Source organism: Procambarus clarkii, chromosome 44 (assembly GCF_040958095.1).
Source record: "Procambarus clarkii isolate CNS0578487 chromosome 44, FALCON_Pclarkii_2.0, whole genome shotgun sequence".
Lineage (NCBI taxonomy): Eukaryota > Metazoa > Arthropoda > Malacostraca > Decapoda > Cambaridae > Procambarus > Procambarus clarkii.
Window position 1 is genome coordinate 8,105,319 of NC_091193.1, and position 72,089 is coordinate 8,177,407.

At 45.1% G+C, this 72,089-nt stretch overlaps 3 protein-coding genes across 3 annotated transcripts; 2 read left to right on the plus strand and 1 right to left on the minus strand.

Moving 5' to 3' along the window:
- Nucleotides 1–9,491: 9,491 nt before the first annotated feature.
- On the minus strand, nucleotides 9,492–10,010 carry LOC138350109 (uncharacterized). Its single transcript, XM_069300404.1, has one exon. The coding sequence runs from the start codon at nucleotides 10,008–10,010 to the stop codon at nucleotides 9,492–9,494; it is 519 nt and encodes a 172-aa protein (XP_069156505.1).
- A 20,499-nt stretch (nucleotides 10,011–30,509) lies between these two features.
- Nucleotides 30,510–47,958, plus strand: LOC123745120 (ice nucleation protein-like). The gene is made up of 2 exons (XM_069300406.1): nucleotides 30,510–31,273; nucleotides 46,371–47,958. The coding sequence occupies exons 1-2, from the start codon at nucleotides 30,510–30,512 to the stop codon at nucleotides 47,956–47,958; spliced, it is 2,352 nt and encodes a 783-aa protein (XP_069156507.1).
- Nucleotides 47,959–49,335: 1,377 nt separating this feature from the next.
- On the plus strand, nucleotides 49,336–49,743 carry LOC138350110 (aegyptin-like). The gene has a single exon (XM_069300407.1). The coding sequence runs from the start codon at nucleotides 49,336–49,338 to the stop codon at nucleotides 49,741–49,743; it is 408 nt and encodes a 135-aa protein (XP_069156508.1).
- The last annotated feature ends 22,346 nt before the right edge of the window (nucleotides 49,744–72,089 follow it).

The following is a 72,089-nucleotide window of genomic DNA, read 5'->3' on the forward strand; positions in this document are numbered from 1 at the left end:
GTACAGTGTGACCACTTACAGTGTGAACACGTACAGTGTGAACACATACAGTGTGAACACGTACAGTGTGAACACATACAGTGTGAACACGTACAGTGTGAACACATACAGTGTGAACACGTACAGTGTGACCACTTACAGTGTGAACACATACAGTGTGAACACGTACAGTGTGAACACGTACAGTGTGACCACTTACAGTGTGAACACTTACAGTGTGACCACTTACAGTGTGAACACGTACAGTGTGAACAAGAACAGTGTGAACAAGAACAGTATGAACAAGTACAAGGGGAGTGTGTTCCAGCAACAAACACAGAGTGGCACCAATATAACATTGTTCTCACACCTAACATTTACTCTGCCTGAATTAAAATCAAATGAAAATATATTCGCCAGGCCAATTAACTGTTCGTACTTTACACAATAAAACTGATATCATTTCCAAACCTAAAAACCCACTCGTCAAATCAACAGTGCCGGTAATTGCCTCCGCACACAAAATAAGCAAACAAGCCGCTAACTACCTAAATTCGCCAATTACCCTAAAAATGCAATCAATCATTCACTCATATTTACGTGCCTCTCTATGCCACACTATCCACCAAAGTCAAAGATAAAGATGAGATAGCCGTAGATGAGAGACGGAGACACGCCCGGGCCTCTGACGTGTCGACAGAGACATGTTCCTGACGTACACAATACAGAACAATCGCTTCAAACGGCGACATAGAGAGAGACAAAGCACCACAAACAAGGTTCAGGTAATCACATAGAAAATTAATGTAAATTAAGATAACGATCAGTACATTACTGAAACTGTGCCCCCATTTGTTTCTGCCTCGACCGAGATTCGAACTCGGGCCCTTAGAATTACGACCCCCAGTGTTGTGCACTCGGCCGCAAGGCCCTGTGTAGTCACCTTGTTGTACGCACCTAGTTGTGCTTGCGGGGGCTGCGCTCTGGCTCTTTGGGCCCGCCTCACAACCAATCAACTGATTTTTGTTCAGATACACAAACACACACACACACACAAAGGAAGCAGCCCGTAGCAGCTGTCTAATTCCCAGGTACCTGTTTACTGCTAGGTGATCAGGTGCATCAGGGTGAAAGAAACTCTGCCCATTTGTTTCCGCCATCGCCGGGGATCGATTTCCGGACCCTAGGACTATGAATCCCGAGCACTGACCACTCAACCATCAGGCCCCTGTGTTTGTGTATGTGTGTGTGTGTGTGTTCATCTAGTTGTTCTTGCGGAGGTTGAGCTCTGCTCTTTAGGTCCGCCTCTCAACTGTCAATCAATCAACTGTAACTTCTAACTAATGTCCCCCCCCCCACACACACACCAGGAAGCAGCTCCGTAACAGCTGTCTAACTCCCAAGTACCTATTTACTGCTAGGTAACAGGACCATCAGGGTGAAAGAAACTTTGCCCATTTGTTTCTGCCTGGTCCGGGGAATCGAACCCGGGCCACAGAATTACGAATCCTGCGCGCTGTCCACTCAGCTACCAGACGTCCCCTCTGTGTGTGTTTGTGTGTGTGTATTCACCTAGTTGTACCTACGGGGGTTGAGCTCTGGCTCTTTGGCTCTTTGGTTCCGGCTCTCAACCGTCAATCAACTGGTGTACAGATTCCTGAGCCTACTGGGCTCTGTCATATCTACATTTGAAACTGTGTATGGAGTCAGCCTCCATCACATCATTGCCTAATGCATTCCACCTGTTAACTACTCTGACACTGAAAAAGTTCTTTCTAACGTCCCTGTGGCTCATTTGGGTACTCAGTCTCCACCTGTGTCCCCCTTGCTCGCGTAGCACCCGTGTTAAAAAGTATATCCTTATCTACCCTGTCAATTCCTCTAAGAATTTTGTAGGTAGTGATCATGTCTCCTCTTTCTCTTCTGTCTTCCAGTGTCGTGAGGGACATTTCACGCAGCCTTTCCTTGTAACTCATGCCTCTTAGTTCTGGGACTAGCCTAATAGCATATCTCTGAACTTTTTCCAGCTTCGTCTTGTGCTGACAAGGTACGGGCTCCATGCTGGGGCCGCATACTCCAGGATTGGTCTTACATATGCTGTGTACAAGGTTCTGAATGATTCCATACACAGGTTCCTGAAGTCTGTTCTGATGTTAGCCAGCCTCGCATACACCGCAGATGTAATTCTTTTTATGTGGGCTTCAGGAGACAGGTTTGGTGTGATATCAACTCCTACATCTTTCTTTCTGTCCGTTTCATGAAGCACTTCAGTTCCCATTCGGTATCCTGTGTCTGGGCTTCTGTTTCCACTGCCTAGTTTCATGACCGTGCATTTACTCGAGTTGAACTTTAGCCATTTGTTGGACCATTCATTCAGTCTGTCTAAGTCATCCTGTAGCCTCCTACTATCGTCCTCTGTTTCAATCCTCCTCATAATTTTGCATCATCAGCAAACAATGAGAGAAACGATTCTATACCCTCTGGAAGATCATTTACATATACCAGAAACAGTATTGGTCCAAGAACTGACCCCTGCGGGACTCCACTGGTGACGTCTCGCCAATCTGAGGTCTCACCCCTCACAGTGACTCGCTGTCTTCTGTTGCTTAGGTACTCCTGTATCCAACGGAGTACCTTCCCTTTCACTCCAGCCTGCATCTCCAGCTTTTTCACTAGCCTCTTGTGTGGCACTGTATCAAAGGCTTTCTGGCAATCCATAATTATGCAGTCTGCCCTCTTTTCTCTTTCTTGCCTTATTTTTGTTGCCTGGTCGTAGAATTCAAGTAACCCTGTGAGGCAGGACCTGCCATCCCTGAACCCATGTTGATGCTGTGTTACAAAGTTCTATCGCTCCAGATGCTCCACTAGCTTTCTTCGCACAATTTACTCCATCAGCTTGCATGGTATGCAGGTTAGGGACACTGGTCTGAAGTTCAGTGCTTCCTGTCTATAACCCTTCTTGAATATCGGGACTACATTAGCAGTCTTCCAAATTTTTGGCAATTACCCTGTTACAGTGATTTGTTATACACTATGGAGAGTGCCAGGCAGAGACCTTCTGCTCCTTCCTTTAGTATGCATGGGGAGATTCCATCCGGGCCTATAGCTTTTTGTCACATCCAACTCTAGCAAAGACCTTCCTTACATCCCCACTGGTAATCTCAAACTCTTCTAGTGGTTCCTGGTTAACTATTCCCTCTCTTATCTCTGGAACTTCCCCTTGCTCTAATGTGAAGACCTCCTGGAATTTCTTATTCAGTTCCTCGCACACTTCCTTGTCGTTTGAAGTGAATCTGTCTGCTCCTATCCTTAATGTTTCATCACCTGTTCTTTACTGTTGTTTTTCTCCTGATGTGGCTGTTCAGCAATTTAGGTTGAGTCTTTGCCTTGCTTGTGATGTCATTTTTGTATTGTCTTTTTGCCTCTCTTCTCACCCTGACGTATTCATTCCTGTCACTCTGGTATCTTTCTCTGCTCTCAAGTGTCCTGTTATTTCTATAGTTTCTCCACGTCCTTTTACTTTGCTGCTTAGCTAGCCTACATCTCTGATTACACCATGGGTTTCTCATCTTCATTTCGTTGTTTTCCTTTTGGACTGGGACAAACATGTTTGCTTCCTCCTTACACTTCTGCGTTATGTAGTCCATCATGTCTTGGAATGTCTTTCCTCTGAGCTCTGTTTCCCATGTTATATCTGTTAGGAATTTCCTTATTTCCTCATAGTTTTCCTTTCGGAATGCCAGCATTTTGTTTTCAGTACCCCTCCTCGAGTTCCTTAACCCTTCTTCAACCAGATACTCAAACGTCAGTACACTGTGGTCGCTCATTCCTACCGGGTCCTCGAAACAGATATCCCTTATGTCGGAGTCGTTCAGAGTGAAGACTAGGTCAAGTCTCGCTGGTTCCTTGTGTCCTTTCATCCTTGTGGGTTCCCTGACATGTTGGCTTAAGAAGTTTCTTGTCGCCACCTCCATTAGTTTAGCTCTCCATGTATCCTCACCTCCATGCGGTTCCTTGTTCTCCCAGCCTATCCTTCCGTGATTGAAGTCCCCCATGATGAGCAGATGGGATCTATTTCTACAGGCAGCAGAGGCTGCTCTCTCAATTTTAGTGTTAACTGCCCTGTTGTTGTTGTTGTTGTCATACTCTTGCCTGGGTCTTCTGTCATTTGGTGGAGGGTTATATATCACTGCTACTGTTCTTGGTCCTCCCATTGTCATGGTGCCTGCTATGTAGTCTCTGAATTCCTCACAGCCCGGGATAGCCATCTCCTTGAAATTCCAATCCATTCTCATTAGTAGGGTCACTCCGCCTCCTCCCCTATCTTCCCTCTCCTTATATCCCTGTTTCCTTATAACTGTGTGGTCCTGGGGAAACACCCCATTCGCTATGATTCTTAAGAGTTTTGTTTCTGTGAGTCCGATTATATCTAGGTTCACTTCTTGTGCTCTTTTCCTTAGTTCACTTGCCTTGCTTGTGATCCCATCAATGTTTGAGTACATCACCCTGTGCCACCAAGAACAGGGTGTGCGTGTGTGCGCGCGTGTGCGTGTGCGTGCGTGTGTGCGTATGTGTGTGTGTGTGTGTGTGTGTGTGTGTGTGTGTGTGTGTGTGTGTGTGTGTGTGTGTGTGTGTGTGTGTGTGTGTGTGTGTGTGTGTGTGTGTGTGTGTGTGTGTGTGTACCAGGTTGAGACTCCTCCTGCCACTGATAATTCCATGCCAAGTAAAAACATTTTTCCTCCATATTTTTTTTATGGCGCGAGTGAGACGTGGTGAGTAGCGCCAACACCACTAAGCTGGTGTTGATCCCCACAGGTCATGCTGGGTCACGACCCCTGGCTGACCCCGCTCAGGGGACGTCTAGCTACCCCTCACTAACACAAAGGACTTACCCGCCCCCACCCCTTACTTTTATCTTCCACAGCTCGTGATTCAGCCTGGCTGTCACAGCCCCGTACGCGCGGCCTCAAAATGTGCCCGGGTGTTTGGCAGTATTTTATGTAAAGTTACGTTGGCAAACTTCCTGAAGGGCAGACACAGGGGAGTGCCGGCAAAAATATCCAGAAACACAAGGGAACTAAATATTACCCCACGAAACATTATATTGCATTTCTAAAATTGTTCGAACAATGAAACTATAAGAATTCCTACATTAAAGTTGTTAAGACGAATCGCATGCAAGACAAAATATTATTCATTAAAGGATAAAATGAAGAATAAGTGTTGTAAGGTGGACACGTGACTCCTGAAACAATAAGTGCAGATCCCGCTGTTGAGAGTAAACATCATCACTCAGAGAGGCTCCCGAGCACACAGCTGCCTCAGTAATGAAACACACGCATAAAAGTATGGGGGTAACCAGTAAAAGTTCGGGTCCTAAAGTGCATAGAAGAGCGCGGGAAAGTCCGGCCAAGCGCGGGAAAAAACGACTCGTGGTAATGACGCAAACACTAAGAGCGCGGGAAAATTCTGGTAAAAGCGCGGGAAATGCTATTAAAAGCGCGGAAAAAGTGTGACAAAAGTGTAGCAAATTACCTCCCTATTTAATTGAACAAATCTTATGTTGGGGTAAACAGGAAGGAAAGGAACAAACCCCAAACATTGAGGTCGGTAATGAAGGCAACAAAGAAAAAAGGCGAGAGAGAGAGTGGTAAAGGCGCGGGTAATGTTCCCCTCGTGGTTATGAAGAGCCTCGAGCGGCCCGGATCATAAACCGGTTAATCCAGGTTGCTCAGTCGAGGGGAGCAGCCATCAAGTTTAGGGCCACAGAAGCTGACCTCCCAAAATTACTGGGAGAGTAAGGAAAGGGAGGGAGACGGGGGCAGCTAGAGCCCTCTACTGGGTGAGGGAGACACTACCGGGGAGAGAGAGAGAGAGAGAGAGAGAGAGAGAGAGAGAGAGAGAGAGAGAGAGAGAGAGAGAGAGAGAGAGAGAGAGAGATAGAGAGAGAGAGAGAAACATCTGGCGAGAGATAAGCTACTAGGGTAGACGGAGTGATATAGGTCACAATTAGACACATCAGGGAGAGAGGGCAACACAGACGGAGAGAGAGAGACAGAGAGGGAGATATTGACGAAAAAATAGAATTAGCGTAAATTCACTTGAACGCGTACAGATATGAATGACAAAATTAATCCCGGGAAACCTAGATATAAAACTAAAAACTTAGATATAAAAAGGTTTTCTATTATGAAAATAGATAAAAAAGTTTTTTATTTAAGAAAATAGATAAAAAAAAGCTTATCTTAAGGACTCAAAAAAGACGAAAATTAAGGAGGGTGAGATAACTTCAGTATATAAGGATAAAAAATTAAAACACAGGAGGACATAAATACTGTTATAAATATACCAAGACACAACAGAAACTGAAACAATAGATATAAATTAGATAAGTAGACGATGAGTTACAATACCGTGGCTGAAGACATCATGACCAGACCACACATCAGAAAACAGAGAAAGGTCGGCATTTCGGTCCGTCCTGGACCATTAGTAAGTAATGTGAGGACTAGATAGTGGTCCAGGATGGACCGAAACGTCGTCGTCGTCTCTTCAATTTTCTGTTGTGTTGTTTGGTCATCATAAATTGGCGAAGTTCATGTTAAGGAAAGACCTAAAATATTTATTTAGATAGAGGATTTCAGATATATGGAACAAATTACCGGCAAAACAATAGCCCGTGAGATCGATGGACTGTTACAAGCGTTGGTTAAGGCATATATATATATATATATATATATATATATATATATATATATATATATATATATATATATATATATATATATATATATATATATATATATATATATATATATATATATATATATATATATATGCGAACAAGCCTGAATGGTCCCCAGGACAATATGCAACTGAAAACTCACACCCCAGAAGTGACTCGAACCCATACTCCCAGGAGCAACGCAACTGGTACGTACAAGACGCCTTAATCCACTTGGCGTCTTGTACATACCAGTTGCGTTGCTCCTGGGAGTATGGGTTCGAGTCACTTCAGGGGTGTGAGTTTTCAGTTATATATATATATATATATATATATATATATATATATATATATATATATATATATATATATATATATATATATATATATGTACTAATAACAAAAACAGGAACCTCTTTAAGCACCAACGTATATACCAAGCCCACCAACATAGGATTATGCCTGAACGGTAGAAGTGAGTGCCCCCAAAGATACAAAGCCAGTGTTCTCAATGCTTATATTCGTCTTTCTTTCAGGACCCTTTCCTCTGTTTTATGAGCTGTGGAAAAGAAGTTCCTGTATTAGACTATTTTACAGGAACTTCTTTTCCACAGCTCATAAAACAGAGGAAAGGGTCCTGAAAGATATTGTTAATAGAAACGTTATCCCTACAGACAAAAATCAGAGGATACAACTGACGATTTACTATAAAACCAGAAAAACGGCCAGCCTACTCATGAGAAACTCTCCAGACACAAAACAGAACGCTTTAAAAGAGACTAACGTCGTCTATGCCTTCAAATGCCCACTTGGGGACTGTAAGCTCCAAAAAACCCAGTATATAGGCAAGACAACAACATCTCTTTCTAGGCGTTTAACGATGCATAAACAACAGGGCTCCATTAAGGAACATATAATCTCTTCCCATAACCAAACCATCGCCAGAGAAATCCTAGTAAACAACACAGAAATCATCGATAGATACAGCGATAGCAGGCGGCTTGACGTTTGCGAGGCACTACACATCAAGAAGTCAACACCAGCAATCAACAGCCAATTATTGCACAACTATATTCTACCCACCTCAAGACTCCGCTCCAATATAGAAGCATCAAGAAATATGGACCAATAGGTTTTCTACAAACACTTCTATTCAATACCCATTGTTTCTGTTCTGTCTTGTGTTGATACTTTTAATACCCTATTAATATCCCCTAGTGTTCTGTCTTGTGTTAATGCCACATCACCCTTCCCACCTCACTCAAATGTAATGCCACATCACCCTTCCCACCTCACTCAAATGTAGATATAAAATCAGGGAAACGCAAGTTCTAATCAGTTGTGTATTTGTGAAGTCTTTGAAAATGTAATAAGTTTTACGAAACGCGCCCGTGTCGCGTCAGACTAGAAATAAAAATGAATTTTGGAGAAGTGATTTTTGATTTACCTCCAACAGTGAAGCGTAATGTACGAAAGATTGAGAAAATTCGTGTTAGAATTATTAATCTTACTTTTTCGGTCATATTTAATTATATATATATATATATATATATATATATATATATATATATATATATATATATATATGTGAGAAAGCTGCATGAACGCGCAAGCCATATATCACTAAGAACTCTTTGACCCGGCCAGGATTCGAACCCATGCCGTCCAGGATCACCCCTAAACGTACACAGTACCGTGACCACCGCACCAATGATCGTCTAAGACGATCATTGGTGCGATCATAATGATTAGACGATCATTGGTGCGGTGGTCACGGTACTGTGTACGTTTAGGGGTGATCCTGGATGGCATGGGTTCGAATCCTGGCCGGGTCAAAGAGTTCTTAGTGATATATATATATATATATATATATATATATATATATATATATATATATATACATATATATATATATATATATATATATATATATATATATATATATATATATATATGACTGAAAAAGTAAGATTAATAATTCTAACACGAATTTTCTCAATCTTTCGTACATTTCTTTTCACTGTTGGAGGTAATTCAAAAATCAATTCTCCAAAATTCATTTTTATTTCTAGTCTGACGCGACACTTGAGCGCGTTTCGTAAAACTTATTACATTTTCAAAGACTTTAGTTACACATACACAACTCAATAGAACTTACATATCTCCGATTTGTTTATATCTACATTTGAGTGAGGTGGATGGGATGAGGTGGTATTTAATAGGGTATTAATTTCATCAACACAAGACAGAACACGAAACAATGGGTATTGAAATGGAAGTGATTGTAGAAAGCCTATTGGTCCATATTTCTTGATGCTTCTATATTGGAGCGGAGTCTTGAGGTGGGTAGAATATAGTTGTGCATTAATTGGCTGTTGATTGCTGGTGTTGACTTCTTAATGTGTAGAGCCTCGCAAACGTCAAGCCGTCTGCTATCGCTGTACCTATCGATGATTTCTGTGTTGTTTACTAGGATTTCTCTGGCGATGGTTTGAGAAATCCTAGTAAACAACAATCCTAGTAAACAAATCCTAGTACTTTTTCGTTCATATTTAATAATATATATATATATATATATATATATATATATATATATATATATATATATATATATATATATATATATATATATATATATATATATATATATATATATATATATATGTTAAGGTCGATATAAATAGGATCTGACTCATACATGTTATGCCTTCTGCGGTTTCCTGAACCCTTTTATTCTTACGTCGTGTACAACCATAAACATCAGTGACTGCTCTGGCCGTGTACAACCTCACTCTTCATAACCACTTGTGTCGTGTACAACCCTCGACGGCTCCCCAGGAGTCAGCGCCAGGGATGTGCAGCTGCCGGCCAGCAGACACAGTGCCAGGGATGTGCTGCTGCTGGCCAGCAGACACAGTGCCAGGGATGTGCTGCTGCCGGCCAGCAGACACAGTGCCAGGGATGTGCAGCTGCCGGCCAGCAGACACAGTGCCAGGGATGTGCAGCTGCCGGCCAGCAGACACAGCGCCAGGGATGTGCAGCTGCCGGCCAGCAGACACAGTGCCAGGGATGTGCAGCTGCCGGCCAGCAGACACAGCGCCAGGGATGTGCTGCTGCCGGCCAGCAGACACAGTGCCAGGGATGTGCTGCTGCCGGCCAGCAGACACAGTGCCAGGGATGTGCAGCTGCCGGCCAGCAGACACAGTGCCAGGGATGTGCTGCTGCCGGCCAGCAGACACAGTGCCAGGGATGTGCAGCTGCCGGCCAGCAGACACAGTGCCAGGGATGTGCTGCTGCTGGCCAACATGGGGGGGGGGAATGAATTACGACGTGTTTTTGGAAGCAGTAATTACGGCAACATTTGGCCTCGTTAACAGCCACCAACCGCTCGCCACACTTTTATTACGCTCTGGTAATTTTATAGAGATATTCATTTTAATATTGAGTGTGATATTGGTGTGTTCATACTCACCGGCGCCCAGGGACCAACCTCACCGGCCAGTATGTATTCATGTGGGAGAACATATGAATATGCACGTATATATACATAGGTATCATGGGGAATTTACTTAAAAATAGTATAGAGCGTAATGTAAATTGTTGAGAGTAATATGTATTACTCAACATGTGTATTATACACATTGATGAACAGCGTCACAGACGGTTGGAACTAATGTGTATAGATCAGACTGTCCCACCCCCCCCCCACACACAACCAACCTCACCCCACACACACTCATACACTACCTGTCCCTGTCTTCCCTACCTACATGTTGACGATTTCGTGGATCAGTGTCCCCGTGGCCCGGTCTGTGACCAGGCCTGCTTGCTAGTTTAATCAACGAGAGAATGCCTGGCTCACCTAAAGATCCATAAGAGATAGTTCCTTCTCTAAGCGTCAGAATACACACACACAAACACTCCTACCACAAGGCTGAACTTGAACCTTGCAACATTGCAAGCAACAGGAAGACTGAAAGAAATAAACTGCAAAAGGGAGGCACGCGTGAATAGGTTGCACAACAGAATAGCAATGATGGAAGATAAAGACAAGGCAGCAACGGATGTCGGAAAATCCGACACCATTTAATAATATCATACAGACAGATAATAATTGCTGTATTGTATAAACAAGTTACCCATAGAAAATGTAATTATAGTGGAATTACCATCTATAGAAAACGGGATATCATTACCACATACTATTATAAAATCACCACCTATTATGGTGGGAATTATTCTTAAATACATTAGTCTTTGGACTTTACCATCATAAAAACATCTCATATAAATTAACTTAATTATCAGAATTAAAATAGAGTAAATGTGACCCTTCTATCACTTACTGTCATCTGGACAATGTAGGCCAGTAGCGTCAGGGGTGAGGGAGTGGTCAGGGATTGTTGTTGTCACCTCCGAGACGCATGGAGCAAATTTGGCTCCTATTATATCTGGACAATGTCGGCCAGTAGCGTCAGTAGTATGGAGTGTTAGACATTGTTTGTACTGAGACCACAGAGGCTCACGGGAGCAAATACGGCTCCTGTTAATTTTACTTGGACGAAGTATTATGGAAACCAAAGGTGTACCATCATCAACACGCTGTCAACAAATTCAAGTTAAGTGTTCTGCCGAAACCCATTTATCTATCATTTATGGCCATTAATGTCATTAGGTAGGGTGGGCCAGTTAGAGCACGAGATCGCCTCATACTAAAGGTAATTAAGCCAGGTCTTCATGGTTCCTTGTACAGTGTTTTCTCTGATATAGTTGTCATATACTAGGATTCTGGCTTCATAGCTAGCACCCTTTTGACAGGTCAAGACGAGGAAGCATGCTTTGTGCATCAGTTACCAGGGTGATGGAAGCTACCTCAAAGAGGGAAAATGTGGTGTCTACATCCTGGTTATACCTAGTGGACTAAGGCCTGCTGTACAAATAAGATAAGGAACCTCTTCAATGTATGTAGTCTAATACTGTAGTTTGATTGGCTGCATATATATAAATTCAATTAATATAAACCCCCTCTAATGTGTAGAGGATCGATTTGTGAGATTATGAGATTATTGCAGAAATACAGTCCACTTATCATTATACAAATTGCTATCGAAGTATATAAATTAACGTAAATATAAATTCTATATAAATTCATATAAATTAAATAAATATAAATCTCACAGGTCGGTTCCCACAACGGATGTGAGTAGGATAACAGAGCAGAAAATTAAACAGAGAAAGTAATCGACATTTGGGGAGTAAGATGAGACCAATCATGTGTTGACGCAGCGAAACGTTCAGAGGGAAGAAGATAATTAAGGCAACAGTATTAAAGGCTGTAAGAACTACCCAAGTCATGAAATGTTTGATATATGAGGAATGAGAAAAAGTAGCACCGAGTGTTTACAAGACACGACATGACTGGAGGGAAGGCAGGCAGGCAGGCAGGCAGCAGAAAGTCTCAGAGAAGAAAAGCAAATGAGATATGGAAGGAGACCAGAAAATGGCACGAACAGGGCACAAGGACAAAGCAAACCTGGCAACAGAGACTAGAACCCAAGAACAAGCGGGAGGACCAGCTTAACCATGCAACACATAGTATTACAGGAGACAGACTGTAGGGCTGCCCAGGCTATTGCAACAATGTAACATGAACACAAACAAGTAGGCAATAGTGACTATAGTAAACCCCCCCCCCCCCGCCTTCCCCTAGCACACACGGACACGCAGCCACATGAACAAGTACTCCTCGTGGGGAAGACAGAAGCTGTCCAGTTAATATAAGACACAACTTGTGTACACAAATGGAGACTGAATTACAAATAAAGAAGTAGAGTAAAGTGTGGCAGTACAACTGCGCGTGATCGCGATAATGGAAACGAAACTGACAAGTTTTAAAGGACATAAACTCTTCACAAAATGGAATCAAGTAATAAGGAGAAAGAGAGTGCACAGAGGGGAGGTTGTGGAGCTGTGTAGCTACAGCGGCTCAGGAGCTGTGAAGTAAACTGTCACGGGAAGCTGACATAGACAATAAAAAAATTTAAGGGCAATGGGAAAATTAGATACAATAGCCAGAGGAAGAAGACCTAAAATCCAAATATTGGGGGACCTCAACCACCGAGAAACTGACTGAATAAAGAGGTCTCCTCATGGAGTGGTAAGACCTGGTGAGCAAAACTGGTAGACATGACAGACATCTTAAAGCAATATATCACAGAAGCAACAAGAGTAAGCAGAGATTACCACCAACACCAGACTCTCATATTCTCCCAAAATGAAAAAAATTTCTCATGAAATGTTGGTTGTGGGAAGAGATTATATGTTCCTTAATGGAGCCCTGTTGCTTATGTAATAAGCAACAGGGCTCCATTAAGGAACATATAATCTCTTCCCACAACCAAACCATCGCCAGAGAAATCCTAGTAAACAACACAGAAATCATCGATAGATACAGCGATAGCAGGCGGCTTGACGTCTGCGAGGCTCTACACATCAAGAAGTCAACACCAGCAATCAACAGCCAATTAATGCACAACTATATTCTACCCACCTCAAGACTCCGCTCCAATATAGAAGCATCAAGAAATATGGACCAATAGGCTTTCTACAATCACTTCTATTCAATACCCATTGTTTCGTGTTCTGTCTTGTGTTTAGGAATTTAATACCCTATTAATACCACCTCACCCCATCCACCTCACTCAAATGTAGATATAAACAAATCGAAGATGTGTAAGTTCTATTCAGTTGTGTATGTGTAAGCTAAAGTCTTTGAAAATGTAATAAGTTTTACGAAACGCGCTCAAGTGTCGCGTCAGACTAGAAATAAAAATGAATTTTGGAGAATTGATTTTTGAATTACCACCAACAGTGAAAAGAAACGTACGAAAGATCGAGAAAATTCGTGTTAGAATTTTTAATCTTACTTTTTTGGTCATATTTAATAATATATATATATATATATATATATATATATATATATATATATATATATATATATATATATATATATATATATATATATATATATATATATATATATGTCGTACCTAGTAGCCAGAACGCACTTCTCGGCCTACTATGCAAGGCCCGATTTGCCTAATAAGCCGAGTTTTCCTTAATTAATATATTTTCTCTAATTTTTTTCTTATGAAATGATAAAGCTACCCATTTCATTATGTATGAAGTCAATTTTTTTTTATTTGAGTTAAAATTAACGTAGATATATGACCGAACCTAACCAACCCTACCTAACCTAACCTATCTTTATAGGTTAGGTTAGGTTAGGTAGCCGAAAAAGTTAGGTTAGGTTAGGTTAGGTAGGTTAGGTAGTCGAAAAACAATTAATTCGTGAAAACTTGGCTTATTAGGCAAATCGGGCCTTGCATAGTAGGCTGAGAAGTGCGTTCTGGCTACTAGGTACGACATATATATATATATATATATATATATATACATATATATATATATATATATATATATATATATATATATATATATATATATATATATATATATATATATATATATATATATATACACACATAACACAAAGACTCAATCAGAGGAACAAATGCAAATTCGTGGTACGTGAGTAGTGAGGGAGGGCTGGGCGGGGGAGGGCAGGGGTGCTCAGGGCCAAAGACGCGCGACCTGTCATCAATAAGACATCTGTCAGCCAGCACCAGTCTTATTGGAAATGGCTCCCGACACACGCACACAGCTTTTCTAAAATATTCTGAGTATCTGTCAGTATTTTCCCGCGTCAGAGTGCCACCCCCCCCCCCTCACGGGACACCCTGCCGCCCCCGCTCACGGGACACCCTGCCGCCCCCCCCCCTCACGGGGCACCCTGCCGCACCCCTCACGGGGCACCCTGCCGCCCCCCTCACGGGGTGCACTGCTTTTGACCATGTCATGGTTTAGTGGTCTAAGGCCAGGGTGTATGGTGACCACAACCAGGGTGTATGGGGACCACAGCCAGGGTGTATGGGGACCACAGCCAGGGTGTATGGGGACCACAGCTAGCCAGGGTGCATTGCTTTGACCATATTTTGGAGTAGTGATCCAAGGCGTGTGCTTCGTGCACAGGTTCGAATCCTCTTCTCGGCTCGTACTGATTTTCTCATCATTATTTTTATTAATATTATTAACATTATTATTAAATTTATTAATATCATAATTGTTATTATTATCATAATTATAATTATTATTGGTATTATTATTATTATTATTATTATTAATTTATTATTATTGTATTATAGTTATTTATTATTAGCTTAGTTTAGGATAAAACCCCACACACACACACTTATGTTTGTGTGTGTCTTATGTAAAGATTTATACCAAGTCTTTCACACTGTCCTGAGTGTTTTGTCGAGGTGTGAGTGTGTGGTGAGGACCAGAGGTGTGAGTGTGTAGTGAGGACCAGAGGTGTGAGTGTGTGGTGAGGACCAGAGGTGTGAGTGTGTGGTGACGACCAGAGGTGTGAGTGTGTAGTGAGGACCAGAGGTGTGAGTGTGTAGTGAGGACCAGAGGTGTAAGTGTGTGGTGAGGACCAGAGGTGTGAGTGTGTAGTGAGGACCAGAGGTGTGAGTGTGTGGTGAGGACCAGAGGTGTGAGTGTGTGGTGACGACCAGAGGTGTGAGTGTGTAGTGAGGACCAGAGGTGTGAGTGTGTAGTGAGGACCAGAGGTGTAAGTGTGTGGTGAGGACCAGAGGTGTGAGTGTGTAGTGAGGACCAGAGGTGTGAGTGTGTGGTGAGGACCAGAGGTGTGAGTGTGTAGTGAGGACCAGAGGTGTGAGTGTGTGGTGAGGACCAGAGGTGTGAGTGTGTGGTGACGACCAGAGGTGTGAGTGTGTAGTGAGGACCAGAGGTGTGAGTGTGTAGTGAGGACCAGAGGTGTAAGTGTGTGGTGAGGACCAGAGGTGTGAGTGTGTAGTGAGGACCAGAGGTGTGAGTGTGTGGTGAGGACCAGAGGTGTGAGTGTGTAGTGAGGACCAGAGGTGTGAGTGTGTGGTGAGGACCAGAGGTGTGAGTGTGTAGTGAGGACCAGAGGTGTGAGTGTGTAGTGAGGACCAGAGGTGTAAGTGTGTGGTGAGGACCAGAGGTGTGAGTGTGTAGTGAGGACCAGAGGTGTGAGTGTGTAGTGAGGACCAGAGGTGTGAGTGTGTGGTGAGGACCAGAGGTGTGAGTGTGTAGTGAGGACCAGAGGTGTGAGTGTGTGGTGAGGACCAGAGGTGTGAGTGTGTAGTGAGGACCAGAGGTGTGAGTGTGTGGTGAGGACCAGAGGTGTGAGTGTGTAGTGAGGACCAGAGGTGTGAGTGTGTGGTGAGGACCAGAGGTGTGAGTGTGTAGTGAGGACCAGAGGTGTGAGTGTGTGGTGAGGACCAGAGGTGTGAGTGTGTAGTGAGGACCAGAGGTGTGAGTGTGTGGTGAGGACCAGAGGTGTGAGTGTGTGGTGAGGACCAGAGGTGTGAGTGTGTGGTGAGGACCAGAGGTGTGAGTGTGTAGTGAGGACCAGAGGTGTGAGTGTGTAGTGAGGACCAGAGGTGTAAGTGTGTGGTGAGGACCAGAGGTGTGAGTGTGTAGTGAGGACCAGAGGTGTGAGTGTGTAGTGAGGACCAGAGGTGTGAGTGTGTGGTGAGGACCAGAGGTGTGAGTGTGTGGTGACGACCTGAGGTGTGAGTGTGTAGTGAGGACCAGAGGTGTGAGTGTGTAGTGAGGACCAGAGGTGTGAGTGTGTAGTGAGGACCAGAGGTGTAAGTGTGTAGTGAGGACCAGAGGTGTGAGTGTGTAGTGAGGACCAGAGGTGTGAGTGTGTAGTGAGGACCAGAGGTGTGAGTGTGTGGTGAGGACCAGAGGTGTGAGTGTGTAGTGAGGACCAGAGGTGTGAGTGTGTGGTGAGGACCAGAGGTGTGAGTGTGTAGTGAGGACCAGAGGTGTGAGTGTGTGGTGAGGACCAGAGGTGTGAGTGTGTAGTGAGGACCAGAGGTGTGAGTGTGTGGTGAGGACCAGAGGTGTGAGTGTGTAGTGAGGACCAGAGGTGTGAGTGTGTGGTGAGGACCAGAGGTGTGAGTGTGTGGTGACGACCAGAGGTGTGAGTGTGTAGTGAGGACCAGAGGTGTGAGTGTGTGGTGAGGACCAGAGGTGTGAGTGTGTAGTGAGGACCAGAGGTGTGAGTGTGTGGTGAGGACCAGAGGTGTGAGTGTGTGGTGAGGACCAGAGGTGTGAGTGTGTAGTGAGGACCAGAGGTGTAAGTGTGTGGTGACGACCAGACTCACATCTCAACCTCTAATGCGCGGCTACCTGTTGTTGTTGTTGTTGTTGTTGTTGTTGTTGTTGTTGTTGTTGTTGTTGTTGTTGTTGTTGTTGTTGTTGTAGAGTCAGCTGCTGGGAACAACAAACTGCAAGTAGCACGGGCTATGGTGAGCCCCTAGTGGACTTACCCGGCACAGGAGCTCGGCTCTGACTGGCGCTGCTACACTGGATTTATGCCAAGAGGAATGGATCTACACCACTGCCCTGAGAGTCCCCACCACTACGCCTACACCTCTGCCCTGAGAGCCCCCACCACTACGCCTACACCTCTGCCCTGAGAGCCCCCACCACTACTCCTACACCACTGCCCTGAGAGCCCCCACCACTACTCCTACACCTCTGCCCTGAGAGCCCCCACCACTACGCCTACACCTCTGCCCTGAGAGCCCCCACCACTACTCCTACACCACTGCCCTGAGAGCCCCCACCACTACTCCTACACCTCTGCCCTGAGAGCCCCCACTACTACGCCTACACCTCTGCCCTGAGAGCCCCCACCACTACTCCTACACCACTGCCCTGAGAGCCCCCACCACTACGCCTACACCACTGCCCTGAGAGCCCCCACCACTGCTCCTACACCACTGCCCTGAGAGCCCCCACCACTACGCCTACACCTCTGCCCTGAGAGCCCACCACCACTACGCCTACACCACTGCCCTGAGAGCCCCCACCACTGCTCCTACACCACTGCCCTGAGAGCCCCCACCACTGCTCCTACACCACTGCCCTGAGAGCCCCCACCACTACGCCTACACCACTGCCCTGAGAGCCCCCACCACTACGCCTACACCACTGCCCTGAGAGCCCCCACCACTGCTCCTACACCACTGCCCTGAGAGCCCCCACCACTGCTCCTACACCACTGCCCTGAGAGCCCCCACCACTACTCCTACACCTCTGCCCTGAGAGCCCCCACCACTACGCCTACACCTCTGCCCTGAGAGCCCCCACCACTACTCCTACACCACTGCCCTGAGAGCCCCCACCACTGCTCCTACACCTCTGCCCTGAGAGCCCCCAAACTACTCCTACACCTCTGCCCTGAGAGCCCACCACCACTACGCCTACACCACTGCCCTGAGAGCCCCCACCACTACTCCTACACCTCTGCCCTGAGAGCCCCCACCACTACGCCTACACCTCTGCCCTGAGAGCCCCCACCACTACTCCTACACCACTGCCCTGAGAGCCCCCACCACTGCTCCTACACCTCTGCCCTGAGAGCCCCCACCACTGCCCTGAGAGCCCCACCACTGCCCTGAGAGTCCCCACCACTGCCCTGAGAGCCCCCCCCCCCCACTTTTGTCACTCGGCCCAATCAAAATTCCGTAAGAAACGTAAATATACAATATTTTCTTTGCGTTAAATTCGGAGAGCAAATACACGGGCGAACACTTGGATGCCTAGACTGGAGTTGTCTGGTAGAGACAGGCACGCACACCTCCCCCCTTCACACACCCCCTTCTCTCCCCCCTCTCACCCCCTTCTCTCCCCCCTCACACCCCTTCTCTCCCCCCCTCACTCCTCCCCCTTTCCCCCTCTCCCCTTGTGTTTCCCCCTTTACTCGAGATGAAATTCCGAATAATTGATTTGACTCTCAATTTTTCTCATTTTTTGTAACTGTAAGTGATGTCTACTTAGCGACTTGGAGAAAGGATTTTTTTCAGCTTAAACTTTTGGGAAATTACGGATCTAAAAGGGGGAGGACGCGATGATTGGATTCTTTGCTGCTTCACCCTGGATCTGCAGCTCTTGCTCCGGCCGCCCCACGCTCACACAACACTCTGACACAACACTCTCACACAACACACTGACACAACACTCTGACACAACACTCTGACACAACACTCTCACACAACACTCTGACACAACACTGACACAACACACTGACACAACACTCTGACACAACACACTGACACAACACTCTGACACAACACACTGACACAACACACTGACACAACACACTGACACAACACTGACACAACACTCTGACACAACACACTGACACAACACTGACACAACACACTGACACAACACACTGACACAACACACTGACACAACACACTGACACAACACTCTGACACAACACTCTCACACAACACACTGACACAATACACTGACACAACACACTGACACAACACCCTGACACAACACACTGACACAACACACTGACACAACACTCTGACACAACACACTGACACAACACTGACACAACACACTGACACAACACACTGACACAACACTCTGACACAACACTCTGACACAACACACTGACACAACACTGACACAACACACTGACACAACACACTGACACAACACACTGACACAACACACTGACACAACACACTGACACAACACACTGACACAACACTGACACAACACTCTGACACAACACACTGACACAACACTGACACAACACACTGACACAACACACTGACACAACACACTGACACAACACACTGACACAACACTCTGACACAACACTCTGACACAACACACTGACACAACACACTGACACAACACACTGACACAACACTGACACAACACACTGACACAACACACTGACACAACACTCTGACACAACACTCTGACACAACACACTGACACAACACACTGACACAACACTGACAACACACTGACACAACACACTGACACAACACACTGACACAACACTCTGACACAACACACTGACACAACACTCTGACACAACACTGACACAACACACTGACACAACACACTGACACAACACTGACACAACACACTGACACAACACTGACACAACACACTGACACAACACACTGACACAACACTGACACAACACACTGACACAACACACTGACACAACACTCTGACACAACACTCTGACACAACACTCTGACACAACACACTGGTGGTGGGTGTGGCGCTGGTGGGGGTGGGGGGCGGAGGGACAAGCATCAGGTGGTTCCGAGGGGGGAGACCAATGATTAGGTAGTAAGGCTGGAGGAGACACAGAGCAGGTTGTAGCGGTTGGGGCGGGTCAGGTGGAGGTAGTTAGGGAAGCAAGGATCAGGTGTTGGGGACATGTGAGGTGACACCCCATCAGTGATACAGGTACATAATGGGGAAGAGTCGATCTCTCCCTCAGCCCTTCACCCATTACCCCGGTAATTACCTCCACTGTCACCCCTTCCTGCCACTCCTCCCCACACCCCCCCCCCCCCACACAAAATCACCACACTAGTCACTGCACACACTCCAATACCCTGCCACACACACCACACTCCAATACCCTGCCACACTACAATACACAACCACACCCCACACTCCAATACCCTGCCACACACCAGTAATCAGAAGCAATGTATCGGGCTGGAGAAATGTCACAAGTGGAGTACCACAGGGTTCAGTTCTTGCACCAGTGATGTTTATTGTCTACATAAATGATCTACCAGTTGGTATACAGAATTATATGAACATGTTTGCTGATGATGCTAAGATAATAGGAAGGATAAGAAACTTAGATAATTGTCATGCCCTTCAAGATGACCTGGACAAAATAAGTATATGGAGCACCACTTGGCAAATGGAATTTAATGTGAATATATACCAGGTTATGGAATGTGGAATATGAGAACATAGACTCCACACAACCTAGTGAGAAATCTTTAAAGAATTCTGATAAAGAAAGAGATCTAGGAGTGGTTCTAGATAGAAAACTGTCACCTGAGGACCACATTAGGAACATTGTGCGAGGAGCCTATGCCACGCTTTCTAACTTGAGAATTGCTTTTAAATACATGGATGGAGAAATACTGAAGAAATTGTTCACGACTTTTGTTAGGCCAAAGCTAGAATATGCAGCGGTTATGTGGTGCCCATATCTTAAGAAGCACATCAACAAACTGGAAAAGGTGCAAAGACATGCTACTAAGTGGCTCCCAGAACTGAAGGGCAAGAGTTACGAGGAGAGGTTAGAGGCATTAAATATGGAAAAAATTAGAAGATAGAAGGAAAAAGAGGCGATATGATCACTACGTACAAAATAGTAACAGGAATTGATAAAAATCGATAGGGAAGATTTCCTGAGACCCGGAACTTCAAGAACAAGAGGTCATAGATATAAACTAACGAAACAATGCTGCCGGAGAAATATAAGAAAATTCACTTTCGCAAACAGAGTGGTAGACGGTTGGAACAAGTTAGGTGAGAAGGTGGTGGAGGCCAAGACCGTCAATAGTTTCAAAGCGTTATATGACAAAGAGTGCTGGGAAGACGGGACACCACGAGCGTAGCTCTCATCCTGTAACTACACTTAGGTAATTACACTTAGGTAATTACACACCCGACTCCAATACCTTGAGGCAAGTCATTATATCTTCGCTCCTCATATAAACACATTACCTGTTGGAAATAGTAAAGCATTTTTGTAATGCAAAGTTGGGTATTTGGACTCCGTGAGGTTAGGCTAGTCAGTAGGAAGCAGAACACGCGGCCACTTGGACTCTACCAACGCTGCAAGGAGGCCTAGTCAACCCTCAAACGTTAAACGAAGGCTTAACATACGCAGAAAAGCGACGAGTAGGTCTGGCGTACCTATATATACTACGAGTAGGTCTGGCGTGCCCACACACACGCTTCAGATATCCTGCCGTACCCACACACACGCTTCAGATATCCTGCCGTACCCACACACACGCTTCAGATATCCTGCCGTACCCACACACACGCTTCAGATATCCTGCCGTACCCACACACACGCTTCAGATATCCTGCCGTACCCACACACACGCTTCAGATATCCTGCCGTACCCACACACACGCTTCAGATATCCTGCCGTACCCACACACACGCTACGGACAGCCTGGCGTACACACACACACACACACACACACACACACACACACACACACACACACACACACCTCTGCATGTTCCACGTACACGCCATCCAGGGCCAACATGCCTCTCCAGCACACAGCTTACAAGAGCGCGACTCTTCAACCCACAGATGAAAAATTTCGAGGACTTGTCCAAACCGGATGCCAGGCGGCCTGCTATCATATCCATGATTTTCAAGGACTTTCGGGGATCCCAAAAGTTCTAATTTTTATGTACAAAGTTTCTGGCTTTTGAAAAAAATGCTCTGAAAATTTCAGTACCTTGTAAACTTTGCATTATCTACAGGAGCCCTGATATTACCTGATATTACGGTGTTTGGTAGAGTAGAGGTGCGTGAAGTATACTGACCTCCAGGCTACAGTTGCTAGCTCATAGCTGAGAGAGAGAGAGAGAGAGAGAGAGAGAGAGAGAGAGAGAGAGAGAGAGAGAGAGAGAGAGAAAGAGAGAGAGAAAGAGAGAGAGAGAAAGAGAGAGAGAGAGAAAGAGAGAGAGAGGGAGAGAGAGAGAGAGAGAGAGAGAGAGAGAGAGAGAGAGAGAGAGAGAGAGAGAGAGAGAGAGAGAGAGAGAGAGAGAGAGAGAGAGAGACAGAGACAGAGAGAGAGACAGAGAGAGAGACAGAGAGAGAGAGACAGAGAGAGAGAGAGAGACAGAGAGAGAGACAGAGAGACAGAGAGAGACAGAGAGAGACCGAGAGACAGAGAGACAGAGAGACAGAGAGAGACAGAGAGAGACAGAGAGACAGAGAGACATTAAGTAATACATGAACGCGTTATCTCCTCCACCAACATATATTCACCGGCAAAAGAAACTCGCACAAAGAAAAAGCCTAAATATCCCGAGCATAAATGTCACCACCAACTTCTCGAATCCTAAAAGTATAATTCCTTATTCACAATGTCCATTTTTCATCGCCCTTCTCCCCTCCCCCCCCCCCCATCCCCCCTTCTCCCCCTCCCTCCCCCTCCTCCCCCAACTGTTTCCTTCCCTCCTCCTGCCCTTCCATCCCCCCCTTACCTTCCCTCAATCCTGCTCCATCCCCTGTCCTTCCCTCCCGCCCTGGCTTGACCCTTCCTGAAACATTGATGCCTCCAGCATCCAGACGGACTGACCACCCTAACTCCGACACAACTTTAGCCACAGATCCACGTCTCTCTCTCTCTCTCTCTCTCTCTCTCTCTCTCTCTCTCTCTCTCTCTCTCTCTCTCTCTCTCTCTCTCTCTCTCTCTCTCTCTCTCTCTCTCCCTCTCCCTCTCTCTCTCTCTCTCTCTCTCTCTCTCTCTCTCTCTCTCTCTCTCTCTCTCTCTCTCTCTCTGTCTCTCTCTCTCTCTCTCTCTCTCTCTCTCTCTCTCTCTCTCTCTCTCTCTCTCTCTCTCTCTCTCTCTCTCTCTCTCTCTCTCTCTCTCTCTCTCTCAGATCTCGGGAAAAAATTAACATAAATTTTCTGCTGTTCCTCCTTTGGCCGTAACGACACAGAACAGATGATCTTCCCACGACGTGAAAGTCTCCCTCAAGGAGCGCCCCGTCACAAGGAGCGCCCCGTCCCAAGGAGCGCCCCGTCCCAAGGAGCGTCCCGGCCCAAGGACCGCACCGTCCCAAGGACCGCCCCGTCTCAAGGACCGCACCGTCTCAAGGAGCGCACCGTCTCAAGGACCGCCCCGTCTCAAGGAGCGCCCCGTCCCAAGGAGCGCCCCGTCCCAAGGAGCGCCCCATCCCAAGGACCGCCCCGTCTCAAGGAGCGCCCCGTCTCAAGGACCGCCCCGTCCCAAGGAGCGCCCCGTCCCAAGGACCGCCCCGTCCCAAGGAGCGCCCCGTCCCAAGGACCGCCCCGTCCCAAGGCCCACCCCGTCTCAAGGACCGCCCCGTCCCAAGGCCCACCCCGTCTCAAGGACCGCCCCGTCCCAAGGCCCACCCCGTCCCAACGCCCGCCCCGTCCCAAGGACCGACCCGTCTCAAAGCACTTGGCCAACAAATAAATGTTTTTAATGTTTCACACCGTTAGGTTCCTAACACCTGCGGTCCATCGGCGGACCACCCGGGCCACCGTCGGACTACCCGGTCCACCGGCGGACCAGCCGGTCCACCGGCGGACCAGCCGATTAGACCATTACAAAAATTCCGAGAGAGACAGACATGCAGAGACAGACATGCAGAGACAGACATGCAGAGACAGACATGCAGAGACAGACATGCAGAGACAGACATGCAGAGAGACAGAGACAGATAGAGGCCTGTAGAGAGAACGGGTCGCCCAGGGCAAAGAGAGAGACAGGAAAAACAGAAGAACAGTGACAATCAACAACACAGACAGACACAGGGAAATACAGAGATAGACAGACACAGGGAAATACAGAGACAGACAGACAGATAGCGATAGGACAAGAAGGAAAGAGTGGAATACTGAAGAGAGTAGAATAGGGTTGGGGGGGGGTGGGAGAGAGGAGGGGTGAAAGATTGGGGAAATTGGGAGTTAGGGGGGAGAAAGAGACCCGGGCACAGCCGGCCACCCTTCAACAGAGAGAGAGGCTAAAGCCCGTCCACCAGTTGGAGAGTATCAACAGGTTGAGTATCCTTAGGCGTTTGGGCGCCTGACAGCTGAGTAGACAGCGCTTCGTATTCGTAGTCCTGAGGTTCCGGGTTCGATCCCCGGTGGAGGTGGAGACAAATGGGCAAAATGTTTCTGTCACCCTGATGCCCCTCTTACCTAGCAGTAAATAGGTACCTAGGAGTTAAACAGCTGCTACGGGCTGCTTCCTGGGGGGATGTGTCTGGTCGAGGACCGGGCCGTGGGGAAGCTAAGCCCCGAAATCATCTCAAGATAACCTCAAGATAGATCCTCCCATCTGCTTATCCACCAGCTGGTAACTGACCAACCCGTCCTCTTAAAAATGACGTCACTTTTGGCTCGTATGCGCGCTATGGCCAAAAGTGGACGTAATTTGACATGAAACCGACTCACAAAAGTGGCGTACTGTCCCATTTTCTGTTTGAGTCCTCCGGCTTACTCGGAAAGGTTAGGAGAGGAAACTTTCAATTAACGGTTTTCATAACATTTTGAAACTTTATGACAATTTCCTGCCCACCTAACCTACTAGAGGACCCTTAACTAACTGTTGTTGAAAACAAAAATCCCAAATTTATTTTCATTTCTGCGACGTTATTTTTAACAGGACAGGTTTAACTGTCCACCAGCTGGTAACTGTCCACCAGCTGGTAACTGTCCTCCAGCTGGTAACTGTCCACCAGCTGGTAACTGTCCTCCAGCTGGTAACTGTCCCCCAGCTGGTAACTGTCCCCCAGCTGGTAACTGTCCACCAGCTTGTAACTGTCTACCAGCAGATAACTGTCCACCAGCTGGTAACTGTCCACCAGCTGGTAACTTTCCACCAGCTGGTAACTGTCCCCCAGCTGGTAACTGTCCCCCAGCTGGTAACTGTCCACCAGCTGGTAACTGTCCACCAGCTGGTAACTGTCCACCAGCTGGTAACTGTCCCCCAGCTGGTAACTGTCCACCAGCTGGTAACTGTCCACCAGCTGGTAACTGTCCACCAGCTGGTAACTGTCCACCAGCTGGTAACTGTCCACCAGCTGGTAACTGTCCACCAGCTGGTAACTGTCCACCAGCTGGTAACTGTCCACCAGCTGGTAACTGTCCACCAGCTGGTCATCGCGGACGGCCAGCGAGTCTCCGGACGCCGACCCATTAGTCAGAGGAGACTCAAGTTAGTGGCACGAAGTCTCCCAGCGGGGCATTAAGGCGCGCTAAACACGGCTGCCCGTGAGGGCCCTAACTCTTCCTCTGACGCGCCGCCGCCTCCCTCCCGGACAATGACGGATACACAAGCACCGCGCTCGACGCCGCTACGGACGCCGCTACGGACGCCGCTACGGCTTTTACTGAACACCATCGAGTCAAAATGGAGCACAATGAAGCGACAACGGAGCCCCATCCGGTCATAAGTCACAACGGAGCCTCTCTTGATGGTGCTCCGTTATGGCCGGATGGTGCTCAGTCTGGAAGGCTCTCTTTGGAATTATGATAATCATTATCATTATTATTTTTATTATTATTATTATGCTAAAAGCGATTCAATTTGTGGCCCTATTGAGTCTTCTAAGGAATCTAGAGACATCGATCTAGAGCCATAGGAATAGCCGGCGTGCACTGTGGTGTGGGTGATGGCACGCTCCACCACACTCTCCCTTGAAATACACAAGGAAGTCATAATGACGTGATCTATTGATGCAAAAAAACATTTGGAGCAATGCGGGGATCGAACCAGCGAGCTGGTGAACACCAGCCGCGTATGCCATACCCCTAGTCTACGATATGCTATAAAGCTATTCAACCTTGGGGACCCTACTGAGTCCTCCAAGGAATTCTGAAGACATCGAGCTGGTTGGGCACCCCTAGTTGTGCTTACAGGGGTGACTCTAGGGTGCAGGACTGGCCCCTAGATTCACCCAGTAGGGACGATCAGTGTAAATGACTGGCACCCGAGTCACCCTGGGGGCAGGGCTTGGGTGCAGGGCTGAGGTGCAGGGCTGGCACCAGTTGACGGTGGAGGCGGGGCCAGGGTGCAGGAGCCGCGTGCCCCACAACCTGACTATTGCATCGTGAACATCAGTAAATTCCAGACGGAGGCACCAGACCAGGAACCTCGCCTGATAAGACGACCCAAAAGCAATTAACTTAATGGAAGATATATCACCCAAGAACCAACAGAAAGACTTTAACCCAATAAATTTTCCTAATCGCAACAAAGTTTGAGATGAAAATAGCACTTAGCAATCCTTTTCTTGTTTCCCCATTTTTTTTGTTTGCTTCTGGAAAAACAATAGACTGTGCAAGCGTAAACCATATTACAGGCACAGTAGTTACCTGCTGCACTTCACACTACGTAATACAGTGACAATAGAGGAAACTAAAGAGGGTTTATTGGACCATGAGAGGCAGCTCTTGTTTCACTCAAACCCAACTCGCTCTTATATGGATAAGAAGTGATTATATAATTCGCAGCAGGAATACAAATGGTTTACCAGCAACCATGGCAGTGCCAGAGGCAACCATGACAGTGCTAGAGGCAACCATGACAGTGCTAGAGGCAACCATGGTAGTGCTAGAGGCATGGCAGTGCCAGAGGCAACCATGGCAGTGCCAGAGGCAACCATGACAGTGCCAGAGGCAACCATGACAGTGCCAGAGGCAACCATGACAGTGCTAGAGGCAACCATGGTAGTGCTAGAGGCATGGCAGTGCCAGACGCCACCATGACAGTGCCAGAGACAACCATGACAGTGCCAGACGCCACCATGACAGTGCCAGACGCCACCATGACAGTGCCAGACGCCACCATGACAGTGCCAGACGCCACCATGACAGTGCCAGACGCCACCATGACAGTGCCAGACGCCACCATGACAGTGCCAGAGGCAACCATGACAGCGCCAGAGACAACCATGACAGTACCAGAGGAGCACCGTCCGGTCTCTGACCACCAAACACACACACACACTACAATTCCCAACTGCTACTTAAAGTATACATTCACACACGATTTGTTAGACAGTTCCACTCCACCTTAATAACAACAAACCTGAAACAAAGGAGCAACAAAGTTTACTGTTATGCATAACGCCAACATTCTCAAGGTTCTCTACCGGCGCTCCATCGTGGAGAACCAGGTGGCGGCGTCTGCAACTCAAGGCGCTCGGTAATTAGCAGAGCCTAGAGAGAGAGAGAGAGAGAGAGAGAGAGAGAGAGAGAGAGAGAGAGAGGGGGGGGAGAAAGAGAGAGAGAGGGAGAGAGAGAGAGAGAGAGAGAGAGAGAGAGAGAGAGAGAGAGAGAGAGAGAGAGAGAGAGAGAGAGAGAGAGAGAGAGAGAGAGAGAGAGAGAGAGAGGGAGAGAGAGAGAGAGAGAGAGAGAGAGAGAGAGAGAGAGAGAGAGAGAGAGAGAGAGAGAGAGAGAGAGAGAGAGAGAGAGAGAGAGAGAGAGAGAGAGAGAGAGAGAGAGAGAGAGAGAGAGAGAGAGAGAGAGAGAGAGAGAGAGAGACAGGAGACACCACAACTTGTATGATCAACACAGGTGGTGTCAGCAGGTGATACCTGCCGTCAAACTTACTCCCCTAATTATCGTACACTCATCAACACTACCAAAGGGGTGTTATCGTTTCTGGCTCAGTGATGAGTGTATTTACCTAAGTGTAACTACCTAAGTGTAATTACCTAAGTGTAGATACAGGATGAGAGCTACGCTCGTGGTGTCCCGTCTTCCCAGCACTCTTTGTCATATAACGCTTTGAAACTACTGACGGTCTTGGCCTCCACCACCTTCTCACCTAACTTATTCCAACCGTCTACCACCGTGTGTGTGTGTGTGTGTGTGTGTGTGTGTGTGTGTGTGTGTGTGTGTGTGTGTGTGTGTGTGTGTGTGTGTGTGTGTGTGTGTGTGTGTGTGTGTGTGTGTGTACTCACCTAGTTGTGCGGGGCTTGAGCTCTGACTTTTTGGTCCCGCCTCTCAACTGTCAATCAACAGGTGTACAGATTCCTGAGCCTACTGGGCTCTATCATATCTACATTTGAAACAGTGTATGGAGTCAGCCTCCACCACATCTCTGCCTAATGCATTCCATCTGTTAACTACTCTGACACTGAAAAAAGTTCTTTCTAACGTCCCTGTGGCTCATTTGGGTACTCAGTTTCCACCTGTGTCCCCTTGTTCGCGTACCACCAGTGTTAAATAGTTTACCCTTATCTACCCTGTCAATTCCTCTGAGAATTTTGTAGGTGGTGATCATGTCTTTCCTTACTCTTCTGCCTTTCAGTGTCGTGAGGTGCATTTCACGCAGCCTTTCCTCATAACTCATGGCTCTTAGTTCTGGGACTAGCCTCGTGGCATACCTCTGAACACGAAGCGTTCCAGTGTGGTGTAGTGGACGAAGGTGGGGTCGTCGTGGTGTTTGGCTGCGATGTACCTGTTCCATTCTTCCTTACACAGGTTCCTGAAGGCAGTTCTGATGTTAGCCAGCCTCGCATACGCCGCAGATGTTATTATTTTTATGTGGGCTTCAGGAGACAGGTTTGGTGTGATATCAACTCCTAGATCTTTCTCTCTGTCCGTTTCATGAAGAACTTCATCTCCCATTCTGTATCCTGTGTCTGGCCTTCTTTTTCAACTGCCTAGTTTAATTGCCTTACATTTACTTGGATTGAACTTTAATAGCCATTAGTTGAACCATTCATTCAGTTTGTCCAGGTCATCTTGTGTGTATGTATGTGTATGTGCGTGCGTGTGCGTGTATGCGTGCCCGCCGAGGGGTGGGGTTCGGGGAGCACCTAAACACCAGGCAGGAGAGCGGGGGTGGGGGGGGGGGTTGAGGCTTGGCCGAGCATTTTTTGTTCATATTTAGAACTAGCTGTACCAGGCCACGTGTTGCTGTGGCTCAGCAACGTATATACGTTGCTGAGCCACAGCAACCTTCCCCGTCCCCCAGTCTTTCCCGCCATTCCCCACTCCCCTGTCCCATGAATTCCCAAATGATCTGATGTTCCCATCAGAACAATGGGAACATCAAATGATCTGATGTTCCCATCAGAACAATGGGAACATCAAATGATCTGATGTTCCCATCACTGAAATATAAGAAAAACAGGTAAAAAGACGAAATGAAATGCAATAACAAAAATACAAAATAAACTATACTCAAGAAATGAACAGTATGGTAAACAACACAGCTCAATTCCAAAGCACACAAAATCGAAATGAAAATAATTCGAAATCTATGAAAATTCAATTTATCGATGCAATCGGAGACATTGAAATGGAATCATAACACATTTAGTATAGCATGTGTTGCTCTTACGTGCAACAGACGACACTGTTTTTCAAAGCAAAACAACGTTTTTATCTGTCACAGGTGTGGCATCTATATAGTAGGTATATAAAAACATGCGCCTATTTGAATGCAATGTTGTGTCAAAATTTCAAAGCAATCGTTGAAGAACTTTCGGAGATTACAGCTTGTGTTGCTCTTACGTCCAACAGATGGCGCTGTTTAAAAAAAAAACGCATGTTTTTTCCTGTCACAGGTGAGGAATGTACATAGTAAGTATATAAAAACACGCGCCTATTCGAATTCAACGTTGTGTCAAAATTTCAAAGCAATCGGTAAAGAGGTTTCAAAGATTTCCCTGACATGAAAAATACATGAAAAACATAGTTTATCAAAAAAGCGGATTTTTTCCCGTCACAGACCTGACATCTATATTAAATGTATATAAAAACCCGCTCGGATGTGAATGGAACGTTGAGTGAAAATTTCAAACCAATCGGTGAAGAACTTTCGGAGATTAGTGATATTGAACAAACGAACATTTTCATTTTTATTTATATAGATGACAATATGAGAGAGACTAAGCACTTCTCCATCACTTGGTCCCCGTACTATGGAATGAACATCAATTTAGTTGACCGAGGATGGAAATGATGTCAAAGATAACCTCAGGAACTAGAAACCTTCCTTAATAATGAAGGAGTAATTCACCTTCTACTCAGACAGTGAGAGAGTGTCTCTTGCACTTCTCTCATTCACCTCAACACAGCACATGTGTCTACTGTGTGAGACGGGACCAAGTTGTCTCAGTCTGCCATCGTACCTCAGTCCTCGCAGCTTAGGTGGTACACAGCAGTGTGAAGGTGGTACACAGCAGTGTGAAGGTGGTACACAGCAGTGTGAAGGTGGTACACAGCAGTGTGAAGGTGGTACACAGCAGTGTGAAGGTGGTACACAGCAGTGTGAAGGTGGTACACAGCAGTGTGAAGGTGGTACACAGCAGTGTGAAGGTGGTACACAGCAGTGTGAAGGTGGTACACAGCAGTGTGAAGGTGGTACACAGCAGTGTGAAGGTGGTACACAGCAGTGTGAAGGTGGTACACAGCAGTGTGAAGGTGGTACACAGCAGTGTGAAGGAGGAACACAGCAGAGTGAAGGTGGAACACAGCAGTGTGAAGGAGGAACACAGCAGTGTGAAGGTGGTACACAGCAGTGTGAAGGTGGTACACAGCAGTGTGAAGGTGGTACACAGCAGTGTGAAGGTGGTACACAGCAGTGTGAAGGAGGAACACAGCAGAGTGAAGGTGGAACACAGCAGTGTGAAGGTGGAACACAGCAGTGTGAAGGTGGAACACAGCAGTGTGAAGGTGGTACACAGCAGTGTGAAGGAGGAACACAGCAGAGTGAAGGTGGAACACAGCAGTGTGAAGGAGGAACAATACATCAGCCACAACACAGCAGCAGTCACAACTCAGCAGCCACACCACAGCAGCCACAACACAGCAGCAGCCACAACACAGCGTGGCTCGGACACAGGTGGGGTGGGAATGTGAAAGGTTCAACTGTTCACGGCCCTCCGGCACTTCTGAATTTCCCTCTCACTGAATCAACGAATAATAGGAGGTGGGGGGGGGGGGGGGTAGTGATTGTTTGTTTGTCTCACCCACATGTCTACCACCATCATGGTGCCCCCCACATGTCTACCACCATCATGGTGCCCCCCACATGTCTACCACCATCATGGTGCCCCCCACATGTCTACCACCATCATGGTGCCCCCCACATGTCTACCACCATCATGGTGCCCCCCACATGTCTACCACCATCATGGTGCCCCCCACCCACATGTCTACCACCATCATGGTGCCTCCACCCACATGTCTACCACCATCATGGTCCCCCCCACATGTCTACCACCATCATGGTGCCCCCCACATGTCTACCACCATCATGGTGCCCCCCACATGTCTACCACCATCATGGTGCCCCCCACATGTCTACCACCATCATGGTGCCCCCCACCCACATGTCTACCACCATCATGGTGCCTCCACCCACATGTCTACCACCATCATGGTCCTCCCACCCACATGTCTACCACCATCATGGTCCCCCACCCACATGTCTACCACCATCATGGACCCACAACATGCCCATGGACCCACAACATGACCATGGACCCACAACATGCCCAGGGACCCACTACATGCCCATGGACCCACAACATGACCATGGACCCACTACATGCCCATGGACCCACAACATGACCAGGGACCCACTACATGCCCATGGACCCACTACATGCCCATGGACCCACTACATGCCCATGGACCCACAACATGCCCATGGACCCACAACATGACCAGGGACCCACTACATGCCCATGGACCCACTACATGCCCATGGACCCACTACATGCCCATGGACCCACAACATGACAGTAGTAGGGAAGGCGCCTCACAGGGGAATTTTTTTTTCTGGGAGAAAATTCCCCTGTGCGCCCCAAGGGTTTCAGGTGAATTTAGAAATTCCCCTGTGCGCCCCAAGGGTTTCAGGTAAATTTAGAAAATCGTGTATAGCGCTTGGGGGTTTTCAGGTAAATTTTGTCAGTCGCAGATTTTAGAAGTAAGGATTTCTTATGAGAAAAATAATTTCCGAGACTTAGAAGTTTGTTAAAGCCTTATGGGAGAAATTCAAATAACGTGTGTAGCACTTTAGGGCTTCCAGGAGAACTCTACGGACATATTTTACATGTTTTCAACTTACAAAATCGTCTATGTAAGCCTTAGTTATTCATATAAATTTAGAAAATCACCTGTGTAAGTCATTGTTTTCAGGGTTTCGTACATCACACCCCCCTCCCTCTCCCCCTTACCTCGCAATCTGTCGCCTCACCTGTGTTTACTTTACGCCCGGTCAGCCAGACCTCTTATCTTATCTTATCTTCTCATAATATCTGGACCGTCCCTCCTCTCTCTCTCTCTCTCCTTTCATTCAGTTCAACTATTTTCCAACATCGTATGTTTGCTCCTTTTCATTAAGCAAGTCAGTATGTTTGCTCCTTTTCATTAAGCAAGTCAGTTTTACACAAATAAATCATGTTAGTAAGCAAGTTCTAGCTCACGTTCCCCACCTTAGTCCCCTGTCGTATAAAGAATACTATCATTCCAATCCCTCTAAAATTTTAAAATAATCATATTTCAAATGTAGTTCAATACAGTAATTAGTTACCAAGCTCCAGCTCTTGTCCTCCGCCTTAGCTCTCTCTCGTATCTTCGTTAGTATCAGTCCAATTTCCCTGAAATTTCTACCCTCTGTATTTCAGACATAGTTTAGTAAATGCAAACAATTATCAAACTCTAGCTCTTGTCCCCAGCTTAGTTCATTTGTACAAAATCATTAGTAACAGTCCAAATTTCCCTGAAATTTCTACCCTCTGTATTTCAGACATAGTTTAGTAAATGCAAACAATTATCAAACTCTAGCTCTTGTCCCCAGCTTAGTTCATTTGTACAAAATCATTAGTAACAGTCCAAATTCCCTGAAATTTCTACCCTCTGTATTTCAGACACCGTAAATAAGATCAAAACAGTTACCAAGCTCCAGCTCTTGTCCTCCGCCTTAGCTCTCTCTCGTATCTTCGTTAGTAACAGATCAATTCCCCTGAAATTTCTACCCTCTGTATTTCAGACACCGTAAATAAAATCAAAATAGTTATCGAGCTCCAGCTCTCGTCCCCGCCTTAATTCTCTTTCGTATCTTTATAAATAACCCATCAATTTCCCTAAAATTAAAAGCAGACATACTTCAAAGTTAGTAAATAAGATCAAGTCAGTTACTGAGCTCCAGCTCTCGTCCCCGCCTTAGTTCTCTTTCATATCTTTGTAAATAAACCATCAATTTCCCTGAAATTTTTACCCTCTGTATTTCAGACATAGTAAATATGAAGTAAACAATTATAAAACTCTAGCTCTTGTCCTCTGTCCAAGCTCACTTTTGTAAAATCATTACTCTCAGTCCAAATCACCCAACTACATTTTCAGACATAGTAAATAAAAACCAGTTCAGTTATCAAGTTTCAACTCTTGTGCCCCAGCTTAGTTCATTTGTACAAGTTCTTTATTTTCCAACTAAATCACCCTGAGATTTAAGATCACCGTATTTCTAACGTAGTAAAATTAATCGGGGCATTAACCAAGCTCCATTCCCTCTGCCTTAGATCATCAGACATAAATATTTTCGATCAAGTCCGTCTCCAGCTTAACTCTTACCCTTTCCCTCCCTTACCTTCTCATCCCCAACTTATCCAAACCTTCAATAATCGTACTGTATTTGCATATTTTCTCTATATTCACTGTGTTCTTCGTATTCTCATCCGTGTTCACTCCATGTTCTTCAAAATGTTCACAGTCCCATTCAGTTCATATTTTCACAAGTATCTCCATTTTTTATGTAATCTTTCTCTTAGTCTCATTATGTTCTCTACAAATTCTAGTCATATTTTCTATGTTTTCATATTCATCACATGTTCTCTTTACAACTTTTATACTCAATATTCATGCTAACTTCCATATTTTTTGTGTTCTTTGTCAATATTCATGTTCCTCTACAAGTTCATGTTCCTCACAAGATCACTTCGTTTTCACCTTCACTTACATGTTTTCTACATTCTTTGTCATATTCTCCATGTTCTTCACAAGTCCATTATTCATTCTTTGTATTCCCTATTCTCCTTATCATGTTTTCATGTTCACTGTATTCATCAACTTTTCTTACATATGTTCTTTGCCATGTTCCCCATATGTTCTCTGGGTTTTTCCCCTTACATGTTATCTAACGTTCCTTAACTAAAAAATCTTTCAACAATCAACTAAAACATAGTCACTTTCGTCATTTCTCAACTAAACTTATTATCCAGTCAACTAAAAATAGTCAGAAATAGCCTCGTTCAACACTGTTCTTAACTAAAACAACCTTTCTCTTAGCTAAAAATTGTCAAAGGAAACTTTTTTCAGCACTTTCTTAACAGGCGCTATGTTTCATCAAGAAAAAATTGTCAAAGGAAACTTTCCAAAACTGTTCATAACTAGCTTTTATCCATCGTCAATCAACTAAAAATAATAACTTTCATCATTTCTTAACTAAACATATTCCCCATTCATCAGAAAATAACCGTGTTCTTCATGTTTCATTGTCATTTCATAACTAAAATTATCTGCCAATCATCAGAAAAAGTCATGTTCATCATGTTTTGGCTTTTGCTCAACTAAAAGTATTCATCGGTCAACTAAAAAATAGTTACTTCATCATGTTTCCTTGTCATTTCTTAACTGAAATATCACTTCTCTCATCTGAAAATAGTCAGGATTAACCTCATTCAACACCGTTCTTAACTAAAACAGCCTTTCGCTTAGCTAAAAATTGTCAAAGGAATCTTTTCAGCACTGTTCATAACTAAAATTATCCATCAATCAACAGAAAAAGCCATGTTCATCATGTTTTGTCTTTTTGCTTAACTAAATTATGTTTTGTCAAGTAAGAAAATATAGTCAAAGATATCTTTCATCGCTGTTCTTAACTGACATTATACTTTGGGGAGCACAAAAATAGTCTCCCTCGTCATATTTTGTCTTTTTCCTCAACTAAAAGAGTCAAATGTAACTTTTTCAACACTTTCGTAACTAAAATTATATATCGCTAAGTAAGAAAAATAGCCAAAGGTGCTCTCCTTTACACCAAAGTTACTCTTTGAGAAATCAAAGACACTCTTCAATACATTAAGGACTTACTCAAAGACACCAAAGTTACACTCAAAGACATCCTTCGAGACATCAAAGACATCCTTAAGACTTCAATGGGACTCTTCCATTCATCAAAGACATTCTCTAAGCCCTCAAAGTTATTCTCAGAACAATCAAAAGTTATTCCAAGGCAACAAAAGTTATTCTCAGAACAATCAAAAGTTATTCCAAGACAGCAAAAGTCATTCTCAGAGCTATCAAAATTATTCTCGGAGTCATCAAAGGTATTCTCTAACTCACTTTGGTCATTAAAGTTAATTTCTATGTTATAAAAGTTTGTCTCAGAGACATCTAAAGTTAATCTTAGAGTTATCAAATGTAATCTCTAACTCACTTTTGTTCATCAAAGTTGATCTCAGAGTTAACAAAGGTAATCTCTAACTCACTCTCGTACATCAAAGTTGTTTCAAAGACATCAAAGTTAATCTCAGAGTTATCCAAAGATATTCTCATGTCCACAAAAGTTATTCACAGAGTCGTCAAAGTTAATCCAAGACATCTTCGTTCTTAAAAGTTATTCTCAGAGACATCTAAAGTTATTCTTTAAGACAACAAAGTCTTTCTCAGAGTCATCAAAGTTATTCTCAGAGTCACCTTTGTTATTCAAAGAAGCCTTCCGAGACATCCTCGTTCAACAAAAACTGTCCTCAGAGCCATCAAAAAGTTAAATACAGTCGTCAAAGTTATTCTCTAAGTATCTTTTCGTTCATCAGAGAAGCTTTCTAAGACATCTTTGTTCATCCAAGTTGTTCTCTAAGACATCAATCTTGTTCTCTAAGACATCAAAGATGTTCTCTAAATCATAAAGTTAATCTCTAAGTCACCTTCATTCTTCAGAGAAACTTTCCAAAACATCTTTGTTCATCAAAGTTATTCTCAGAGTTAACAAAGGTAATCTCTAACTCACTCTCGTTCGTCAAAGTTAATCCAAGACATCATCTTTCATCAAAGATATTTTCAGAGACATCTAAAGTTAATTTCTATGTTATAAAGTTATTCTCAGAGACATCTAAAGTTAATCTTGCTCATCAAAGTTGTTCTCTAAACATCAATGTTGTTCTCCAAGACATCAAAGATGTTCTCAAAATCATAAAAGTTATTCCCAGAGCTATCAAAGTTATTCTCAAAGTCATCAAAGTTATTCAAAGAGCTAACAAAAGTTATTCTCTAAGTAACCTTTCGTTCATCAGAGAAGCTTTCTAAGACATCTTCGTTCATCAATGTTGTTCTCCAAGACATCAAAGATGTTCTCAAAATCATAAAAGTTATTCCCAGAGCTATCAAAGTTAATCTCAGAGTTATCCAAAGATATTCTCATGTCCACAAAAGTTATTCCAAGAGACGTCAAAGTTGTTTCAAAGACATCAAAGTTAATCTCAGAGTTATCCAAAGACATTCTCAGAGACATCTAAAGTTATTCTCTAAGACATCAAAGTTAATCTCAGAGTTATCCAAAGACATTCTCTAAGTAACCTTTCGTTCATCAGAGAAGCTTTCTAAGACATCTTCGTTCATCAATGTTGATCTCTAAGTCACCTTTGTTCATCAAAGAAACTCGCCTTCTTCCATCAAGCTATACTTTAAGACAACATTGTTGTTCTCTAAGACATCTTCAGGCATAAAATTTCTCCCCAAAATGTAACTAGTTCAGCTTTTCATACCAAACCTGCATTTCTGTTAAAACATATTTTCTTAGTTGCTTTACCCTAAAACTGTTCTCTGAACTACACTGTTCAAACCTACGTAACCTATCCTCTCCACCCAATGTTACTTAGTTAACGTAACGTTCCTAAACCTAACTTTACCTATCCTATCCTAACATAACTTACCTTACCTTACATACCTTTCCTAACTTAACCTGCTTAACCTATCTTACCTAACTTTACCTATATTACCTTACCATACCTTACCTATCTTACCTGACTTTACCTATCTTACCTAACTTAACCTGCATAACCTAATTTTACCTATGTTACCTTACCTATCTTACCTAACCTAACCTAACCTAACTTTACCTATGTTACCTTACCTTACCTATCTTACCTGACTTTACCTATCTTACCTAACTTAACCTGCATAACCTAACTTTACCTATCCTAACTTAACTTACCTAACTTATTCTGCTTAACATAACTTACCTTACCTTCCCTATCTTACCTATCCTAACATAACTTACCTTACCTTCCCTAACTTAACCTAACTTTACCTATCCTAACTTACCTACATTACCTAACTTAACTTAACCTGCTTAACCTAACTTACCTTACCTAACTTATATAACTTATCTTACCTATCCTAACGTAACCTAACTTGCTTTACCTAACTTAATCTTACATTCCCAAACTGATGTATCCTAACTTATCTAGTCCAACCAGACATGATCTAACTTAAGTATTCCTTCTTGTCTTTGTGTTTCGTCAATCATTGTCTCATATTCATTTACTCATTTCATTAGTTAATTTCTCAAATGGACGTTTTTGCATTTCAAGTGCTATTTGTTAGAGATTGGATATTTAAGCATTTCAAAGAATTTTTGTTATATATGGGCATTTACTCATTTCAAGGGATAATTTCTCAAATGGACGTTTTTGCATTTCAAGTGTTATTTGTTTAAGATTGGGTATTTAACCATTTCAAAGGATTTTTGTTATATATGGGAACTTACTCGTTTCAAGGGCTAATTTCTCAAATGGTCATTTTTGCAGATCAAGGGTTATTTGTTAAAGTTCATCAAGTTGCCCATAAGTTGTATTTAGTAGGTTCTATCATATGTTCTTATTCCCCAACCCCTTAACCTAACCTCTTGTAATCTTAGTGTATTTAGTAGGTTCTATCTTATGTTCTTATTCCCCAACCCTTTAACCTAACCTTTCAGATGTAGTTTATTGTGTTTTTGACATATTTGTTGAATATATTATCCTTTTCATAACCTTTCAGATGTAGTTTGTTGAATATATTATCCTTTTCCTAACCTTTCAGATGTAGTTTTGTTTCTCCTTTTTGTATATTTTTACCCAAACCTTCTTTCCTTCTTTTACTTTGATTCTCCTACTCCTTCTAACCCTCCTTTTCTATCTCTCTCCCTTATTCTCTCTCTTCCTCCCCCTCTCTCTCCCTCATTTGCTCAAATGCTCTCTTGTTTCTCAAATTCAAGTCTTATTGCTCCCATTCTCACACCCTCATTCTCATTCACTTAGTTTTTCTTTTTCTCAATTCAAGTCTTAGTGCTCCCATGCCCACTCTCTCATTCTCTCTTCTTTGGTCCCATTCTCTTCCGCCCCCTCTCTCTTACTCCTTGCTCTTCTTTCATGCTCTCACTCCCTTGAGCTCTTGTTTCTCAATTTCAAGTCTTAGTAGATCTGATTCTTTACTATTGTAATTTTATTATTACTAAGATAAAGAATGAACTTATATGTGAAATCAAAGTAAAAGAAGGAAAGAAGGTTTGGGTAAAAATATACAAAAAGGAGAAACAAAACTACATCTGAAAGGTTAGGAAAAGGATAATATATTCAACAAACTACATCTGAAAGGTTATGAAAAGGATAATATATTCAACAAATATGTCAAAAACACAATAAACTACATCTGAAAGGTTAGGTTAAAGGGTTGGGGAATAAGAACATAAGATAGAACCTACTAAATACACTAAGATTACAAGAGGTTAGGTTAAGGGGTTGGGGAATAAGAACATATGATAGAACCTACTAAATACAACTTATGGGCAACTTGATGAACTTTAACAAATAACCCTTGATCTGCAAAAATGACCATTTGAGAAATTAGCCCTTGAAACGAGTAAGTTCCCATATATAACAAAAATCCTTTGAAATGGTTAAATACCCAATCTTAAACAAATAACACTTGAAATGCAAAAACGTCCATTTGAGAAATTATCCCTTGAAATGAGTAAATGCCCATATATAACAAAAATTCTTTGAAATGCTTAAATATCCAATCTCTAACAAATAGCACTTGAAATGCAAAAACGTCCATTTGAGAAATTAACTAATGAAATGAGTAAATGAATATGAGACAATGATTGACGAAACACAAAGACAAGAAGGAATACTTAAGTTAGATCATGTCTGGTTGGACTAGATAAGTTAGGATACATCAGTTTGGGAATGTAAGATTAAGTTAGGTAAAGCAAGTTAGGTTACGTTAGGATAGGTAAGATAAGTTATATAAGTTAGGTAAGGTAAGTTAGGTTAAGCAGGTTAAGTTAAGTTAGGTAATGTAGGTAAGTTAGGATAGGTAAAGTTAGGTTAAGTTAGGGAAGGTAAGGTAAGTTATGTTAGGATAGGTAAGATAGGGAAGGTAAGGTAAGTTATGTTAAGCAGAATAAGTTAGGTAAGTTAAGTTAGGATAGGTAAAGTTAGGTTATGCAGGTTAAGTTAGGTAAGATAGGTAAAGTCAGGTAAGATAGGTAAGGTAAGGTAACATAGGTAAAGTTAGGTTAGGTTAGGTTAGGTAAGATAGGTAAGGTAACATAGGTAAAATTAGGTTATGCAGGTTAAGTTAGGTAAGATAGGTAAAGTCAGGTAAGATAGGTAAGGTATGGTAAGGTAATATAGGTAAAGTTAGGTAAGATAGGTTAAGCAGGTTAAGTTAGGAAAGGTATGTAAGGTAAGGTAAGTTATGTTAGGATAGGATAGGTAAAGTTAGGTTTAGGAACGTTACGTTAACTAAGTAACATTGGGTGGAGAGGATAGGTTACGTAGGTTTGAACAGTGTAGTTCAGAGAACAGTTTTAGGGTAAAGCAACTAAGAAAATATGTTTTAACAGAAATGCAGGTTTGGTATGAAAAGCTGAACTAGTTACATTTTGGGGAGAAATTTTATGCCTGAAGATGTCTTAGAGAACAACAATGTTGTCTTAAAGTATAGCTTGATGGAAGAAGGCGAGTTTCTTTGATGAACAAAGGTGACTTAGAGATCAACATTGATGAACGAAGATGTCTTAGAAAGCTTCTCTGATGAACGAAAGGTTACTTAGAGAATGTCTTTGGATAACTCTGAGATTAACTTTGATGTCTTAGAGAATAACTTTAGATGTCTCTGAGAATGTCTTTGGATAACTCTGAGATTAACTTTGATGTCTTTGAAACAACTTTGACGTCTCTTGGAATAACTTTTGTGGACATGAGAATATCTTTGGATAACTCTGAGATTAACTTTGATAGCTCTGGGAATAACTTTTATGATTTTGAGAACATCTTTGATGTCTTGGAGAACAACATTGATGAACGAAGATGTCTTAGAAAGCTTCTCTGATGAACGAAAGGTTACTTAGAGAATAACTTTTGTTAGCTCTTTGAATAACTTTGATGACTTTGAGAATAACTTTGATAGCTCTGGGAATAACTTTTATGATTTTGAGAACATCTTTGATGTCTTGGAGAACAACATTGATGTTTAGAGAACAACTTTGATGAGCAAGATTAACTTTAGATGTCTCTGAGAATAACTTTATAACATAGAAATTAACTTTAGATGTCTCTGAAAATATCTTTGATGAAAGATGATGTCTTGGATTAACTTTGACGAACGAGAGTGAGTTAGAGATTACCTTTGTTAACTCTGAGAATAACTTTGATGAACAAAGATGTTTTGGAAAGTTTCTCTGAAGAATGAAGGTGACTTAGAGATTAACTTTATGATTTAGAGAACATCTTTGATGTCTTAGAGAACAAGATTGATGTCTTAGAGAACAACTTGGATGAACAAAGATGTCTTAGAAAGCTTCTCTGATGAACGAAAAGATACTTAGAGAATAACTTTGACGACTGTATTTAACTTTTTGATGGCTCTGAGGACAGTTTTTGTTGAACGAGGATGTCTCGGAAGGCTTCTTTGAATAACAAAGGTGACTCTGAGAATAACTTTGATGACTCTGAGAAAGACTTTGTTGTCTTAAAGAATAACTTTAGATGTCTCTGAGAATAACTTTTAAGAACGAAGATGTCTTGGATTAACTTTGACGACTCTGTGAATAACTTTTGTGGACATGAGAATATCTTTGGATAACTCTGAGATTAACTTTGATGTCTTTGAAACAACTTTGATGTACGAGAGTGAGTTAGAGATTACCTTTGTTAACTCTGAGATCAACTTTGATGAACAAAAGTGAGTTAGAGATTACATTTGATAACTCTAAGATTAACTTTAGATGTCTCTGAGACAAACTTTTATAACATAGAAATTAACTTTAATGACCAAAGTGAGTTAGAGAATACCTTTGATGACTCCGAGAATAATTTTGATAGCTCTGAGAATGACTTTTGCTGTCTTGGAATAACTTTTGATTGTTCTGAGAATAACTTTTGTTGCCTTGGAATAACTTTTGATTGTTCTGAGAATAACTTTGAGGGCTTAGAGAATGTCTTTGATGAATGGAAGAGTCCCATTGAAGTCTTAAGGATGTCTTTGATGTCTCGAAGGATGTCTTTGAGTGTAACTTTGGTGTCTTTGAGTAAGTCCTTAATGTATTGAAGAGTGTCTTTGATTTCTCAAAGAGTAACTTTGGTGTAAAGGAGAGCACCTTTGGCTATTTTTCTTACTTAGCGATATATAATTTTAGTTACGAAAGTGTTGAAAAAGTTACATTTGACTCTTTTAGTTGAGGAAAAAGACAAAATATGACGAGGGAGACTATTTTTGTGCTCCCCAAAGTATAATGTCAGTTAAGAACAGCGATGAAAGATATCTTTGACTATATTTTCTTACTTGACAAAACATAATTTAGTTAAGCAAAAAGACAAAACATGATGAACATGGCTTTTTCTGTTGATTGATGGATAATTTTAGTTATGAACAGTGCTGAAAAGATTCCTTTGACAATTTTTAGCTAAGCGAAAGGCTGTTTTAGTTAAGAACGGTGTTGAATGAGGTTAATCCTGACTATTTTCAGATGAGAGAAGTGATATTTCAGTTAAGAAATGACAAGGAAACATGATGAAGTAACTATTTTTTAGTTGACCGATGAATACTTTTAGTTGAGCAAAAGCCAAAACATGATGAACATGACTTTTTCTGATGATTGGCAGATAATTTTAGTTATGAAATGACAATGAAACATGAAGAACACGGTTATTTTCTGATGAATGGGGAATATGTTTAGTTAAGAAATGATGAAAGTTATTATTTTTAGTTGATTGACGATGGATAAAAGCTAGTTATGAACAGTTTTGGAAAGTTTCCTTTGACAATTTTTTCTTGATGAAACATAGCGCCTGTTAAGAAAGTGCTGAAAAAAGTTTCCTTTGACAATTTTTAGCTAAGAGAAAGGTTGTTTTAGTTAAGAACAGTGTTGAACGAGGCTATTTCTGACTATTTTTAGTTGACTGGATAATAAGTTTAGTTGAGAAATGACGAAAGTGACTATGTTTTAGTTGATTGTTGAAAGATTTTTTAGTTAAGGAACGTTAGATAACATGTAAGGGGAAAAACCCAGAGAACATATGGGGAACATGGCAAAGAACATATGTAAGAAAAGTTGATGAATACAGTGAACATGAAAACATGATAAGGAGAATAGGGAATACAAAGAATGAATAATGGACTTGTGAAGAACATGGAGAATATGACAAAGAATGTAGAAAACATGTAAGTGAAGGTGAAAACGAAGTGATCTTGTGAGGAACATGAACTTGTAGAGGAACATGAATATTGACAAAGAACACAAAAAATATGGAAGTTAGCATGAATATTGAGTATAAAAGTTGTAAAGAGAACATGTGATGAATATGAAAACATAGAAAATATGACTAGAATTTGTAGAGAACATAATGAGACTAAGAGAAAGATTACATAAAAAATGGAGATACTTGTGAAAATATGAACTGAATGGGACTGTGAACATTTTGAAGAACATGGAGTGAACACGGATGAGAATACGAAGAACACAGTGAATATAGAGAAAATATGCAAATACAGTACGATTATTGAAGGTTTGGATAAGTTGGGGATGAGAAGGTAAGGGAGGGAAAGGGTAAGAGTTAAGCTGGAGACGGACTTGATCGAAAATATTTATGTCTGATGATCTAAGGCAGAGGGAATGGAGCTTGGTTAATGCCCCGATTAATTTTACTACGTTAGAAATACGGTGATCTTAAATCTCAGGGTGATTTAGTTGGAAAATAAAGAACTTGTACAAATGAACTAAGCTGGGGCACAAGAGTTGAAACTTGATAACTGAACTGGTTTTTATTTACTATGTCTGAAAATGTAGTTGGGTGATTTGGACTGAGAGTAATGATTTTACAAAAGTGAGCTTGGACAGAGGACAAGAGCTAGAGTTTTATAATTGTTTACTTCATATTTACTATGTCTGAAATACAGAGGGTAAAAATTTCAGGGAAATTGATGGTTTATTTACAAAGATATGAAAGAGAACTAAGGCGGGGACGAGAGCTGGAGCTCAGTAACTGACTTGATCTTATTTACTAACTTTGAAGTATGTCTGCTTTTAATTTTAGGGAAATTGATGGGTTATTTATAAAGATACGAAAGAGAATTAAGGCGGGGACGAGAGCTGGAGCTCGATAACTATTTTGATTTTATTTACGGTGTCTGAAATACAGAGGGTAGAAATTTCAGGGGAATTGATCTGTTACTAACGAAGATACGAGAGAGAGCTAAGGCGGAGGACAAGAGCTGGAGCTTGGTAACTGTTTTGATCTTATTTACGGTGTCTGAAATACAGAGGGTAGAAATTTCAGGGAATTTGGACTGTTACTAATGATTTTGTACAAATGAACTAAGCTGGGGACAAGAGCTAGAGTTTGATAATTGTTTGCATTTACTAAACTATGTCTGAAATACAGAGGGTAGAAATTTCAGGGAAATTTGGACTGTTACTAATGATTTTGTACAAATGAACTAAGCTGGGGACAAGAGCTAGAGTTTGATAATTGTTTGCATTTACTAAACTATGTCTGAAATACAGAGGGTAGAAATTTCAGGGAAATTGGACTGATACTAACGAAGATACGAGAGAGAGCTAAGGCGGAGGACAAGAGCTGGAGCTTGGTAACTAATTACTGTATTGAACTACATTTGAAATATGATTATTTTAAAATTTTAGAGGGATTGGAATGATAGTATTCTTTATACGACAGGGGACTAAGGTGGGGAACGTGAGCTAGAACTTGCTTACTAACATGATTTATTTGTGTAAAACTGACTTGCTTAATGAAAAGGAGCAAACATACTGACTTGCTTAATGAAAAGGAGCAAACATACGATGTTGGAAAATAGTTGAACTGAATGAAAGGAGAGAGAGAGAGAGAGGAGGGACGGTCCAGATATTATGAGAAGATAAGATAAGATAAGAGGTCTGGCTGACCGGGCGTAAAGTAAACACAGGTGAGGCGACAGATTGCGAGGTAAGGGGGAGAGGGAGGGGGGTGTGATGTACGAAACCCTGAAAACAATGACTTACACAGGTGATTTTCTAAATTTATATGAATAACTAAGGCTTACATAGACGATTTTGTAAGTTGAAAACATGTAAAATATGTCCGTAGAGTTCTCCTGGAAGCCCTAAAGTGCTACACACGTTATTTGAATTTCTCCCATAAGGCTTTAACAAACTTCTAAGTCTCGGAAATTATTTTTCTCATAAGAAATCCTTACTTCTAAAATCTGCGACTGACAAAATTTACCTGAAAACCCCCAAGCGCTATACACGATTTTCTAAATTTACCTGAAACCCTTGGGGCGCACAGGGGAATTTCTAAATTCACCTGAAACCCTTGGGGCGCACAGGGGAATTTTCTCCCAGAAAAAAAAATTCCCCTGTGAGGCGCCTTCCCTACTACTCATGACCAGGGACCCACTACATGCCCATGGACCCACTACATGCCCATGGACCCACTACATGCCCATGGACCCACTACATGCCCATGGACCCACAACATGCCCATGGACCCACAACATGACCATGGACCCACAACATGCCCAGGGACCTACTACATGCCCATGGACCCACAACATGACCATGGACCCACTACATGCCCATGGACCCACTACATGCCCATGGACCCACAACATGACCATGGACCCACAACATGCCCAGGGACCCACAACATGCCCATGGACCCACACCATGCCCATAGACCCACTACATGCCCATGGACCCACAACATGCCCATGGACCCACTACACTCTCTCTCTCCCCCCCCCTCCCTCTCCCCCACGCCCCCCACCCCATACACGCCACACTGAGTCAAGACTTTTTTCACTAAAATAAAGTTAGAAAAAACAATCACATGCATGTGTGTAACTTATACAGTATACACCCGACCACCGGGAGTATACACCCGACCACCGGGAGTATACACCCGACCACCGGGAGTATACACCCGACCACCGGAGTATACACCCGACCACCGGGAGTATACACCCGACCACCGGAGTATACACCCGACCACCGGGAGTATACACCCGACCACCGGAGTATACACCCGACCACCGGGAGTATACACCCGACCACCGGAGTATACACCCGACCACCGGGAGTATACACCCGACCACCGGAGTATACACCCGACCACCGGGAGTATACACCCGACCACCGGAGTATACACCCGACCACCGGGAGTATACACCCGACCACCGGGAGTATACACCCGACCACCGGGAGTATACACCCGACCACCGGGAGTATACACCCGACCACCGGGAGTATACACCCGACCACCGTGAGTATACACCCGACCACCGGGAGTATACACCCGACCACCGGGAGTATACACCCGACCACCGGGAGTATACACCCGACCACCGTGAGTATACAAATGGTCAGTATGTCTTCACATACCTGGCAGGTGCATGACTCAACATGCTGCAGGGTGCATGACTCAACATGCTGCAGGGTGCATGACTCAACATGCTGCAGGGTGCATGACTCAACATGCTGCAGGGTGCATGACTCAACAACCTGCAGGGTGCATGACTCAACATGCTGCAGGGTGCATGACTCAACATGCTGCAGGGTGCATGACTCAACATGCTGCAGGGTGCATGACTCAACAACCTGCAGGGTGCATGACTCAACATGCTGCAGGGTGCAGGACTCAACATGCTGCAGGGTGCATGACTCAACATGCTGCAGGGTGCATGACTCAACAACCTGCAGGGTGCATGACTCAACATGCTGCAGGGTGCATGACTCAACAACCTGCAGGGTGCATGACTCAACAACCTGCAGGGTGCATGACTCAACATGCTGCAGGGTGCATGACTCAACATGCTGCAGGGTGCATGACTCAACATGCTGCAGGGTGCATGACTCAACATGCTGCAGGGTGCATGACTCAACATGCTGCAGGGTGCATGACTCAACATGCTGCAGGGTGCATGACTCAACAACCTGCAGGGTGCATGACTCAACATGCTGCAGGGTGCATGACTCAACAACCTGCAGGGTGCATGACTCAACATGCTGCAGGGTGCATGACTCAACATGCTGCAGGGTGCATGACTCAACATGCTGCAGGGTGCATGACTCAACATGCTGCAGGGTGCATGACTCAACATGCTGCAGGGTGCAGGACTCAACATGCTGCAGGGTGCATGACTCAACATGCTGCAGGGTGCATGACTCAACAACCTGCAGGGTGCATGACTCAACATGCTGCAGGGTGCATGACTCAACATGCTGCAGGGTGCATGACTCAACATGCTGCAGGGTGCATGACTCAACATGCTGCAGGGTGCATGACTCAACATGCTGCAGGGTGCAGGACTCAACATGCTGCAGGGTGCATGACTCAACATGCTGCAGGGTGCATGACTCAACAACCTGCAGGGTGCATGACTCAACATGCTGCAGGGTGCATGACTCAACATGCTGCAGGGTGCATGACTCAACATGCTGCAGGGTGCATGACTCAACATGCTGCAGGGTGCATGACTCAACATGCTGCAGGGTGCATGACTCAACATGCTGCAGGGTGCATGACTCAACAACCTGCAGGGTGCATGACTCAACATGCTGCAGGGTGCATGACTCAACATGCTGCAGGGTGCATGACTCAACATGCTGCAGGGTGCATGACTCAACATGCTGCAGGGTGCATGACTCAACATGCTGCAGGGTGCATGACTCAACATGCTGCAGGGTGCATGACTCAACAACCTGCAGGGTGCATGACTCAACAACCTGCAGGGTGCATGACTCAACAACCTGCAGGGTGCATGACTCAACAACCTGCAGGGTGCATGACTCAACATGCTGCAGGGTGCATGACTCAACATGCTGCAGGGTGCATGACTCAACATGCTGCAGGGTGCATGACTCAACATGCTGCAGGGTGCATGACTCAACATGCTGCAGGGTGCATGACTCAACAACCTGCAGGGTGCAGGACTGAACATGCTGCTGGGCTGCTCGATTACGTTAGGCTACGTTAGGATCGGATGTTTTAGTACACCATTTCCTGGCCGCTGTGGCAACTTGAGAGGACGGGTTGACTCATCATCAGAGACAGATAGATAGAGAGAGAGAGAGAGAGAGAGAGAGAGAGAGTCTCTTTCTGGCTGTTATAATTTCCATAAGAGAGAAGCATGTAGGGGAGGTTCAACAAGGTTCACCGCGGTGATTGTTCTCTCACCTCTCACTACCATAGTTTAATGTCTTCATTTCCTCCTGACATGGGACTGTGTCTTCCTCTCTTGTGATAGCTTCCTTTGTCAGGGTCTCTTCCTTAGCCGGGGTCTCTGTCACGGTCTCTTCCTTAGCCAGGGAGGTCTCTGTCATGGTCTCTCCCTTAGCCGGGGTCTCTGTCGCGGTCTCTCCCTTAGCCGGGGTCTCTGTCGTGGTCTCTTCCTTAGCCGGGGTCTCTGTCGTGGTCTCTTCCTTAGCCGGGGTCTCTGTCATGGTCTCTTCCATGACAGAGACCTTCCATGGTCTCTTGTACAATGGTCTCCTCCGGAATGTCCCCAATTCCACTACTAGCGAAAGGTTCTCCCGGGACGCTCCGGTCCTCCAGCAGCACACACATCTTTCTCCTCCTCTTCCTTATCTTGCTTTACACTGAATCCTACATTTATTTCACTTTCATCGTTTTTCATCTTTTCCTCATAACCCCCCCAAGTCCCCCCATGTGTGGGTGGGGGGGGCTGGGGGGCGGGAGGGGGGCGAGGCAGCGTCCGCCCGCACTGACCGGCCCCCGGGCGAGGCCAGCGTCCTTTTTTTCATCGGTTCTTTCTTTAATCCAGGACTAAACCTGGAGGGAGAGCGAGGGGCCGCCTGGACGCTGTGAAACTTTCCCAAATTGAAATGGAAGTGCCTACAACCGACTCCAGACGCCCGCACTTTATTTGTCGCTCCCTCCCTCCCTCCCTTCCTTCGTTCTGGTTATATTCCTACTCTCCATCTCTCTCTCTCCATCTCTCTCTCTCCATCTCTCTCTCCTTTCCTTCCTCTCTCGCTTCCAGTTCTTAACTTCTTTTCCACATTCATCGTCAAATTTGTCACCTCTACTCTCACGGTTAGAATAGACGCAATGGTTATAATGCTTTCACTATTCTCACCTCTGCTCCAACACCATGCACCACCCTCACCTCTGCTCCAACACCATGCACCACCCTCACCTCTGCTCCAACACCTTGCACCACCCTCACCTCTGCTCCAACACCATGCACCACCCTCACCTCTACTCCAACACCTTGCACCACCCTCACCTCTGCTCCAACACCATGCACCACCCTCACCTCTACTCCAACACCATGCACCACCCTCACCTCTACTCCAACACCATGCACCACCCTCACCTCTACTCCAACACCATGCACCACCCTCACCTCTACTCCAACACCATTCCGTCAACAAAACCATCACCTTCACCACACACACACGAGGAGAGTGGAGAGTGTGAGGCCAGCAGACAGGAGAGTGGAGAGTGTGAGGCCAGCAGACAGGAGAGTGGAGAGTGTGAGGCCAGCAGACAGGAGAGTGGAGAGTGTGAGGCCAGCAGACAGGAGAGTGGAGAGTGTGAGGCCAGCAGACAGGAGAGTGGAGAGTGTGAGGCCAGCAGACAGGAGAGTGGAGAGTGTGAGGCCAGCAGACAGGAGAGTGGAGAGTGTGAGGCCAGCAGACAGGAGAGTGGAGAGTGTGAGGCCAGCCGACAGGAGAGTGGAGAGTGTGAGGCCAGCAGACAGGAGAGTGGCAATACCAGAAGGTCAGAGAATTCCTGAAGGAGGTAGACTGGGGCAGAGAACACAAGAGGACAGTCAACACAGGACATGTTGCACTACCTTACAAACTTAAAGAAACTGAAGAAAGATTTATCACACCACTAAGGGTTAAAGGAAGCAAGACGAGCATTGGACCATGCTTCAACAGCCACTGTCTGCAAGCAAAAAAGCATGAAAGTATAGAGAACACAGAACACAAGGAAATCACAGTGTGTACAAAGAGGCCAGAAATTAGTGGAGAGTCGGAGAAAACGAGGAGAGTGGGAGAAACAGTACGAGAATAACATTACATACAAGGCTAAGTCCCAGCCAAAGCTGTTCCATTGCCTCACCAGGAGGAAAATGATTCAATATGATCAGGTGTTAAGACTTGAAAAAAGTGAGAGAGAGGACAGAGAAAATGATGAGGTATGCAAAGAACTTACCAGAAGCTTCCTGGCACTATTCAAGTATTCAACCTGACGTGCCACTAGCGCTTACACCCAAGCTGATCAGGCATTTCCACAGGAAAGCCTCACTGAAATAACAGTGTCACCAGAAGAAGAAGCAACTACAGGAATTTGATGTGACAAAAGCCGTGGGACCAGACAAAATATTACCTTGGCTACTAAAAAAGTCAGCTGAAGCATTGTGCCGCCCACTTGCCTGAATATTTAATGCCTCTTTTGAATCGGGAGAACTTCCTGAATGCTGGAAAAAGACTGACGTGGTGCCACTGTACAAGTAAGGGGGGAAGACAGATACTGGTAAACTACAAACCACAACCACTAACAAGTATCCCATGCAAATTGCAAGAGAAACTAATCTGAAGCGGACTAGTAGAACAGGTAAACTATGTCTCAAGGCAGCATTTAGTAAAGGAAAATCCTGTTTGACAAACTTACCAGAATGACTAAAATCAAACAAGAGAGAGAAGGACGGGCAGACTGCATATTCTTCGACTGTTAGAAAGAATTTGATACGGTCCCACACGAAAGACTCTTACACAAACTAGAGAAGCAGGCTGGTATATCTGGAAGAGTCCAAACGTGGGTCAGAGACTATCTCTCAGGAAGGAAGCGTTACAGAGTTCTCTGTAAAGGGTTACAGAGGAGGCAGAGACGTGAGAGTGGAGACAGGTTACCAGTGGAGCACCACAAGTGTCAGTTCTCGAGCTCGTACTGTTTCTGATAAATTTCAACGAACTGATAAAGGAAATTGGCTCCATCTTGTCAAAATTTGCATATGATGCATAACTGATGGGAAAAGTCAGGACAGAGATAGATGGCATGGCATTGCAAATGGATTTGGACATATTGCAGAAGTGGTCTGAAAAAGGGCTGCTAGAGTTTACCCTAGACGAGTTCAAAGATATGAGGACTGAACAGGAGTGCTAAGGTCAGTGCAGCAGTAGAGGATGAAGCTAAGACAGATTCTTCAATCAGAAAAGGAGAATGAGCTGAGAGTGGACATAACCCCAAATCTGATCCCAGAAGCCCACATTACCAGAATAACAACAGTCGAAAATGGCATTCTGGCCAACATCCGTGTATCCTTCAGAAACTGGACAATGGGGGTTTACAGATCCTATATACAGCGATGGTGAGATCCACACTTGCATATGTATTCCCAGCATGGGACCCTTACCTGACAGAGGACAAGGAGAAACTAGAACATGTCAAGAGACTTGCAACATGACTCGTTCCTGAGTTGAAGGGTTGCAGCTATGAGGAAATACTGAAAGAACTTGACCTTACCACACTGGAGGAAAGATAAGATAGACGGGATATGATAACAACATATAAGATTCTCATGAAAATTCATAAGGTAGACAAAACAGCATTGTTCAAACCAGTAAAAGCAGAACCAGGGGTCATAGACGGGAACTCGACGCAAATGAGTCATAGGAATCCTTCTTGAGGTTATCTTGAGATGATTTCGGGACTTAGAGCGTCTCGGCGGCCCGGTCCTCGACCAGGCCTCCTTTTTGTTACACACCCCCAGGAAGCAGCCCGTAACAGCTGTCTAACTATCAGGTAACAGGGCCGTCAGGGTGAAAGAAACATTTTGCCCGTTTTCTCCGCCTCCACCGGGGATCAAACCCGGAACCTCAGGACTACGAATCAGAAGCGCTGTCCACCCAGCTGTCAGGAGCCCTTATGTCATGGGGATGTCAGAAAGAACATTTTCAGTGTTAAAGCTGTCAGTGTTTCCCTAAGTGGAACAGGCTAGCGGTAGAAGTCGTTGATATTAATTAAATTCAAAATGTTAAATGTAAATATGATAAAAACGTGAGAAATGAGTCATTGCTTTAATCTAAGAACGTTTGGAAGGCGGGGCCAGGAGCCTAGCTCGACCCTGCAGGCACCTCTAGGTGAGTACACACACACACACACACACACACACACACACACACACACACACACACACACACACATACACACAGTGAAATTAGAAAGAACTTTTTTAGTGTCCGAGTGGTTGACAGATGGAATGCATTGAATGAATGAATGAAGTGATGTGGTGGAGGCTGACTCCATACACAGTTTCAAGTGTAGATATAATAGAGCCCAATAGGCTCAGGAACGTGTACACCTGTTGACTGACGGTTGAGAGCCGGGACCAAAGAGCTAAAGCTCAACCTCCGCAAGCACAACTAGGTGAGTACAAATAGGTGAACACACACACACACGTGAGTATGTGTGTGTGTGTGTCCAACATTAATGAGAAGAGCGGGGGAGGGAGGGGGAAAGCGAGGTGTGGGGGGGGTGGCAAGTATCCCCGGGGGAAGGGGGGTGCCTCCCCCCCCCGACCAGTGCCAGGGACAACTTCACCAGCGGACACTACATCATGCCCGCCTGGTGAATAAATAAAGTCACCACTTCTTAGCTTCAGAATAAAGAGAGATAATCCACTCCTCCGCCAGAGAGAGGGAGGGAGGGAGGGAGGTAATCCACTTAAATCCCCAGAGCAAGAAAATTATATATTAAACTCTTCTCGGACGCAAGATTCCCTACCGTGAGGGAGTTAAATGAGTTGTAAGAAAGGATGTTAATAGTACAGTGAGGGAGATAATCTTTCTTTCTAGGTAGGAAAGGTAATATGGGCGGCGTCTTGGGAAGAAGGGAGTGTGGCCAGGAGGCAATGAGCGTCTTCTTGAGTTGTGGGTGAGAGAAAATCAGTCTGGATGTTATTTACAATAAGAATAATCATAGACGGAAAAGTGAATATCATGCTTGAGCCTTTTGTGGCCCCTCTCACACCACGGTGGCCACCTGCTGCACCATGCTGGCCACCTGCTGCACCACGGTGGCCACCTGCTGCACCACGCTGGCCACCTGCACCACCTGCACCACCTGCACACACGGAGAAGGATGACAGGGCAGATGGCCTTCCACCAGCCGCCCGACACCACCCACACCAGTAAGGACAGAGTGGTGTAGTACTCGTGCCTTTGAGAAGAAACTATAGCTTTTAGAGAGGTAACTTTCAGATCAATCTTTAATACATTCCAGCCTGGAAAATCCTGCAGGATATACTGGAATTTTCTGTTGATACCTATATAGAAAAGTCCTGAAGTGTGATATATAAATTAAGCAATTACTTTCACAAAATATTTACTGGCATTAAATACTTGGAGACATATTCCTCTATTGTCTTAACTTGTTGTTTATCAGTCTTAATGAAATTCCAGAATTTCTCCGGCAATTTCTCTAGAAACAACTGATATAATGTATTTCTGCTTCGAGGGAAAGTTTCGAATGTGGATGTTGGCGTATTTTATCATTATCTGGGACTATATTATCTCATGATGTAGTGTTGTGCTTCATAGATTATGGCCATGTATAGCTGTTGTGGAGGTGACCTGACCTGCCCCTCACCCAGGGAGGTGAGGGGCACTACCTCACCCAGGGAGGAGGTGAGGGGCACTACCTCACCCAGGGTGGTGAGGGACACTACCTCACCCAGGGTGGTGAGGGACACTACCTCACCCAGGGTGGTGAGGGACACTACCTCACCCAGGGAGGTGAGGGACACTACCTCACCCAGGGAGGTGAGGGACACTACCTCACCCAGGGAGGTGAGGCAGGGATGCTACAGACGCCTGCAGTCATCCCGCTACAGCAGCTCTTGCCCACCAGAGCGAGAGGTGGACGGAGAGAGGTTCTCAGTGCTGCGTGTCAGCCTCCTTCATGTGACCACAAGCTGGCAATACATCATCAGGAGGAAGCACTAACTAACCCAGTATGACACTGTAGATCCTGATCATTCACTGTTTCAGAAAATAACTTGTATAAAATTCCTATATGTTTACACGGTGTAGTATGAGAGTATGAGCTTGGTTAGAGAGCAGTTAATGACTGTCGTTAATCACTAACAGGTAATCACTAACTGGATGAACATAAGACTTGTGACGAAGGGAGCCACACACACGCTAGGCCCTCAGGACAGGGCGAGAACATGCACTTACCTCGGGGAAAAAGAACAAAAGAGACGGGAAAAAAAAACATGTGATGAGTTGAGATTTAAGATTTTCTCGCGGGTTCGCTAGACCAGCGTCAAGAAATAGCCCCGCGGCCCTCGTTAGAATCTCCCGCCCCGAAGTGGACATCAACAAGGAATTGATTTCAGCCTGGGAAACACAATCTGTCCCAGGGCAGGGGGTCAGACACGAGGTGGGGGAGTGGGGGGGCAGGTGTGGGGGTCGGGAGGGGTGGCCCAGGTGTGGGGGTCGGGATGAGGGAGGGGGGGAAATAGTGGAGAGGAATTTGAGGGGGGGGGCGGTGTGTGCAGAGAGGCGATTTTATTACTTTGTCAGTGCTTATGTTTTTAAAAGTATATTAATCTTCATATTTTTACACTTCTATATTAATGTGTCAATCTACTCAACACGTTCATCAAATTCGTTCAATTTGTGGGAATTATAGTGCCATTAGAGTTGAACACCATGAAACAGAGCTTGACCAGTAGTTACCAGTGATAGTTTCATCTTGAAGTACTTCAGGACCAGCTGCAAGGTGTTCAGCTCAACAAACAGCGGTGGAGGAAAGGATCAATTGGTGCTCTACAATATTGGTAATTCGTTTCATTTGTATCTTGTGGTTGGTAATCCCCCCCGAGGGTACTGGTGGACCAGACGGGGTCTGTGGCCTACTGTCACCTCTGCTGGTTAGTTTACCAAGGTGAGGGACCAGTACTTGGTAACACCTCTGTACCAGGCAGCTGGTAGGGGTGTGTTAGAGGTGTTTGGTCCCGCAAGAGTCGTGACATCTAGCCACGGTATATAGATCACAAGGATGATACCTGGATCCCCTTCCAAACAACCCCCCCCCCCCCTCCCTCTCTCGCCTCTCTTCCCCTATCCCCTCTCTCTCTCTTCTCATTTCCCTCCTTTAAAATTTTGTTCATTATCACCCCTCTCCTCTTCCCCCTCTCCTCCTCTCTCTCCTGCCCTATCCCATCCTCTCCTCCTTTCTCCTCCCACTCTCCCCTCTACCCTTCTCGCAGCTCTGCGCCCTCTTTCCCAGTCTCCTCCCTCTTTCACGTCTCTTCTCTCCTCTCCTCTCCCTCTCCACCTGTCTCCTTCCCTCTCCTCAATTATCCCACTTTTCCTTCTCTTTAAGCATTCTCTTTTTTATCTCTCTGCAGACCTATGTCTGCATGACTCCGTTTCTGTCTGTCTGTCTCTTTCGCATTCTCTATCTCATTCTATCTGTGTAATTCTCTCTTCATCTCTGTCACAAAAAAATTCCACAAAAATACAGTCATATCTTCTTTCAAAGCATTTTATATTTAACAGTTAGGTTCGTTCTCGACTCACAATCGTGAATTCCAGGTTCGAATCCCAGACAGGATAGCAATGGTTGGGTGTGTTTCCTACCACATAATGCCCTTGTCCACTTAGCAGTAAATAGGTTCCCAGAGGTTAGTCAGCTGTTTGTGGAGTTGCACCAGAGGAGGGGGGGGGGAGGGGGGTCAGTAATTCGACCCTGGGGAAGGGGGGGGCACCTCAATATAAGCCTAACATGTACTGTATGTATAAATTGGCTGTCTGTTTCCCGACACAATGAATTAAATTAAATATTAAAAACTTGTCATCCGGTCTTAATTAGCAAAAATTGTCATACCTTACTGACTCCTCAAGAAAACTCTTTCTCCTGAAAACAATCAGTTCCCAGTAACATTTATTGCCTTCGTCGACTCTCAGCTGAGACGAAGAGTGTGACAACCTGTAACAGTGAGATGATCTCTCTGGAATCATAATATTGGCACGTGTCTGTTTTAGCTGAGACTTCAAGCACCAAGACGCATCATATCCCACAAGCACACTCCAGAGTCCTGGGGTGATAGAGGTCGACACTGTCCCGGGAAGGGGCCCCAGAGTCCCGGGGTGAGAGGGGCAAGAAGAGCGCCAATGAAGACGGGCTGAGGAATCCCTGTCACACCGGAGATCAAAGAATGTTCGCGGAAAAAAGAAAGGGGGGCAAAAGAACACAAATTCCAGGAGTGTCAAGAGTGTGAGCAGCGGCGCCACCAACACGTACATGGCAGCACGAGGAGGAGGAGGAGTCCTGGGGGCGGAGGAAGAGGAGCACAGGAGAGAAGAAGAATACCAGAGGTGAAGGAGCAAGGAAGGAGGAAAAGGAAGTGAAGGAGCAGGATGAAAACCAGTGGGATTATCGTCAGCACACGAAGAAGAAAGCTGACGGAGGAGAAAGTGGAAAGAAGAGGAGAAAGTGGAAGGAAAAAGTGAAAGGAAGAAAGAATTTTGGAAGGAGAAGCACAAGATCTAGAATGGGGTGAAGGTGGAGGGGGGGAAGGGGGGGGGAAATGCCTGAGAGGAAACTGGTGTAGAGTCTAACAGGAAATTGGGGCGAGTGTGTAGGTCGGGGCGGGAGGCGGACAGTCAGCTAAGCTGCTGATATTAGGAGGTGACGCCCACTACCCCCCCCCCCCCCCACCACAGCCCCATCATCCCCCCCCCCCCTGCTCCTGATGGCCCGGACAAAACCTCATCCTGACACCGAGTCGCCCAATCAGGAAATCGACTGTCATATGTTAAATCTTGCACGTTATCTATGGTAGTGTGTGTACTCACCTAGTTGTACTCATTCAGTTGTGCTTGCGGGGGTTAAGCGCTGGCTCTTTGGTCCCATTTTCAGCTGTCAATGAACTGTTGTACAGATTCCTGAGGTTATTGGGCTCTATCATATCTACATTTGAAACTGTGTATGGAGTCAGCCTCCACCACATCACTGCCTAATGCATTCCGTTTATTAACTACTCTGACACTGAAAAAATTATTTCTAATGTTTTTGTGGCTCATTTGGGTATTCGGTTTCCACCGTGTCCCCTTGTGAGTGTACCACCCGTGTTAATTAATCCGTCCTTATCTACCCTGTCAATTCCCTTAGAATTTTCAATCTGGTTATAATGTCTCCTTAGTTCACGCAGCCTTTCCTCGTAACTTATACCTCTTATTTCTGGCACTTGACAAGTGACATTCCTTTGAACCTTCTCCAGCTTCATCTAGCTGTTTGTGTGTATTTTACCTTATTTATTCTTACCTGTATGTGTTAGGTATGAGGTGAACCTGTCTGTCATCTTGTGCAGCGACTCACGGATCATTTATGGTGTGTTATACACACTTGAAGGTGTGAGTGGTGACGGCTTCCCCACCCACCACACTACACTTGTTCTCCCTCACATCGCAGGAATGCTTCATCATGTCACTCCGGGTCAAATGTGCACCTAATCCCGACGGTGGTGTGTCGTCGTGTTGCCTACACCCACTGAACTACACCCTACACTGAACTGCTCTTGTCCACGGTTTGTGAAGTACAAATATCTTGTTCATGTGATCAAATCTCTTCTAGTATTTCTTATTCTCAGTTATGTAAGATTTAGTTCACTTAACCTGTCCTCCAGAGAAGAGGTCAGACAACAGAGGAGAGGTCAGGCAACAGAGGAGAGGGTCAGACAACAGAGGAGAGGGTCAGACAACAGAGGAGAGGGTCAGACAACAGAGGAGAGGTCAGACAACAGAGGAGAGGGTCAGACAACAGAGGAGAGGTCAGACAACAGAGGAGAGGTCAGGCAACAGAGGAGAGGTCAGACAACAGAGGAGAGGTCAGACAACAGAGGAGAGGTCAGGCAACAGAGGAGAGGTCAGGCAACAGAGGAGAGGTCAGACAACAGAGGAGAGGTCAGACAACAGAGGAGAGGTCAGGCAACAGAGGAGAGGTCAGGCAACAGAGGAGAGGTCAGACAACAGAGGAGAGGTCAGACAACAGAGGAGAGGTCAGGCCACAAAAGAGAGGGGATCCCGGCCCACAATTAGAGGCGGGGGGGGTCAGGGGCCACAAACGAGAGGGGTCAGACTACAAAAGTCAGCTGGTCACAAAACAAGAGTCAGTCAGGTCAAAGAGGACCAGAGCCAACAAGCGTGGCACTCCCTTCCCTCATGATCCCCCTCCACTACGACCCCTTCCCCCCTCCTACCATATGCCCTCCCCGCCAAACCCCTCCCTACACCCCCATCACACACCCCATCCCCCCACCACCGCCCCAGTAAAGCAGGGCCCCGTGTGGAATTAGCGGAAGCCAGAGCCTCTCCCCCGCGGGCAGCCCCCGTGAAATTACATTATTTATAGCCTTTTACCGTTCTACAGAAGGGAGGTCGGTAGGTTGTGAACGTGGCTGAGGCCACGCTCAAAAATTGGATCTGAAATACGTTCAAGAAAGTAGCGGAACACGACAGAGCTTAGATGTTAAGGAGTCAATTTAAGTGACATTGGTGAGCGGGTTCGTTAGGGTGTAAGGTCCCAACGTGAAGGTTTATTAAGTAAGGGGGACGTTACCAGGTAAAGTTGCCAGGTAAGTTATCAGGTAAAGTTACCAGGTAAAGTTACCAGGTATGGTGGTAAACAGGACAAGAATGACCAAGAATGGGGTTACCACACAGAGGCTACACCATGTATGGGAGATACCAGATATAAGTGAGTTACTATACATGAGGGTTAGCAGGTAAAGGGATTACCATATATATCAAGTCCCAGCTGTGTCTGTGTTATATATTTATGTATATACAGATATATATATATATATATATATATATATATATATATATATATATATATATATATATATATATATATATATATATATATATATATATATATATATATAATATGAATGTGTGTGTTTGTGTGTCCTCATATATTTGCACTAGAGAAGACCTGCAGGCTACCAAGGAGGAAATTAAACAGATAGAAAAAGTGAAGGCAGCAGGGTCCCAGGGGCCGTACTTAAAGATGTTAAGAGGAGCTTAATGAGCCCTTGTCTTGCTTATTTATTAAGGCAGAGTCAAGCAGAGTATCGGAATCTCTGAGAGTTAGGAATGTGGTGTTTATCTTATTGAACAGAGATAGGTCACTTGTGTTGAACTACTGACAAATTAGTTTAGCGTTTATTATAGAAAAAATTGGTTGAATCGATACTCACTAAAGCCTTTCGATTACTTATTGAACAACATAGATCAATAAAGGACTCACAACCAAGCATAGCATATTGGATCTCTTTCCTGGTCATTTCAAGTAGTTGATAGCGAGTAGGATTGTGACTTTCTTCACAATGATTTTAGCAAAGCTGTTGATACCGTGCTTTACGAAAGACTTTACAAAAGTATAGGTGCGAGGTGTTGAGACGGTTCAACTCGAAGATGGATTACGGAATACATATTAAAAAAAACTGAATTAGTAAAAAATTAAATTTACTTTAATCTGAGTGTGAGACTGTTGCAGGAGGAGTGGCCCCGAGCTCTATCCTGGGACCTCTGCTCTTTACCATACATATAAGAGATTTCAACACAAGACTAAATAGCAACATTTTCTAATTGACCGCGATATTAAAATATGAAGATAAATATATTCAGAGGAAGACTGAAAATCGTTGTAAGACGACTTATGTACAGGCTTTTAACATGGATGAAAAATGGCAGATGAAGTTTAATGCTAACAAATGTAGCGATCGTCTGGCAAAAAATAAAAATGTATCTTAAATCACTTAATCCTTCGAACTGTCAACAACAGGTGGTATTCTCTTTAATTTTTTCAGTTCCTCCTTCCTTTTAGTGCAGAGGTAGGAGGTGGCGGCGCCCTGTTCTCCACAGCTCGCGCATTTCTTGGTGGTGGCGGTTGTTTACATGTAAGTCCCTCCTAACCACTCCACATACTTCTTCGGTTACCTTGGTGTGTCGTGCAGGCTCCTGTGTCAGGTTAGGTCTGCGCTGGTGGGTTTCTACGGGTTTCTTCGGCATGGTTGTCCTCCTTCCTTGTCGGGTCGCGAGTGATGGGTTGTAGACCTAGCTGCTTGGACGAGGTGGTCCTTGATGGACTTACCTCGCCTCCACGTAATCATTGGTGGATTTTGCGGGAAATTCTTCCAAGAAGTGTGGTCACTGTATGTCTCCCTCATCCAGGTCCATACGTCTGAGAGTTTGTTTTAGTTTCCCAGCAAAACTAGGAAAGTAAAGGGTAGGGAGGATCCATCTCCTATCCTCCAACCGTGGGGCCGGAGGCCTGAGAAGTTGTTCTCTGGTCTTCCCACGTAGTTTCTCCTGGGCGTGGTTCAGTATTTCCTTAGTGTAACCTCTGCGCCTAAACATCTCCCACAGGTCGTCTAGCTGCGGATGGAGGGTTTCATCATTGCTGTTTATTCTTGTAAGGCGTAATCCTAGGGATAAGGGTAATGATTTCTTTAGGGCTAGCGGATGGCATGAGTTCAACTTCAGGTATTTGTGAAGGTTCGTAGGTTTGTAATACGCCTTCGTGTTCAGGTGTCAGGTTGTCTGGTCCACGTACACCGCGGTGTCCAGAAAATTTACTGTGGTGTTGTCGTGTTCTGGGGTAAATTTGATGTTTCCGTGGACTGTGTTCGTCCTGACAAAGAAACCTTCTAGACGTGGGAGTCCGCCTACCATAACCCCAAAGATATCGTCTATATATCTGTAGTACACTGCCGGGACGTCTTCTCTGTGGGATCTCTCCCTTTCAAATACTACATGCATACAGATGTCAGCAATACCTACGCTACTGGACGCTCCTATGGCAGTACCCTTCGTCTGTCTATAACTCTTGCTTCTCGTAGTTGTTGTGTAGTTCTGTTTGTTTTAATTAAAAAAGGTTGCTACCACTTTGGCTGCCTCTCTCTGTGGTATGTTTGGGTAGAGCGATACCACATCCATTGAGAAAAGGCAGGCTCCTCTTGGAACATTACCTCTGATGCTGGCTATCTTGTTTAGGAAGTCTGTTGTATCTTGAAGGTGTTCCGGTAGGAGTCGTAGAAGAGGGTTGAGGAAGGCTGTAATTATCTAGTCTACCGGTCTGGTAGGTGCCCGGCCTACCTAGAAAATCTAGGAACCTGATTGATGATTGATAAAGATTAAGCCACACACAAGAGGTGGCACGGGCATGAATAGCCCGTAATCTAGGTACCTAGAAAATCTAGACATTTATAAGTGTGGGTACATCTCACTCTACGATTCACTTAACCCCCCTTAATCGTAGAGAGCGGCGCAGGAGATGGTGAAGTGATTGTTGTCTGACTCCGGCTTCTAGCTGTCCGCCAGGTCTTACATCTTCCCCCTGGGTCAATGGAGGACCATCGAACAGCTGTATGCTCGAAGTCGAATTCATCTGGATGTTGATGACTGGTGTCAGCTCCCGAATGATCACAGCCTCAAGTGTACGAAGCCTCCCACGGTCGTCGGTGTGTGTGATTATTGTCGTATTTTTCACTGTCTTGGCGATTATGGATGGTGTTGTGGTGTTGAGAATGATGTTGCTTAATACCTCCGTCTTGCAAATGAAGTGTCAGACGTTTATTCAATGTAATTCAATGTCACTACTTCACTAATGTAACTGTAACTGTTACATAACTGTAACAGTAATTGTAATGTAACTGTACTACACTAAACTAATGTAACTACTCAATGTATTCGTGGTATATTGGACATATAAGGTAGGCTCCTAGCCTGACCCTGTAAGCACATCTAGGAGAACACACTCACACTTAGAGAGACCCGAGAATGTAAACAAACACCAACATGGCTTCAGGTTAGGGAAAATTAGAATGATAGGGAAAAAGGTCAAGAGTCATTGTCTTAAACAACTGGCGACTAGAAAGACGGGGTCCAAGAGCTAATGCTCGATCCTGCAGTACAAATAGCGAGTACTCACACACACACACACACACACACACACACACACACACACACACACACACACACACACACACATACACGAATCAGCACATACACGAATCAGCTCAGGTTAATAGCCTATCGACTTCCCGAATAACTAAAGGTTTAATCTACTTTTTTATCCGACATTGAAGAAAACGTTACTCTCTAGCACAGTATATAGGTAAAAATACATTTCTCAGTATATATATATATATATATATATATATATATATATATATATATATATATATATATATATATATATATATACACTGGTAATTGACACTAACAGCAAACATCGCTCTCTGTTACTCTCGCTTCTAAATATTCTCACTCAATGTAAACTAACACATTTTACCATTATATTTCTTTATAAACGAAAATGCATCTATTATATGTAAGAGTAATTTTCACCAGAACCATTTGCAGCCTACTGGAACAATCTGCAGCCTACTGGAACAATCTGCAGCCTACTGGAACAATCTGCAGCCTACTGGAACAATCTACAGCCTACTGGAACAATCTACAGCCTACTGGAACAATCTGCAGCCTACTGGAACAATCTACAGCCAACTGGAACAATCTGCAGCCTACTGGAACAATCTGCAGCCTACTGGAACAATCTGCAGCCTACTGGAACAATCTACAGCCTACTGGAACAATCTACAGCCAACTGGAACAATCTGCAGCCTACTGGAACAATCTACAGCCTACTGGAACAATCTTCAGCCTACTGGAACAATCTACAGCCAACTGGAACAATCTGCAGCCTACTGGAACAATCTACAGCCAACTGGAACAATCTGCAGCCTACTGGAACAATCTACAGCCTACTGGAACAATCTACAGCCAACTGGAACAATCTGCAGCCAACTGGAACAATCTACAGCCAACTGGAACAATCTGCAGCCTACTGGAACAATCTACAGCCTACTGGAACAATCTACAGCCAACTGGAACAATCTGCAGCCTATTGGAACAATCTACAGCCTACTGGAACAATCTGCAGCCTACTGGAACAATCTACAGCCAACTGGAACAATCTGCAGCCTACTGGAACAATCTACAGCCAACTGAAACAATCTGCAGCCTACTGGAACAATCTACAGCCTACTGGAACAATCTACAGCCAACTGGAACAGTCTGCAGCCAACTGGAACAATCTACAGCCTACTGGAACAATCTACAGCCTACTGGAACAATCTACAGCCTACTGGAACAATCTGCAGCCAACTGGAACAATCTACAGCCAACTGGAACAATCTGCAGCCTACTGGAACAATCTACAGCCTACTGGAACAATCTACAGCCAACTGGAACAATCTGCAGCCAACTGGAACAATCTACAGCCAACTGGAACAATCTGCAGCCTACTGGAACAATCTGCAGCCTACTGGAACAATCTGCAGCCTACTGGAACAATCTGCAGCCTACTGAATCACTGGGGCAGTCTGCAGCCTTTATTTTATTTTTTATTTATATATTTATTTATTTTTATAATTTTATTTAATTTTATTTTATTTGTATATGGCCGAGGGATTTCTGATCAGTATTTCATCGAGGAATTATGTACTGTGGGGCGGGGTTTTCAATGAGTAAATCGAGGCTCTTGGGCCACCAGCTGTGGGAGTGGGGCGTCTCATCTTGGGCCACCAGCTGTGGGAGTGGGGCGTCTCATCTTGGGCCACCAGCTGTGGGAGCGGGGCGTCTCATCTTGGGCCACCAGCTGTGGGAGTGGGGCGTCTCATCTTGGGCCACCAGCTGTGGGAGCGGGGCGTCTCATCTTGGGCCACCAGCTGTGGGAGTGGGGCGTCTCATCTTGGGCCACCAGCTGTGGGAGCGGGGCGTCTCATCTTGGGCCACCAGCTGTGGGAGTGGGGCGTCTCATCTTGGGCCACCAGCTGTGGGAGTGGGGCGTCTCATCTTCTATCTTGAGGTTATCTTGAAATGATTTCGGGGCTTTAGTGTCCCCGCGGTCCGGTCCTCGACCAGGCCTCCACCCCCAGGAAGCAGCCCGTGACAGCTGACTAACACCCAGGTACCTATTTACTGCTAGGTAACAGGGGCATAGGGTGAAAGAAACTCTGCCCATTGTTTCTCGCCGGCGCCTGGGATCGAACCCAGGACCACAGGATCACAAGTCCAGTGTGCTGTCCGCTCGGCCGACCGGCTCCCGACAAAACAGTGGGCCTGTCCGGGATCCTGTCCTATCTTGGAGCAATCTTTCTAACATTGGGTCCTCTAACATTTCGATGGTGTTCCACACCCTGATGGCTTGGTGCTGCTGCTGTCTGATGTTTAGTGGCTGTATGTTCAGGAGTTCATGGAGCTCCTGGATTGTCTAATTACATGGTGGACGGTGTTTAGCTGCTCTCCTTAGTGCCTTATACCGCACTGCTTGCAGTTTTTGCTTGTTAGTTTTCTTTATGGTGTGTAGTTATTTTTTATTATTATTATTTTCTACCACAAACGTGGCCACACATTTACAATGCTAACCAGCATAATATACCCAGCATATATATTTGGACAATCAGGTGTGTAGTGATAATGTGGGATATGCCAGATGCAGCCGGACTAGAGCCTTATATAAGTGTAACTGTATATTTGTGTTGAGGCTTCGAAATCTCCTCAGTTTTCTAATGCTGTTTTTGCTTTGTTTAATCTATCCTTTTCCGTGAATTTTTATACCTATTCTACTGATCTTGCGCCACAGTGTTCTGCCGACTTAGTATTAGTAGCTGGAACTTTTATTTGTGCTATTTTCCATTGCTTTTCAAAATTGTTTATTAATTCACTTGCTGCCTTGGTCTTGCTGGCTGGAAACGACTGTGATGGTCCAGGTTGGCATATTATTGGAGTGACATCATCAGCGTATGTGAGGTAACCCCCATGTTGGGGTTGGGTCAGGTCAGCTGTATATGTGTTGAATAGAGTGGGAGAGAGGCAGCTTCCTTGTGGTACTTCATTTTTCAGCTCGATTGTGTCACCCAAGTAACTGCCGACATTGAGCCTGGCAGTTCTGTTGTATATAAAGCTGCAGAGAGTGGCAGTAAACATCTGTGGAAGTCCTACTCCAATATCTTGTATTTTAGGCCAAAGTGCCAGACTTTGCCAAAGGCTTTCGAAAAATCCCTGAACACTTTATTACAAACATCTTTTTCGACATTGCGTTGGCTATGTGCTCGTGGATCAGGGATATAGCTGTATGGGCCCCTCTGTGGTGTCTAAACTCATGTTGCCTGGTCTTCCTCTTTCATATATTCTGATTAATTAGTTTTCGAATATTTTACCTGGTACTTCGAGGACGGAAATTGGTCAATAATTTCGGTTTGGGTTGGGAATTTTCCTGGCTTGGGGATTAATCTTATTGTGGCCTTTTTTTTGTATGTGGGGAATAGTCCAGATGCAAGAGTTGCATTTACTCTACGTGTGTATTGATGGATTGCAGTTATTGGTGGGATGGTTAACGTACCCTCCTCATCCCTGCCCAATTCCCTCCCTCATCCACTTCTCCACTCCCTCACTCTCGTCCCCCCTGCCCCAGCCCCTCCCTCACCCCCCAGCCCTCCCTTACCCTCGCCCCCAGCACTACCGGCCAGTGGTCGACTACATTATGGTAATTCTTAAAAACGTTGGAGTCGCAGCGGTGAGTCGCTCAAAGGCGGCGTGTCCTCGGGGAAAGCAGCCAGGCCGGGGGGAGGCAGCCAGGCCGGGGAATTGGATATTGTACATCTTGACCAGCTGACCGTTACCTGGAGGGGTGCCCGCTGCCCCGGTCACCCCTCTCCCACGAGCAGCACCCCAGACCCCCAGCCACACACACACACACGCACACACACACACACACAGCGGGACCAAAGAGCCAGAGCTCAACCCCCGCAAGCACAATTAGGTGAGTACACACACACACACACACACACACACACACACACACACACACACACACACACACACACACACACACACACACACGCGCGCGCGCGCGCATGCGCAGAATGCCACTTTACATGAAACATTTGCAGAAATACTGAAAAAGAGCTCAGAAGCAATGGCCACAGCGAGGGAGGTAGCCATGCAAACAGCTACCTCACAGGAAGCAGCAAGGTGCACCAGCCAGCTGCTGGAAAGAAAAAGATCAGTGGTAGCTGTGGGCATCAAAGAACAGGAAGGCTCCGATAAGCAAGAATGGAATAGTAAGGACAGAGAGGCAGTGAAAGGAATACTAAAAGGGTTAAAGATGGAAGGGGCTGAAAAAACATTGAGAAGGTTTTCAGGTTGGGGTGGTACAACAAAGGCAGAGATCGCCTGATAATGAGTGTGTTTGCAAACGAGATCATGAAGAAGGATGTTCTAGAAAGGAAGAGCCATCTGCAATATGTGGAATACAAAATTGTATTCCTCCAGAGGGACAGGACAAAGGAGGAAAGAGCCATGGCGGCAGAGGCAAGGAAGAAGTGCAAGGTGAGAGGAGAAAACCAGGAAATCACAGCCACCAACACAACATTCACAGAGGCGACAGGGGAACCCACAACCAGCATCCCAGCAACACCAGAGGGGAGGGCAACACCACCACCCTCCTCTGCATAGAAACTCTTCCTAGTCCTCACCTTCCCTGCCCCCACTCAATTGCTCAATCAACCTTCCCTCCCCCCCTCACCCCATACCGACCCCTGTCACCCCTTCCTCATTCCCACCATGTCTCCCCTATGTCCTTTCCCTTCCCCCCCCCCCACTGTCCTCCCTCCATACTTACCCCATACCCTCCCTGTCCCTTCTTCCCTTGACCCCCCCCCCCCACCCCTCACCTCAGTATCCTCTGAGACCCTGTTAACCACTTCTCAAATCTTCACACCCATGGAACAGCTTCCTCCATCAGCAGAACACTTCCCAAGAAGGCGACAAGAGAATGAACACAAGAAAGTGAGCTTCAAGGCAATGTACACTAACAGAGATGAGATTAAAAAAATAAAACAAGTGAACTTGGAGAATGGGAACTAGAAGAAAACCCAGACATAATAGCACTCACGGAAACAAAGCTAACAAAAACCATAACAAATGCAGTGGTTCCACAGGACTACTATGTAGTGAAGGAAGAGAGAGAAGGAAGAGGAGGAGGTGGTGTAGCTCTGCTGATAAGAAAAGGTTGGAGTTTAGAAGAGATGGTAAATCAGAACTGTGAGGATTTCAGTGACTACATAACAGGTACCATAGCAATTGGAGGATAAACAATTATAGTAGTAATAGTATAGTAGTCGTATAGTAGTACTAACACTGTCCATGGAGGACAGAAGAAAATGTATATATGCTGGTTAGCATTGTAAATGTGTGGCCACGTCTGTGGTAGAAAATAATAATAATAATAAAAACTTAATGAAACGGACAGAGAGAAAGATCAAGGAGTTGATATCACACCAAACCTGTCTCCTGAAACCCACATAAAAAGAATAACATCTGCTGCATATGCGAGGCTGGCTAACATCAGAACAGCGTGCAGGAACCTGTGTAAGGAATCATTCAGAATCTGGTACACCACATACGTAAGACCAATCCTGGAGTATGCGGCCCCAGCATGGAGCCCGTACCTTGTCAAACAAAACGAAGCTGGAAAATGTTCAAAGGTATGCCACTAGATTAGTCCCAGAACTAAGAGGCATGAGTTACGAGGAAAGGCTGCGGGAAATGCACTTTACGACACTGGAAAACAGAAGGGTAAGGCGAGACATGATCACAAGCTACAAAATCCTCAGGGGAATCGACCGGGTAAACAAGGATAAACTATTCAACACTGGTGGTACGCAAACAAGGGGACACAGGTGGAAACTGAGTACCCACATGAGCCACAGAGACGTTAGAAGGAACTTTTTCAGTGTCAGAGTAGTTAACGGATGGAATGCATTAGGCAGTGATGTGGTGGAGGCTGACTCCATATACAGTTTCAAATGTAGATATGATAGAGCCTAGTAGGCTCAGGAATCTGTGCACCAGTTGATTGACAGTTGAGAGGCGGGACCAAAGAGCCAAAGCTCAACCCCCGCAAGCACACACACACACACACACACACACTCACACACACACACACACACACACACACACACACACACACACACACACACACACACACACACACACACACACACACACACACACACACACACACACACACTCACACACACACACACACACACACACACACACACACACACACACACACACACACACACACACACACACACACACTAAGCCCTGTTATCCCTGAGGGTGGGATGGGAGGGAAGATGGGGAGGATTTACCCATTGTGTAGTTAAGTCGCTGAAATATTTATCGCAACCCTAAATCGTGAGGTTGGTGGCGAGGTGCCCCGACAACTGCTGGAGTCTGGCCCGGACGGAATACGAAAACTCTGGGCTTCACGGGCCGCTGCTCGGCGCTGCCTCCATCCCGTCTTAGTATTACGGGGGCCAGATAAAAGTTATGGATGCCATGATGCATGCATTGTGTTGTGTCTGGCGCACAACAACACAACAACTAAGCAAATACTGATTTTTTTTTTAGAAAAACAAGGAATATGTTGTTTAATTGCATTAGGATGGTCGGGGAAGGTGTTCCGGGTCCCAGAATATCTCACATTAAAAATAACTGTTGTGAAATATTCTTATAAAAATAATTCCCATTATTTAGCTTCCTCTCACAACCTGTCCTCCTTCCTCATTACCTACGTGCATCTTCCTCCCCCTCAGCACCGCCAGGCCCTCCATACATCACCACGTACGTAACCTCAAGTATAAATATGTATTAAGCACACATTAATACGTGTGCATTATTAAATTTGCTTAAATTTGACTTCACTCTCCCTATAATGAAATAAGGTCACTAAACATTACGCTTGAAATATGCTCATAATGGGCAACTTTACAAATAAATTAATACCATTAAGTATCTGTATAGGCTTTGCCAGTGTCGGGGACAGGAAGACTTATTGTGGTCCCGCTCGGCCAGAGAGTCACATTCCCCAGACAAAAACCACAACAGTTGCCTGGCTCCTGGGGTACATATTTACTGCTGGGTGAAGAAGGGACGTAAGCCACAACAGTCGTCCAGGTGTCTTAATAGGATTTTATATAATGGAATGATTCCTGCTGCGGGAATCGAGTCTGGAACCTTTGAATTGTGAACAGACGATGAAATGGTAAACAGTTTGAGCACTTTCGTCCCTGTCAGGAGGTGGTCGGCACTACGCATGGCTGGGCATCGCAAGGGGCCACAAGTGCCAAGAATTAGTAAAATAACAAATGTCTTAAGCAATATAAGTTGAAAAAGTACATTTGTCACTGCGACCAAAAAAATTAATTTACTGTATGATGCAAAACACATTCAATGGCGATGGTCTCACATTTTATTCACAACACATGTGTAACACAACACATGTGTAACACAACACATGTGTAACACAACACATGTGTAACACAACACACACCCTCACAGCCTGCTTAATGAGCAGGCTCTTTGTTGACTGCTGACAAACACACACACAGCAAACAGCGAACAAACACTCAATAAAAAAAACAGCCATACTACCCGATACTTGTGTATTCCTTCATAAAAACAAATAGCCTACATAAAATCTATATAACGAAAGTTGTACTTAAGATGATTTTTATAATTCATTTGTAATGAAGCGGCTAGGTATGTAGCATAATTTACCCGTCATTAATAACACATACATAATTTACCGAAGTGCGAATTACCAGAGCTGTGAAGGAGATTAAACTGGAGTAAACATGGAACCAATCTGGCAGTTCATACTCGGGACTTTCTCTCAGTCTTGGGAAAACTCCTATTGTAGACACATTTATTTACAAAACTATGAATCTATATAGAAAGTAAAGAACTGCATTGGTTAAGCATAATTAATTAAATTAAAACAACAATTTACAATGTACCGAACCAATTTAAACATTAATTTTAGGAGTGACCTTTGCAATTAAAAATCGGGTCCAGTTTTACATCAGATACATTTTATTGGACATCAGGCAACAAGTCTGCCTGATGTCCAATAAATATATCATTAAAATCATAGTCCAGAACGACAGATAAGCAGCAAAACAACAAAAGTAACAGAGCAGTAGTGTGACAACAGCAGTACTGCAACAGCTGAACAGCAGTTGCAGCACCAGTGACAGCTACCAGGAGCAGCAGCAGCAGCGGCAGCAGCAGCAGGAGGGGGGGGGAGAGCACACTACTTAGGCCGGTGCAGCAAAAACTGGGCCGTCTGGATGGTGGGCGGGAATGAAGAAAGATGATCCCGCGACACTCACACAACAATGCCCTGATAGAACCAGCTGGCTCCATCCCTCGCAGTCTGCTCCCTCTGCTCCCCAGTCTAACCCCAGTCTTACCCCAGTCTCTACATGAATCCCTGGCCGCCCCCGCCTCTTATCCTATTACCTCACCAGTCTTACCCTGGCCCCAGTCTCCTGCAAGTGCTGACACTCACCTTTAAGGCTGGCGAGATATCAGAGCAAAACAACATGCAAATATCCATTACTTCCGGCGTTGAAACAGTTGAGCACTTAAACATAGTGAGAGCTTCAGAAGGCGTCCATGGATGGATGGAGGGATCGGATGGACGCCTCCGATCCCTCGACCAACAACAAGAAGGCACCCAACTGGCACTCTCAGAAAAAGTAAACAAAGTTACCATAATATACACATGGAAAATATAGGAAAGTCAGGTTGCAAACCTGCGCAATAAAGAGCCAACATGCTGGGAGGTGCAGAGTGGTGTCTGGGAGGCAAGAGAGGACACACAGTGTACATCAGAGAGCCGCTCCTCGTCAACACACTACTGCAAGATACACAAAATATTGCTGAGTGTAAGGTTGAAGCATTCTAGAGTGTGGCTTTTGTGGCAAATGTGCGGATAGCTATGAAACCTCTACTGACCAGGAAAGCATTGTCTCAAGCTTGTATACTAGAGTCGAACATGACGACCCCCAGCCAGTCCCAGCCTTCCCCACCCACCACGACCGCCAGCTAGCCCAAGCCTTCTCCCACCATGACTCCCAGCCAGTCCCAACCTTCCCCTGCCAGTCCCTGCCTTCCCCTCCCACCACGACCCCCAGCCAGTCCCAGCCTTCCCCTCCCACCACGACCCCCAGCTAGTCCCAGCCTTCCCCTCCCACCACGACCCCCAGCCAGTCCCACCATTCACCACCCACCACGACCCCCAGCCAGCGAGGCCAGCCCCAGGCCCGGCTGAAGCAGGACTCCCCCGTGCAACGTAACACAGGAGAAGTAAGGAGGGAGGCAGACTTGGCACACAACAATGCCCCGGAGAGAGACAACCTCCAGTGAAGCACAGTCCTCGAGTGGGGCTTAACAACTGGTACAGCATCCTACTGGTGCTGCTGGAGCATACCCCCTGGTGCTGCTGGAGCATACCCCCTGGTGCTGCTGGAGCATACCCCCCTGGTGCTGCTGGAGCATACCCTCTGGTGCTGCTGGAGCATACCCCCTGGTGCTGCTGGAGCATACCCCCTGGTGCTGCTGGAGCATACCCCCTGGTGCTGCTGGAGCATACTCCCTGGTGCTGCTGGAGCATACCCCCCTGGTGTTGCTGGAGCATACCCCCTGGTGCTGCTGGAGCATACCCCCTGGTGCTGCTGGAGCATACCCCCTGGTGCTGCTGGAGCATACCCCCCTGGTGTTGCTGGAGCATACTCCCTGGTGCTGCTGGAGCATACCCCCCTGGTGTTGCTGGAGCATACCCCCCTGGTGCTGCTGGAGCATACCCCCTGGTGCTGCTGGAGCATACTCCCTGGTGCTGCTGGAGCATACTCCCTGGTGCTGCTGGAGCATACCCCCCTGGTGTTGCTGGAGCATACCCCCCTGGTGCTGCTGGAGCATACCCCCTGGTGCTGCAGGAGCATACTCCCTGGTGCTGCTGGAGCATACCCCCTGGTGCTGCTGGAGCATACCCCCCTGGTGTTGCTGGAGCATACCCCCTGGTGCTGCTGGAGCATACCGCCCTGGTGCTGCTGGAGCATACTCCCTGGTGTTGCTGGAGCATACCCCCTGGTGCTGCTGGAGCATACCCCCCTGGTGTTGCTGGAGCATACCCCCT

What these genes read in the sequence shown, in the direction of transcription:
- LOC138350109 (XM_069300404.1), bottom strand. Translation starts at nt 10,010, where the DNA reads ATGTTGGCCAGCAGCAGCACATCCCTGGCACTGTGTCTGCTGGCCGGC.
- LOC138350110 (XM_069300407.1), top strand. Translation starts at nt 49,336, where the DNA reads ATGCACCACCCTCACCTCTACTCCAACACCATTCCGTCAACAAAACCA.
- LOC123745120 (XM_069300406.1), top strand. Translation starts at nt 30,510, where the DNA reads ATGTGTCTACTGTGTGAGACGGGACCAAGTTGTCTCAGTCTGCCATCG. An exon ending in ACAGCGTGGCTCGGACACAG is followed by an intron (nt 31,274 to 46,370) that starts GTGGGGTGGGAA and finishes CATACCTGGCAG; the next exon opens with GTGCATGACTCAACATGCTG.